General features: G+C 43.4%; 4 protein-coding genes across 4 annotated transcripts; 2 read left to right on the top strand and 2 right to left on the bottom strand.

Moving 5' to 3' along the window:
• Window positions 1-29,847: 29,847 nt before the first annotated feature.
• Window positions 29,848-39,995, bottom strand: LOC127294069 (uncharacterized). Its single transcript, XM_051323817.1, has 7 exons — window positions 39,725-39,995; window positions 38,711-38,779; window positions 31,473-31,586; window positions 31,307-31,381; window positions 30,785-30,916; window positions 30,550-30,691; window positions 29,848-30,388 (listed from the first exon to the last, which is right to left on the bottom strand). The coding sequence occupies exons 1-7, from the start codon at window positions 39,926-39,928 to the stop codon at window positions 30,237-30,239; spliced, it is 888 nt and encodes a 295-aa protein (XP_051179777.1). The 5' UTR covers window positions 39,929-39,995; the 3' UTR covers window positions 29,848-30,236.
• Window positions 39,996-40,806: 811 nt separating this feature from the next.
• Window positions 40,807-41,712, bottom strand: LOC127294070 (uncharacterized). Its single transcript, XM_051323818.2, has one exon. It carries the CDS (start codon window positions 41,661-41,663, stop codon window positions 40,944-40,946), a length of 720 nt encoding a protein of 239 aa, XP_051179778.1. The 5' UTR covers window positions 41,664-41,712; the 3' UTR covers window positions 40,807-40,943.
• Window positions 41,713-43,993: 2,281 nt separating this feature from the next.
• On the top strand, window positions 43,994-50,963 carry LOC127294067 (calmodulin-interacting protein 111). Its single transcript, XM_051323815.2, is given in 11 exon segments — window positions 43,994-44,525; window positions 45,056-45,214; window positions 45,306-46,123; window positions 46,209-46,398; window positions 46,973-47,180; window positions 47,822-48,279; window positions 48,810-49,236; window positions 49,899-49,979; window positions 50,104-50,294; window positions 50,387-50,511; window positions 50,513-50,963. Coding segments are annotated over 11 exon segments (2,997 nt in total). The 5' UTR covers window positions 43,994-44,231; the 3' UTR covers window positions 50,559-50,963.
• A 1,519-nt stretch (window positions 50,964-52,482) lies between these two features.
• Window positions 52,483-53,822, top strand: LOC127294068 (uncharacterized). Its single transcript, XM_051323816.2, has 2 exons — window positions 52,483-53,067; window positions 53,157-53,822. The coding sequence occupies exons 1-2, from the start codon at window positions 52,939-52,941 to the stop codon at window positions 53,541-53,543; spliced, it is 516 nt and encodes a 171-aa protein (XP_051179776.1). The 5' UTR covers window positions 52,483-52,938; the 3' UTR covers window positions 53,544-53,822.
• The last annotated feature ends 18,267 nt before the right edge of the window (window positions 53,823-72,089 follow it).

Raw genomic sequence — 72,089 nt, 5'->3', positions numbered from 1 at the left:
GATGCTTGTAACTCCAAGAGAGAGTATTTATGCTCGATAGTGGGTTCATGTCTCTATTGAATCCGGGGGAGTAACAGAAACCCCTAAGGTTGTGGATGTGCTGTTGCCACTAGGGATAAAACATTGATGCTATGTCCGAGGATGTAGTTATTGATTACATTACGCACCATACTTAATGCAATTGTCTGTTGTTTTCAACTTAATACTGGAAGGGGTTCGGATGATAACCTGAAGGTGGACTTTTTAGGCATAGATGCATGCTGGATAGCGGTCTATGTACTTTGTCGTAATGCCCAATTAAATCTCACTATACTCATCATATCATGTATGTGCATTGTCATGCCTCTCTATTTGTCAATTGCCCAACTGTAATTTGTTCACCCAACATGCTATTTATCTTATGGGAGAGACACCTCTAGTGAACTGTGGACCCCGGTCCATTCTTTTACATCGAATACAATCTACTGCAATACTTGTTCTACTGTTTTCTGCAAACAATCACCATCCACACTATACATCTAATCCTTTGTTACAGCAAGCCGGTGAGATTGACAACCTCACTGTTTCGTTGGGGCAAAGTACTTTGGTTGTGTTGTGCAGGTTCCACGTTGGCGCCGGAATCCCTGGTGTTGCGCCGCACTACATCTCGCCGCCATCAACCTTCAACGTGCTTCTTGGCTCCTACTGGTTCGATAAACCTTGGTTTCTTACTGAGGGAAACCTTGCCGCTGTACGCATCACACCTTCCTCTTGGGGTTCCCAACGGACGCGTGTGATACGCGTACAGCACGGAGACATGAACCCACTATCGAGCATAAATACTCCCTCTTGGAGTTACAAGCATCAACTTGGCCAAAGCATCTACTAGTAACGGATAGCATGCAAGATCATAAACAACACATAGATTGATAATCAACATAATATAGTATTCTCTATCCATCGGATCCCAACAAACACAACATATAGCATTACCGATAGATGATCTTGATCATGTTAGGCAGCTCACAAGATCCGACAATGAAGCACATAAGGAGAAGACAACCATCTAGCTACTGTTATGGACCCATAGTCCAGGGGTGAACTACTCACTCATCACTCCGGAGGCGACCATGGCGGTGTAGAGTCCTCCGGGAGATGAATCCCCTCTTCGGCAGGGTGCCGGAGGCGATCTCCTGAATCCCCCGAGATGGGATTGGCGGTGGCGGCGTCTCTGGAAGGTTTTCCGTATCGTGGCTCTCGGTACTGGGGGTTTCGCGACGAAGGCTATTTGTAGGCGGAAGGGCAGAGTCGGGAGAGTCACGAGGGGCCCACACGCTAGGGTGGCGCGGCCAGGGCTTGGGCCGCGCCGCCCTACTGTGGCGCCACCTCGTGGCCCCACTTCGTCTTCTCTTCGGTCTTCTGGAAGCTTCGTGTGAAAATAGGCCCCTGGGCGTTGATTTCGTCCAATTCCGAGAATATTTCCTTACTAGGATTTCTGAAACCAAAAACAGCAGAAACAAAGAATCGGCTCTTCGGCATCTCGTTAATAGGTTAGTGCCAGAAAATGCATAAATATGACATAAAGTATGCATAAAACATGTAGATGCTATCAATAATGTGGCATGGAACATAAGAAATTATCGATACGTCGGAGACGTATCAGCATCCCCAAGCTTAGTTTCTACTCGTCCCGAGCAGGTAAACGATAACAAAGATAATTTCTGGAGTGACATGCCATCATAACCTTGATCATACTATTGTAAGCATATGTAATGAATGCAGCGATCAAAACAATGTAAATGACATGAGTAAACAAATGAATCATATAGCAAAGACTTTTCATGAATAGTACTTCAAGACAAGCATCAATAAGTCTTGCATAAGAGTTAACTCATAAAGCAATAATTCATAGTAGAGGTATTGAAGCAACACAAAGGAAGATGAAGTTTCAGCGGTTGCTTTCAACTTGTAACATGTGTATCTCATGGATATTGTCAACATAGAGTAATATAACAAGTGCAATATGCAAGTATGTAGGAATCAATGCACAGTTCACACAAGTGTTTGCTTCTTGAGGTGGAGAGAAATAGGTGAACTGACTCAACATAAAAGTAAAAGAAAGGCCCTTCGCAGAGGAAAGCATCGATTGCTATATTTGTGCTAGAGCTTTGATTTTGAAAACAAGAAACAATTTTGTCAACGGTAGTAATAAAGCATATGTGTTATGTAAATTTTATCCTATAAGTTGCAAGCCTCATGCATAGTATACTAATAGTGCCCGCACCTTGTCCTAATTAGCTCGGATTACTTGGATTATCATCGCAATGCACATGTTTTAACCAAGTGTCACAAAGGGGTACCTCTATGCCACCTGTACAAAGGTCTAAGGAGAAAGCTCGCATCGGATTTCTCGCTATTGATTATTCTCAACTTAGACATCCATACCGGGACAGCATAGACAACAGATAATGGACTCCTCTTATTGTTGACTGTCAAAACCCACCGGCGGGCAGCGACGATCAACACGGTAGAGCCGGGAACAACCTAGAGCTGCGGCTGGCTGAGGTCCCTCCGAGCGACGGCCCGCAAAGCCTTCTGGTCACACGTCCGATGCTGATTGCAAGGGCGTGCCACCTGACCTATACCTGGTCAGGAAGGTGATGGAGATGCCTCGCTTAGTTTCCTGCATGGCATACACGTAAACATTAAATACGAGCCTCGATCGGCTCTCAGGTTATCCTGTGAATCGGCTCAAGGAGCCGATCCACCCATGATTCGTACGGGGTGCACGAATATATGGTGGTCCTGCTTGATCAAGATAAAGCTAATTAGATCTACGACGATTTAGGGTTTTCACCGCATAATCGGATCATCCTACTCCAGGTTGGGCCTCGCGGCCACGCACGGTGATCGTAAGCCGATCCTAAACAAGGCCTAAAAACCAACATGAAGTTGATCCCCGGAACATCCTGTTTAGGATTAGCGAACGACACCCTACGTGCCGCTGGATCCTCCCCCCCTTTGTAAGGCCTAACTATTGCAGATATTAAACTAATCCTTGTAGAACAAGGAGCAATCGTAACGGATCAGATCTACTAAATAATGATCAAGCGGGGTGCCGCCCCCACACCTAAGATAGGTGTGAGGGCGGCTAGACATGCAAGGGTTGCACTACGATAGCATGTTACGCGAAGAACTATGCTAACCCTAACACATCTATGATAACTACGTTGCTCGCCATCAACAAGGCTTCAGTACGAGCAACGCATGAACAACGTGGAGCTTGTGCTGCCTAGATCGCAAGATGCGATCTAGGCAGCATGTCGCTTACCGGTAGAAACCCTCGAGACGAAGGAGTTGGCGATGCGTCGAGATTGATTTGTTTGGTTGAACGTGTGTTGTTATTTATTCCATAAACCCTAGATACATATTTATAGTCCAGCGGACTTTCTAATTCAGGCGTGCACCTAACCGTGCACGGGTAAAACTCTAACTTCTAACTTAAGATACGATCTAATAAATTACAGATACAAGGGCAAACTAGCCCAAACTTGGTACACAAGGCCGATTCACGCATTTCTTCCATGTACATATCTTCAAGCCCATCTTGATCGTGGCCCACCTCTGACTTGGTCAAATTCTGGTGATAACACATGCCCCCCTGGTTTTGGAATTATCAATTCCAAAATCACCCCGTTTTTTTTCTTCGTCGGGTCATGTCATGGCAGAACCGCTGTAGTATCCTTTACCATGGTGTCTTGTCTCCTCAACTTCTTGCAAAACTTGATAACTTTAGCACCATTTCCTTGGAAACCGCAATGGCTTTAAATCCCCCATTAGGCTTCTCCTTATTAAACTGTGCCGATTGACTAGCTTCCTTCATCCCCTTCCTCTGTTCTTGCTATCGGCACTAAAAAACCCTCTTTCCCTGTAGCAATGTCTTCTTCTTCCTCCGTCTCCTCCGGCCTTTCTTTCCAATCTTCTTCCCCAAGCAAGCCAATGTCGGAGCTCGAGTGGGACTTCGATCTCATGTCGGACGGCGACATGCCCCTGACCGATGAGGAGGGCGACCTCCACCTCCTCGTTGAAGGGGAACTGGAGAGCGAAAACGAGGATGACCTCTCCTCCTGGAGGAATCCCACTTCCTATGATAAGGAAGAGGAAGACGAAGATACGGAGGAAGAAGAGGAGGAGGATGACTCCTCCTCCTCCACTAGATACCCGCCGGCGAAGCGCCTCCGTTTTTGGGCAGATAGTGAAGATGACGATGACGACGCAGAGGAAGAAGCTCCGGTCGAGGGCTGGAGCAGCGGTGACGAGGAGTTCTCCGGAAGCAGCGCCGGTGACAGCTACGATGCTGACGACGAGGGCAGCGAGGATTAGTGACATAGCATCAGTAGTATGCGAGCAATCGGCTCTTCTTTTGTTCCCCTTTGAGCAATCGGCTCTTCATTGTAAAAAACCCTCCTCTGTTAATGAAGAAGCATTTTCCAGTCAATTGTTTTGCCGATAGTCAAAGTCACACAATCTCCAAAAAGAGCCGATGGCATCGCATCGGTCTCCATTATAAAAACACGAGTAACGTCGACCTAGCTGCCCTTCCAAACGGTAACCTGCGACCTCCATCTGAAAAGGCAAACTCAGATCCCCAAATCGCCGCCTGAGCAGTTCCAACCCACAACCACCTACACAGATCTCGACCACGCCGCCCCCGGCTCCTTCAACGCATCCCATGGCGGAATCATCCAATACCGATACCACGGCTTCCGGACTGAAGGTAATCCTCAACCTCCTCTCGCCGTTCGACTTGACATGGGATTAATGGCAAACACCTGAATTAATGTCTCGCTCCGCTACTAATTTAGGTTTCAGACATTCTTCTGCCACATCCTTCTCTCGCAAATTCGATGTGCCTCGGTCCTCGTTCTTCTGAGAGTCCTGCCCTGTTAATTTCGTGCGAAGCTAACAGAATCCCCTTTGTGAGCCAGAACCTAGATCTAACTTCCTGGGCCGACTGCCTGCGAGCCTGGCCTAATCCTCCTGAGGGTTGGGTGGCATGGTACAATAGAGTATCAAAATCCCACTATGCCACTTGGGAAACCATAGGGATAGCCGATGCCCTGTCATTATCATTATCTCCTCTTGAGAAGAATGAGAACATCCTGAAAACCATTGGCTACTTCTGGTCTGATGCACTGAACTGCTTCATGTTTGGTCATGGCCCTATGACACCGACCCTGCTGGATGTGGCCATGATCACAGGGCTAGACATTGCATCCCCCTGCCCTTCTGCATTCAAACTGCCAAAAGTCCCTTTCACTCTCTCCTCTAAAAAAGAGTGTACCAGCTGGGGCGCCTATCTCAATCGTTATATGAAAACCAAAGGCCCCGTGACAGAGAGGGAGCACACAGCCTTCCTGAATTTCTGGTTGGAGCACTTCATATTCTGCGGCCCATCACTTGCTCCCACCAAGAATTACCTCTCCCTGGCCTATGAACTTGCTAAAGGCACCCAACTCGGCCTAGGCAAACTGTTTCTTGGAGAGATTTACCGATCCCTTCAACTGATGTCTGTCAAACTGTTCTCTCGAAAGACAGTTAAAACTGGCGGCCCCTGGTGGTTCATTCAGTTGTGGGCCCAACTATACTTCCAAAACCAAATCCCAGACTTCCCATCGCTGACCACCTGCACCTTTCCGGATGTAAATGGAAAGGAAATTCGATGTACCAGCTACGGCCAAGCCCTGTATGGTCTCCCGGGCAGCAGGCTGATCCCCAAAGAAGCAGCAGGGTGGTTTAAGATTTTCTTCCAAGGTTTGGACAACCCCCTGTTCCACCCTTATACTGAATCGGCAAATTTTGAAAACCCAGTCTCTTTCCGATTGGATGACTTTGCCGATGACGCCAGCACACAGCATTTGTACTCCCTCATGATCCGTCCTTGCTTCCTCCCTGTTGGCATGAGCACCTCGAACCGGATCATCAAGCCCGGTTATGAGTGTTATCAACCAGTAGTAGCCGCTCGACAGCTCGGTCTCGGACAGGTGCCTCCACACTTCTTCTTACACCACCTGACAGCAAGTAGAGCTGACCTGCCTGACATCCTTACTGCCCAAAGGTGTTATACCTTCTTTGACACTTTGGCCATCCCAATTCCCCACAACCTCCGTTTCTCCTTCACTACCGATGGTTTTGAAACTTGGTGGTCTATGTGGAAGACCCACGTCTTCAGGAGGGCTCTAGGACCGCTGCTGAGAGAGCTTGACGCCGAATATGACATCCCTGCAGACCAGGTACCATCACTTAAGCATTTCTTGTAACCGCACCATGATGATCGTCTGTGACCTGACTCTTTCTCCTGGCAGCAACAAGATGGTCCGGCTCCCACACAAGCCGACGGTTCCCCTTTCGTATTCCTTCCTCCGGCACCAGTGGTTCTCTTCTGCCAGAGTTCGCCACCCCTGAAGAAAGTCATATTGCAGAGCCAGCCGATTTCACCGAAATCGGCTCCCAAGAGTAAAGCATCTTCGGGGCCAGTTGCCCCCCGAGCCTCGATTCAGGCGAGGACGGCAGTGAGGAAGGTGGCTGCCAGGAAAACCCTGAAGCGTAAGGCTCCTGCCCAAGAAAGCCTACGTGTAAGTTGGTTCAGACCCTGTCCATATTTATCTGCCTTCAAGAAATTTTTACAATGCGCTCGTATTCCTTTTCTACAGACTTCCACCGAAGAAACCTCCAGCAGGGCCGAAGATTCCAGTCAGGGGAACTCGAGCTCGGGCAATTCTGAGAGGTCCACCACCCAGAGCCAGACGGCTTCACCAGCGCCGGCTTCTAAGAAAAGGTCGATCACTGAACCTCCTGCTTCTCAGGCCCCGACCAGATCGGGGTCACGCACGAAGCGCCGCTGCGTCAAAAGGGCTCGCAAGAACCCGCGAGCCTCTTCATCAAGCCAGGAGGTCTCAAACGTAATTATCTCCCCGGTCATACTTCATGCTTTTCCGTCGTCATGGGTGGATCGGCTAATCACTTCCTCTTGCAGGCCGAAGAAACTTCTAGCGGAGACGTTGAAGAAATACCGATGCCGTCCGCCACCCTGGACCTAGCCACCTCGGCGATCGCGTCTGCCCAAGTGGCTGACCCATCTCAGTCCACAGAAAAGCCGATCGTTACTGCGTCGGCTATTCCTCCTTCCTTGGGAGAGGTATGTCCCTCCTCCTTGGCTCCATCAATTCCCCCATTGCCTGTTAAACTCACCTTGTTTGCCCTATCAGGGTTGTGATCTCTCGAGCTTGCTTACGTTCGACCCAGAATCCATCGAACCAACTTCTTCCAAGGCAAGTGGAGAGCCGAACCCTAGTACGGTCCGTGGTCCACTCCAGCGTCTCAAAGACTTGCTTTCTGCCTCAACTGAGACTCTGATTGAAAATTCCGAGGAAGCCAAAGGCATCCTCGAGGATATCCAGCCTCATCTCCCTATGGCCCTGCAAGTGAAGCTCTGGCCCACTGTTACCCTGCCGGTCTTTAAGTCAAGGGTGCAATCGGCTCGCCAAAGGATTACTCTTCGCCACTCCCAACTCCCGCTGAGAGCCGATATAGCCGAAAAGTGTCGACGGCTCAATGAGAAAAAGGCTGCTCTGGACGCCAAGACGGACACTTCTGCCACTCGCGCCGAACTCGAGACCCTGCGCAAGGAGCTGGAGAATCTTGAAGAGAGGGTAAGGGTGACCAAACAGCTCATCCAGGACAAGGAAGCCCTTGTTGCCCGTTCTCAAGACGAAGCAAAAGGCCTCACAGCCGATCTGAAGACCGATCTGGCTGAAATCCGTACCCTGAGCAATCAGCTGGTGACGGGTAAGGACGAGGATGACAAGGCTGAGATCGCTGAGGCGGATCGCATCCGTGTCGACGCCGTTCTCGCCCTCGGCGCGTTTCTTCAGTAGGGCCTTCAGAGACAGATGATGTTTCGCTGGACTGGATCTTTTTGTACTTGCTACATTTGTACTTGCTAATTTTTTTTTTTTTACTGGCTGATTTTCCATCGGCTCCTAACATTTCTTACTGGCCATGCGTCTGTCTGCTGATCATATGCCTCCCCCGAGCCGAATCTGTCAGGTGACTGCAGATATCGGCTCTGTATTATGCCAAGGCACTGTACTCGTACGTCGGCTCCGTTGGGATTCGTGTAGCCGACGTGGCCGCTGTTCGTTAGATCACCGTTGAACCCAAGCAGACCGTGTGGTGAGAATAAACTTGGCCGATTCGCTGGATCGAAGCGCTCCATGAAGGTTTTGTAATATCCCTCGTGTAATCCTGAAGTACTAGGCTCCGTCAGGAGGACGAGCATCGTGTTCGTACCAGCCGATGTCTCGTCATCGGCTTTCTTTTGCTCGGTGTCCCACCGGGCGTGCCAGAATGTGTTGACTGTCAAAACCCACCGGCGGGCAGCGACGATCAACACGGTAGAGCCGGGAACAACCTAGAGCTGCGGCTGGCTGAGGTCCCTCCGAGCGACGGCCCGCAAAGCCTTCTGGTCACACGTCCGATGCTGATTGCAAGGGCGTGCCACCTGACCTATACCTGGTCAGGAAGGTGATGGAGATGCCTCGCTTAGTTTCCTGCATGGCATACACGTAAACATTAAATACGAGCCTCGATCGGCTCTCAGGTTATCCTGTGAATTGGCTCAAGGAGCCGATCCACCCATGATTCGTACGGGGTGCACGAATATATGGTGGTCCTGCTTGATCAAGATAAAGCTAATTAGATCTACGACGATTTAGGGTTTTCACCGCATAATCGGATCATCCTACTCCAGGTTGGGCCTCGCGGCCACGCACGGTGATCGTAAGCCGATCCTAAACAAGGCCTAAAAACCAACATGAAGTTGATCCCCGGAACATCCTGTTTAGGATTAGCGAACGACACCCTACGTGCCGCTGGATCCTCCCCCCCTTTGTAAGGCCTAACTATTGCAGATATTAAACTAATCCTTGTAGAACAAGGAGCAATCGTAACGGATCAGATCTACTAAATAATGATCAAGCGGGGTGCCGCCCCCACACCTAAGATAGGTGTGAGGGCGGCTAGACATGCAAGGGTTGCACTACGATAGCATGTTACGCGAAGAACTATGCTAACCCTAACACATCTATGATAACTACCTTGCTCGCCATCAACAAGGCTTCGCATTTGAGCAACGCATGAACAACGTGGAGCTTGTGCTGCCTAGATCGCAAGATGCGATCTAGGCAGCATGTCGCTTACCGGTAGAAACCCTCGAGACGAAGGAGTTGGCGATGCGCCGAGATTGATTTGTTTGGTTGAACGTGTGTTGTTGTTTATTCCATAAACCCTAGATACATATTTATAGTCCAGCGGACTTTCTAATTCAGGCGTGCACCTAACCGTGCACGGGTAAAACTCTAACTTCTAACTTAAGATACGATCTAATAAATTACAGATACAAGGGCAAACTAGCCCAAACTTGGTACACAAGGCCGATTCACGCATTTCTTCCATGTACATATCTTCAAGCCCATCTTGATCGTGGCCCACCTCTGACTTGGTCAAATTCTGGTGATAACACTTATATGCATAAGCATGTAGCAACAATTAATTTTCTCATATGAGATTGAGGATATTTGTCCAAAACTGAAACTTCCACCATGGATCATGGCTTTAGTTAGCGGCCCAATGTTCTTCTCTAACATTATGCAATGCTCTAACCATTCTAGCGGTAAATCTCCCTTACTTCAGACAAGACGAACATGCATAGCAACTCACATGATATTCAACAAAGAGTAGTTGATGGCGTCCCCAGGAACATGGTTAGCGCACAACAAGCAACTTAATAAGAGATAAAGTGCATAAGTACATATTCAATACCACAATAGTTTTTAGGCTATTTGTCCCATGAGCTATATATTGTAAAGGTGAAGAATGGAAATTTTAAAGGTAGCACTCAAGCAATTTACTTTGGAATGGCGGAGAAATACCATGTAGTAGGTAGGTATGGTGGACACAAATGGCATAGTGGTTGGCTCAAGGATTTGGATGCATGAGAAGTATTCCCTCTCGATACAAGTTTTAGGCTAGCAAGGTTTATTTGAAACAAACACAAGGATGAAGCGGTGCAGCAAAACTCACATAAAAGACATATTGTAAACATTATAAGACTCTACACCGTCTTCCTTGTTGTTCAAACTTTTTACTAGAAATTATCTAGACCTTAGAGAGACCAATTATGCAAACCAAATTTTAGCAAGCTCTATGTATTTCTTCATTAATAGGTGCAAAGTATATGATGCAAGAGCTTAAACATGAGCACAACAATTGCCAAGTATCACATTATCCAAGACATTATAGCAATTACTACATGTATCATTTTCCAATTCCAACCATATAACAATTTAACGAAGAAAAAAAAACTTTCGCCATGAATACTATGAGTAAAGCCTAAGGACATATTTGTCCATATGCAACAGCGGAGCGTGTCTCTCTCCCACACAAAGAATGCTAGGATCCATTCTATTCAAACAAAACAAAAACAAACCGACGCTCCAAGCAAAACACATAAGATGTGATGGAATAAAAATATAGTTTCAGGGGAGGAACCTGATAATGTTGTCGATGAAGAAGGGGATGCCTTGGGCATCCCCAAGCTTAGACGCTTGAGTCTTCTTGATATATGCAGGGGTGAACACCGGGGCATCCCCAAGCTTAGAGCTTTCACTCTCCTTGATCATGTTGTATCATCTCCCTCTCTTGATCCTTGAAAACTTCCTCCACACCAAACTCAAAACAACTCATTAGAGGGTTAGTGCACAATCAAAATTTACATGTTCAGAGGTGACATGATCATTCTTAACACTTCTGGACATTGCACAAAGCTACTGAAAGTCAATGGAATCGAAAAATCCATCAAGCATAGCAAAACAGGCAATGCGAAATAAAAGGCAGAATCTGTCAAAACAGAATAGTTCGTAAAGATGAATTTTATTGAGGCAACAGACTTGCTCAACTGAAAATGATCAAATTGAATGAAAGTTGCGTAAATATCTGAGGATCACTCACGTAAATTGGCATAATTTTCTGAGTTACCTACAGAGAATTAGGCCCAGATTCGTGACAGCAAAGAAATCTGTTTCTGCGCAGTAATCCAAATCTAGTATGAACCTTACTATCAACGACTTTACTTGGCACAACAATGCACAAAACTAAGATATGGAGAGGTTGCTACAGTAGTAAAAACTTCGAAGACTCAAATATAAAATAAAGGTACTGTAGTAAAAATATGGGTTGTCTCCCATAAGCGCTTTTCTTTAACGCCTTTCAGCTAGGCGCAGAAAGTGTATATCAAGTATTGTCAAGAGACGAAGTGTCAACATCATAATTTGTTCTAATAAAAGAATCAAAAGATAACTTCATTCTCTTTCTAGGGAAGTGTTCCATACCTTTCTTGAGAGGAAATTGATATTTAATATTACCTTCCTTCATGTCAATAATATTACCAACAGTTCGAAGAAAAGGTCTTCCCAATATAATGGGACAAGATGCATTGCATTCAATATCCAAGACAACAAAATCAACGGGGACAAGGTTATTGTTAACGGTAATGCGAACATTATCAACTCTCCCCAAAGGTTTCTTTGTAGAATGATCAGCAAGATTAACATCCAAATAACAATTTGTCAATGGTGGCAAGTTAAGCATATTATAAATTTTCTTAGGCATAACAGAAATACTTGCACCAAGATCACATAAAGCATTACAATCAAAGTCATTGACCTTCATCTTAATGATGGGCTCCCAACCATCCTCTAGCTTCCTAGGAATAGAAGTTTTGCGTTCTAGTTTCTCTTCTCTAGCTTTTATGAGAGCATTTGTAATATGTTTCGTGAAAGCCAAGTTTATAGCACTAACATTAGGACTCTTAGCAAGTTTTTGTAAGAACTTAACTTCAGAGATATGACAATCATCAAAATCCAAACCATTATAATCTAAAGCAATGGGATCATCATCCCCAATATTGAAAAAAAAATCAGCAGTTTTATCACAGGCAGTTTCAGGCAGTTTTTCGCGTTTTGCATTTGAAGTGGAAACATTGCCAACACCAATTCTTTTACCATTATTAGTAGGAGGTGCAGCAACATGTGTAGCATTAGCATTGCTAGTGGTGGTAATAGTCCAAACTTTAGCTATATTATCTTCTTTTTCATTTTCTTCTTTCTCCCACCTAGCACGCAATTCGGCCATCAATCTTATATTCTCATTAATTCTAACTTGGATGGCATTTGCTGTAGTAACAATTTTATTATTATGATTTTCATGAGGCATAACTTTCGATTTCAGAAGATCAACATCAGCAGCAAGACTATCGACTTTAGAAGCAAGTATATCAATTTTCCCAAGCTTTTCTTCAACAGATTTGTTAAAAGCAGTTTGTGTACTAATAAATTCTTTAAGCATGGCTTCAAGTCCAGGGGGTGAATTCCTATTATTGTTGTAAGAATTCCCATAAGAATTACCATAGTCGTTGCCATTATTATAAGGATATGGCCTATAGTTGTTACTAGAATTGTTTCGGTAAGCATTGTTGTTGAAATTATTATTTTTAATGTGGTTTACATCAACATGTTCTTCTTGAGCAACCAATGAAGCTAACGGAACATTATTAGGATCAATATTTGTCCTACCATTCACAAGCATAGACATAATATCATCAATCTTATCATTCAAGGAAGAGGTTTCTTCATTTAATTTACCTTCTTACCTTGTGGAGCTCTTTCCGTGTGCCATTCAGAGTAATTAATCATCATATTATCAAGAAGCTTTGTTGCTTCACCAAGAGTGATGGACATAAAGGTACCTCCAGCAACTGAATCCAATAGGTTCCGTGAAGAAAAATTCAGTCCTGCATAAAAGGTTTGGATGATCATCCAAGTAGTCAGTCCATGGGTTGGGCAGTTTTTAACCAAAGATTTCATTCTTTCCCATGCTTGTGCAACATGCTCATTATCCAATTGTTTAAAATTCATTATGCTACTCCTCAAAGATATAATTTTAGCAGGGGGATAATATCTACCAATAAAAGCATCCTTGCATTTAGTCCATGAATCAATACTATTCTTAGGCAGAGATAGCAACCAATCTTTAGCTCTTCCTCTTAATGAGAAAGGGAACAATTTTAATTTTATTATGTCACCATCTACATCCTTATACTTTTGCATTTCACATAGTTCAACAAAGTTATTGAGATGGGCAGCAGCATCATCAGAACTAACACCAGAAAATTGCTCTCGCATAACATGATTTAGTAAAGCAGGTTTAATTTCAAAGAATTCTGCTGTAGTAGCAGGTGGAGCAATAGGTGTGCATAAGAAATCATTATTATTTGTGGTTGTGAAGTCACACAACTTACTATTTTCAGGAGTACCCATTTTAGCAATAGTAAATAAAACAAACTAGATAAAGTAAATGCAAGTAACTAATTTTTTTGTGTTTTTAATATGGAGTGCAAACAAGATAGCAAGTAAATTAAAACTAGCAACTAATTTTTTTGTGTTTTGATTTAGTGCAGCAAACAAAGTAGTAAATAAAATAAAGCAAGACAAAAACAAAGTAAAGAGATTGGGATGTGGAGACTCCCCTTGCAGCGTGTCTTGATCTCCCCGGCAATGGCGCCAGAAAAAGAGCTTGATACGCGTACAGCACGCGTCCGTTGGGAACCCCAAGAGGAAGGTGTGATGCGTACAGCAGCAAGTTTTCCCTCAGTAAGAAACCAAGGTTTTCTGAACCAGTAGGAGCCAAGAAGCAAGTTGAAGGTTGATGACGGCGAGATGTAGTGCGGCGCAACACCAGGGATTCCGGCGCCAACGTGGAACCTGCACAACACAACCAAAGTACTTTGCCCCAACGAAACAGTGAGGTTGTCAATCTCACCGGCTTGCTGTAACAAAGGATTAGATGTATAGTGTGGATGATGATTGTTTGCAGAGAACAGTAGAACAATTATTGCAGTAGATTGTATTCAATTAAAAGAATGGACCGGGGTCCACAGTTCACTAGTGGTGTCTCTCCCATAAGATAAATAGCAAGTTGGGTGAACAAATTACAGTTGGGCAATTGACAAATAGAGAGGGCATGACCATGCACATACATGATATGATGAGTATAGTGAGATTTAATTGGGCATTACGACAAAGTGCATAGACCGCTATCCAGCATGCATCTATGCCTAAAAAGTCCACCTTCAGGTTATCATCTGAACCCCTTCCAGTATTAAGTTGCAAACAACAGACAATTGCATTAAGTATGGTGCGTAATGTAATCAATAACTACATCCTCGGACATAGCATCAATGTTTTATCCCTAGTGGCAACAGCACATCCATAACCTTAGAGGTTTCTCTCACTCCCCCAGATTCACGGAGACATGAACCCACTATCGAGCATAAATACTCCCTCTTGGAGTTACAAGCATCAACTTGGCCAAAGCATCTACTAGTAACGGAGAGCATGCAAGATCATAAACAACACATAGATTGATAATCAACATAACATAGTATTCTCTATCCATCGGATCCCAACAAACACAACATATAGCATTACCGATAGATGATCTTGATCATGTTAGGCAGCTCACAAGATCCGACAATGAAGCACATAAGGAGAAGACAACCATCTAGCTACTGCTATGGACCCATAGTCCAGGGGTGAACTACTCACTCATCACTCCGGAGGCGACCATGGCGGTGTAGAGTCCTCCGGGAGATGAATCCCCTCTCCGGCAGGGTGCCGGAGGCGATCTCCTAAATCCCCCGAGATGGGATTGGCGGCGGCGGCGTCTCTGGAAGGTTTTCCGTATCGTGGCTCTCGGTACTGGGGGTTTCGCGACGAAGGCTATTTGTAGGCGGAAGGGCAGAGTCGGGAGAATCACGAGGGGCCCACACGCTAGGGTGGCGCGGCCAGGGCTTGGGCCGCGCCGCCCTACTGTGGCGCCGCCTCGTGACCCCACTTCGTCTTCTCTTCGGTCTTCTGGAAGCTTCGTGTGAAAATAGGCCCCTGGGCGTTGATTTCGTCCAATTCCGAGAATATTTCCTTACTAGGATTTCTGAAACCAAAAACAGCAGAAAACAGCAACTGGCTCTTCGGCATCTCGTTAATAGGTTAGTGCCGGAAAATGCATAAATATGACATAAAGTATGCATAAAACATGTAGATATCATCAATAATGTGGCATGGAACATAAGAAATTATCGATACGTCGTAGACGTATCAGCGTGCTGTACGCGTATCAAGCTCTTTTTCTGGCGCCGTTGCCGGGGACTTGAAGAAAAGTTACACCACAAAGATCTCTAACTCCCACGTCAACTACACGCCAGCAAGTAAATTTCTGGCGCCGTTGCCGGGTAGATCAAGACACGCTGCAAGGGGAGTCTCCACATCCCAATATCTTTACTTTGTTTTTGTCTTGCTTTGTTTTATTTATTACTTTGTTTGCTGCACTAAATCAAAACACACAAAAATTAGTTGCTAGTTTTACTTTATTTGCTATCTTGATTGCTATATTAAAAACACAAAAAAATTAGTTACTTGCATTTACTTTATCTAGTTTGCTTTATTTACTATTGCTAAAATGGGTACTCCTGAAAATACTAAGTTGTGTGACTTCACAACCACAAATAATAATAATTTCTTATGCACACCTATTGCTCCACCTGCTACTACAGCAGAATTCTTTGAAATTAAACCTGCTTTACTGAATCTCGTTATGCGAGAGCAATTTTCTGGTGTTAGTTCTGATGATGCTGCTGCCCATCTCAATAATTTTGTTGAACTTTGTGAAATGCAAAAGTATAAGGATGTAGATGGTGACATTATAAAATTAAAATTGTTTCCTTTCTCATTAAGAGGAAGAGCTAAAGATTGGTTGCTATCTCTGCCTAAGAATAGTATTGATTCATGGACTAAATGCAAGGATGCTTTTATTGGTAGATATTATCCCCCTGCTAAAATTATATCTTTGAGGAGTAGCATAATGAATTTTAAACAATTGGATACTGAGCATGTTGCACAAGCATGGGAAAGAATGAAATCTTTGGTTAAAAATTGCCCAACCCATGGACTGACTACTTGGATGATCATCCAAACCTTTTATGCAGGACTGAATTTTTCTTCGCGGAACCTATTGGATTCAGCTACTGGAGGTACCTTTATGTCCATCACTCTTGGTGAAGCAACAAAGCTTCTTGATAATATGATGATTAATTACTCTGAATGGCACACGGAAAGAGCTCTACAAGGTAAAAAGGTAAATTCTGTCGAAGAAACCTCTTCCTTGAGTGATAAGATTGATGCTATTATGTCTATGCTTGTGAATGATAGGACAAATATTGATCCTAATAATGTTCCGTTAGCTTCATTGGTTGCTCAAGAAGAACATGTTGATGTGAACTTCATTAAAAATAATAATTTCAACAACAATGCTTACCGGAACAATTCTAGTAACAACTATAGGCCATATCCTTATAATAATGGCAACGGCTATGGTAACTCTTATGGAAATTCTTACAAAAATAATAGGAATTCACCCCTGGACTTGAAGCTATGCTTAAAGAATTTATTAGTACGCAAACTACTTTTAACAAAACTGTTGAAGAAAAGCTTGGGAAAATTGATATACTTGCTTCTAAAGTCGATAGTCTTGCTGCTGATGTTGATCTTTTGAAATCGAAAGTTATGCCTCATGAAAATCATAATAATAAAATTGTTATTACAGCAAATGCCATCCAAGTTAGAATTAATGAGAATATAAGATTGATGGCCGAATTGCGTGCTAGGTGGGAAAGAGAAGAAAATGAAAAAGAAGACAATATAGCTAAAGTTTGGACTATTACCACCACTAGTAATGCTTATGCTCCACATGTTGCTGCACCTCCTACTAATAATGGTAAAAGAATTGGTGTTGGCAATGTTTCCACTTCTAATGCAAAGCGCGAAAAACTGCCTGAAACTGCTAAAACTGCTGAAACTGCTTGTGATAAAACTGCTGAAATGTTTTCCAACATTGGGGATAATGATCCCATTGCTTTAGATTATAATGGTTTGGATTTTGATGATTGCCACATCTCTGAAGTTATAAAGTTCTTACAAAAACTTGCTAAGAGTCCTAATGCTAGTGCTATAAATTTGGCTTTCACAAAACATATTACAAATGCTCTCATAAAAGCTAGAGAAGAGAAACTAGAACGCGAAACTTCTATTCCTAGGAAGCTAGAGGATGGTTGGGAGCCCATCATTAAGATGAAGGTCAATGACTTTGATTGTAATGCTTTATGTGATCTTGGTGCAAGTATTTCCGTTATGCCTAGAAACATCTATAATATGCTTGACTTGCCACCATTGAAAAATTGTTATTTGGATGTTAATCTTGCTGATAATTCTACAAAGAAACCTTTGGGGAGAGTTGATAATGTTCGCATTACCGTTAACAATAACCTTGTCCCCGTTGATTTTGTTGTCTTGGATATTGAATGCAATGCATCTTGTCCCATTATATTGAGAAGACCTTTTCTTCGAACTGTTGGTGCTATCATTGATATGAAGGAAGGTAATATTAAATATCAATTTCCTCTCAAGAAAGGCATGGAACACTTCCCTAGAAATAGAATGAAGTTACCTTTTGATTCTATTATTAGAACAAATTATGATGTTGACACTTCGTCTCTTGATAATACTTGATACACACTTTCTGCGCCTAGCTGAAAGGCGTTAAAGAAAAGCGCTTATGGGAGACAACCCATGTTTTTACTACAGTACTTTATTTTATATTTGAGTATTGAAAGTTGTTACTACTTTAGCAACCTCTCCTTATTTTAGTTTTGTGCATTGTTGTGCCAAGTAAAGTCGTTGATAGTAAGGTTCATACTAGATTTGGATTACTGCGCAGAAACAGATTTCTTTGCTGTCACGAATCTGGGCCTAATTCTCTGTAGGTAACTCAGAAACTTATGCCAATTTACGTGAGTGATCCTCAGATATGTGCGCAACTTTCATTCAATTTGAGAATTTTCATTTGAGCAAGTATGGTGCCTCTTAGAAATTCGTCTTTACGAACTGTTCTGTTTTGACAGATTCTGCCTTTTATTTCGCATTGCCTGTTTTGCTATGCTTGATGGATTTTTCTATTCCATTAACTTTCAGTAGCTTTATGCAATGTCCAGAAGTTTAAAGAATGATTGTGTCACCCCTGAACATGTAAGTTTTAATTGTGCACTAACCCTCTAATGAGTTGTTTTGAGTTTGGTGTGGAGGAAGTTTTCAAGGATCAAGAGAGGGAGATGATACAACATGATCAAGGAGAGTGAAAGCTCTAAGCTTGGGGATGCCCCGGTGGTTCACCCCTGCATATTTCAAGAAGACTCAAGCGTCTAAGCTTGGGGATGCCCAAGGCATCCCCTTCTTCATCGACAACATTATCAGGTTCCTCTAGTGAAACTATATTTTTATTCCATCACATCTTATGCACTTTGCTTGGAGCGTCTGTTTGATTTTTGTTTTTGTTTTGTTTGAATAAAATGGATCCTAGCATTCTTTGTGTGGGAGAGAGACATGCTCCGCTGTTGCATATGGACAAATATGCCCTTAGGCTTTACTCATAATATTCATGGCGAAAGTTTCTTCTTCGTTAAATTGTTGTATGGTTGGAAACAGAAAATGCTACATGTAGTAATTGCTAAAATGTCTTGGATAATGTGATACTTGGCAATTGTTGTGCTCATGTTTAAGCTCTTGCATCATATACTTTGCACCTATTAATGAAGAAATACATAGAGCTTGCTAAAATTTGGTTTGCATAATTGGTCTCTCTAAGGTCTAGATAATTTCTAGTATTGAATTTGAACAACGAGGAAGACGGTGTAGAGTCTTATAATGTTTACAATGTGTCTTTTATGTGAGTTTTGCTGCACCGCTTCATCCTTGTGTTTGTTTCAAATAGCCTTGCTAGCCTAAGCCTTGTATCGAGAGGGAATACTTCTCATGCATCCAAAATCCTTGAGCCAACCACTATGCCATTTGTGTCCACCATACCTACCTACTACATGGTATTTCTCTGCCATTCCAAAGTAAATTGCTTGAGTGCTACCTTTAAAATTTCTATCCTCTACCTTTGCAATATATAGCTCATGGGACAAATAGCCTAAAAACTATTGTGGTATTGAATATGTACTTATGCACTTTATCTCTTATTAAGTTGCTTGTTGTGCGATAACCATGTTCCTGGGGACGCATATCATGTGAGTTGCTATGCATGTCCGTCTTGTCTGAAGTAAGGGAGATTTACCACTCATTTAATGGTTAGAGCATGCATAATGTTAGAGAAGAACATTGGGCCGCTAACTAAAGCCATGATCCATGGTGGAAGTTTCAGTTTTGGACAGATATCCTCAATCTCATATGAGAAAATTAATTGTTGTTGAATGCTTATGCATAAAAGAGGAGTCCATTATCTGTTGTCTATGTTGTCCCGGTATGGATGTCTAAGTTGAGAATAATCAATAGCGAGAAATCCAATGCGAGCTTTCTCCTTAGACCTTTGTACAGGCGGCATAGAGGTACCCCTTTGTGACACTTGGTTAAAACATATGCATTGCAATGATAATCCAGGTAATCCGAGCTAATTAGGACAAGGTGCGGGCACTATTAGTATACTATGCATGAGGCTTGCAACTTGTAAGATATAATTTACATACCACATATGCTTTATTACTACCGTTGACAAAATTGTTTCTTGTTTTCAAAACCAAAGCTCTAGCACAAATATAGCAATCAATGCTTCCCTCTGCGAAGGGTCTTTCTTTTACTTTTATTGTTGAGTCAGTTCACCTATCTCTCTCCGCCTCAAGAAGCAAACACTTGTGTGAACCGTGCATTGATTCCTACATACTTGCATATTGCACTTGTTATATTACTTTACATTGACAAATATCCATGAGATATACATGTTATAAGTTGAAAGCAACCGCTGAAACTTAATCTTCCTTTGTGTTGCTTCAATGCCTTTACTTTGAATTATTGCTTTATGAGTTAACTCTTATGCAAGACTTATTGATGCTTGTCTTGAAGTACTATTCATGAAAAGTCTTTGCTATATGATTCATTTGTTTACTCATGTCATTTACATTGTTTGGATCGCTGCATTCATTACATATGCTTACAATAGTATGATCAAGGTTATGATGGCATGTCACTCCAGAAATTATCTTTGTTATCGTTTACCTGCTCGGGACGAGCAGAAACTAAGCTTGGGGATGCTGATACCTCTCCGTCGTATCGATAATTTCTTATGTTCCATGCCACATTATTGATGATATCTACATGTTTTATGCATACTTTATGTCATATTTATGCATTTTCCGGCACTAACCTATTAACGAGATGCCGAAGAGTCAGTTGCTGTTTTCTGCTGTTTTTGGTTTAAGAAATCATAGTAAGGAAATATTCTCGGAATTGGACGAAATCAACGCCCAGGGGCCTATTTTCACACGAAGCTTCCAGAAGACCGAAGGGAAGACGAAGTGGGGCCACGGGGCGCCGCCACACTAGGGCGGCGCGGCCCAGGGGGGGCCCGCGCGGCCCTAGCGTGTGGGGCCCCCGTGACGCCTCCTGACCTGCCCTTCCGCCTACATATAGCCTTCGTCGCGAATACCCCAGTACCGAGAGCCACGATACGGAAAACCTTCCAGAGACGCCGCCGCCGCCAATCCCATCTCGGAGGATTCAGGAGATCGCCTCCGGCACCCTGCCGGAGAGGGGAATCATCTCCCGGAGGACTCTACACCGCCATGGTCGCCTCCGGAGTGATGAGTGAGTAGTTCACCCCTGGACTATGGGTCCATAGCAGTAGCTAGATGGTTGTCTTCTCCTCATTATGCTTCATTGTCGGGTCTTGTGAGCTGCCTAACATGATCAAGATCATCTATCTGTAATGCTATATGTTGTGTTTGTTGGGATCCGATGGATAGAGAATACTATGTTATGTTGATTATCAATCTATCTATGTGTTGTTTATGATCTTGCATGCTCTCCGTTACTAGTAGAGGCTTTGGCCAAGTTGATGCTTGTAACTCCAAGAGGGAGTATTTATGCTCGATAGTGGGTTCATGTCTCCATTGAATGCGGGGAGTGACAAACCCCTAAGGTTGTGGATGTCTTTGTTGCCACAGGGATAAAACATTGATGCTATGTCCGAGGATGTAGTTATTGATTACATTACGCACCATACTTAATGCAATTGTCTGTTGTTTTCAACTTAATACTGGAAGGGGTTCGGATGATAACCTGAAGGTGGACTTTTTAGGCATAGATGCATGCTGGATAGCGGTCTATGTACTTTGTCGTAATGCCCAATTAAATCTCACTATACTCATCATATCATGTATGTGCATTGTCATGCCCTCTCTATTTGTCAATTGCCCAACTGTAATTTGTTCACCCAACATGCTATTTATCTTATGGGAGAGACACCTCTAGTGAACTGTGGACCCCGGTCCATTCTTTTACATCGAACACAATCTACTGCAATACTTGTTCTACTGTTTTCTGCAAACAATCACCATCCACACTATACATCTAATCCTTTGTTACATCAAGCCGGTGAGATTGACAACCTCACTGTTTCGTTGGGGCAAAGTACTTTGGTTGTGTTGTGCAGGTTCCACGTTGGCGCCGGAATCCCTGGTGTTGCGCCGCACTACATCTCGCCGCCATCAACCTTCAACGTGCTTCTTGGCTCCTACTGGTTCGATAAACCTTGGTTTCTTACTGAGGGAAAACTTGCCGCTGTACGCATCACACCTTCCTCTTGGGGTTCCCAACGGACGCGTGTTGTACGCGTATCACTTGTTGTAACAAAGGATTAGATGTATAGTGTGGATGATGATGTTTGCAGAGAACAGTAGAACGAGTATTGCAGTAGATTGTATTCGATGTAAAAGAATGGACCGGGGTCCACAGTTCACTAGTGGTGTCTCTCCGATAAGAATAAGCATGTTGGGTGAACAAATTACAGTTGGGCAATTGACAAATAAAGAGGGCATGACCATGCACATACATGTTATGATGAGTAGTGTGAGATTTAATTGGGCATTACGACAAAGTACATAGACCGCTATCCAGCATGCATCTATGCCTAAAAAGTCCACCTTCAGGTTATCATCCGAACCCCCTCCAGTATTAAGTTGCAAACAACAGACAATTGCATTAAGTATGGTGCGTAATGTAATCAATAAATATATCCTTAGACATAGCATTGATGTTTTATCCCTAGTGGCAACAGCACATCCACAACCTTAGAACTTTCTGTCACTGTCCCAGATTTAATGGAGGCATGAACCCACTATCGAGCATAAATACTCCCTCTTGGAGTTACAAGCAAAAACTTGGCCAGAGCCTCTACTAGCAACGGAGAGCATGCAAGATCATAAACAACACATAGATGATAGATTGATAATCAACATAACATAGCATTCACTATTCATCGGACCCCAACAAACGCAACATGTAGCATTACAAATAGATGATCTTGATCATGTTAGGCAGCTCACAAGATTGAACAATGATAGCACAATGAGGAGAAGACAACCATCTAGCTACTGCTATGGACCCATAGTCCAGGGGTGAACTACTCACACATCACTCCGGAGGCGACCATGGCGGTGTAGAGTCCTCCGGGAGATGATTCCCCTCTCCGGTAGGGTGCCGGAGGCGATCTCCTGAATCCCCCGAGATGGGATTGGCGGCGGCGGCGTCTCTGGAAGGCTTTCCGTATCGTCGCTCTCGGTACTGGAACTATTATCGATGACGGCTTAAGTAGGCGGAAGGGTAGGTCAGGGGGCGCCACGAGGGCCCCACACGCTAGGGCCGCGCGGCCCAAGGCCTGGCCGCGCCGCCCTGTTGTGTGGGCGCCTCTTCGCCCCACTTCGTATCTTCTTCGGACTTCTGGAAGCTTCGTGGAAAAATAATATCCTGGGCGTTGATTTCGTCCAATTCCGAGAATATTTCCTTACTAGGATTTATGAAACCAAAAATAGTAGAAAACAGCAACTGGCTCTTCGGCATCTTGTTAATAGGTTAGTGCCGGAAAATGCATAAATATGACATAAAGTATGTATAAAACATGTAGGTATTGTCATAAAACAAGCATGGAACATAAGAAATTATCGATACGTTGGAGACGTATCACGCGTCAAGCACACGTCCGTTGGGAACCCCAAGAGGAAGGTGTGATGCATACACCAGCAAGTTTTCACTCAGTAAGAAACCAATGTTATCGAACCAGTAGGAGATGAAGGCCACGTGAAGGTTGTTGGTGGAGGAGTGTAGTGCGGCGCAACACCAGGGATTCCGGCGCCAACGTAGAACCTGCACAACACAATCAAAATACTTTGCCCCAACTTAACAGTGAGGTTGTCCATCTCACCGGCTTGCTGTAAACAAAGGATTAAACGTATGGTGTGGAGAATGATGTTTGTTTGCAAAGAACAACAGAGAACAATGATTGCAGTAGATTGTATTCAGATGTAAAAGAATGGACCGGGGTCCACAGTTCACTAGTGGTGTCTCTCCAATAAGAAATAGCATGTTGGGTGAACAAATTACAGTTGGGCAATTGACAAATAGAGAGGGCATAACAATGCACATACATATCATGATGACTAATATGAGATTTACTTAGGGCATTACGACAAATAACATAGACCGCTATCCAGCATGCATCTATGCCTAAAAATTCCACCTTCGGGTTAGCATCCGCACCCCTTCCAGTATTAAGTTGCAAACAACAGACAATTGCATTAAGTATGGTGCGTAATGTAAGCAACACAAATATCCTTAGACAAAGCATTTATGTTTTATCCCTAGTGGCAACAACACATCCACAACCTTAGAACTTTCTGTCACTGTCCCAGATTCAATGGAGGCATGAACCCACTATCGAGCATAAATACTCCCTCTTGGAGTCACAAGTATAAACTTGGCCAGAGCCTCTACTAGCAACGGAGAGCATGCAAGATCATAAACAACACATATATGATAGATCAATAATCAACTTGACATAGTTTCCATATTCATCGGATCCCAACAAACACAACATGTAGCATTACAAATAGATGATCTTGATCATGTTAGGCAGCTCACAAGATCTAAACATGATAGCACAAGAGGAGAAGACAACCATCTAGCTACTGCTATGGACCCATAGTCCAAGGATGAACTACTCACACATCAGCCCGGAGGCAATCATGGTGATGTAGAGTCCTCCGGGTGATGATTCCCCTCTCCGGCAGGGTGCCGAAGGCGATCTCCTGAATCCCCCGAGATGGGATTGGCGGCGGCGTCTCTGGAACTTTTCTCGTATCGTGGCTCTCGGTAATAGGGTTTTCGCGATGGAGGGAATAAATAGGCGAAGAGGCAGAGTCGGGAGGCGCACGAGGGCCCCACACCATAGTCCGGCGCGGGCCCCTTCCTACCCGCGCCACCTGGTGGGGTCGCCACCTCGTGGCCCCACTCCGTATCTCCTTCGGTCTTCTGGGAACCTCCGTGGAAAATAAGACCCTGGGCTTTTGTTTCGTCCAATTCCGAGAATATTTCCTGTGTAGGATTTCTGAAACCAAAAACAGCAGAAAACAGGAACTGACGCTTCGGCATCTCGTTAATAGGTTAGTGCCGGAAAATGCATATAAATGATATAAAGTGTATATAAAACATATGAGTATTGTCATAAAACTAGCATGGAACATAAGAAATTATAGATACGTTTGAGACGTGTCAGAGGACTCCACCTCCTTGGCCGGCCAAGCATGGGGGGAAAGGGAGAGTCCCTGTCCCTTTAGGTTTTGTCCATATGGAAGTTTTTGAATTGGGGTCTTATTCGAACACTTTGGGCAAACCCTTAGGGTTCCACCTATATAATGAGGGAGAGAGGGAGGGGGCCGAACACCACCTTGGCCGCACCAACCAGAGGCACCAAGGCCGGCGCCCTAGGTGCCCCCTCTCACCAAACCCTAGCGAAGCCCTGCCGGAGATCTCCACCACCACCGCCATCACGCCGTCGTGCTGTCGGGATTCCGCTGCCCGCTGGAACGGGGAGAAGGACGTCGTCATCAACACCGAACGTGTGACCGAGTACGGAGGTGCTACCCGACTGTGGCACCGTCAAGATCTTCTATGCGCTTTCGAAAGCGGCAAGTTATCATCTTCAGCAACAACGAGATCTAATCTCGTAGGCTTTGGAAATCTTCGAGGGTTAGTCTCATGATCTTCTCGTTGCTACCATCTTCTAGATTGCATCTTCTAGATTGCATCTTGGCTTGTTATTCGTTCTTGCGGTAGGAATTTTTTTATTTTCTATGCTACGAATCCCAACAATAAATAGTGGAACACCAACATAGTGAACTTTTATTAAGACTTTGCTATTCATTGATAAAGCTATGTTACAAATACTTGCTATGTTAAACTGCTATGCTTGGGGGGCAGATAAATCTTGTGTGGCTTCTACATTGTGTTTGAGTTGTTGTCAAAGTCTTTTGTTGCTTCTACACTGCGTTTGAGTTGTTTGAGGACAGCCAACGATCTAAGCTTGGGGGACCTGATAAATCTCAAATGTATCTACTTTTTCAAGTACTTTGCTTCATGATTTTCTCCGGAATCTCACCATACTTTGGTAAAACTGCTGAATCTGACGTTGTTTTTAGCAAAAGTCTTCTTTCTATCTGTTTTCACAGGAAATAAAATTGAGAAAAATACCACAATTTTTTTCCACAAAATGAAGGGCTTGGATCTTTGGAAACACATGAGAGGGGCCATGAAGCCCAAATGAGCACATGTGGCGCGCCCCCCTCTACTGGGCGTGCCACCCATACCCTTTCGGTCCTGTAGCATTATCTCGGCCAGCCCTTTGGCGTACCCCCATATATACCTGAAAAACCCAGATATCCAGAAGCACAGAGCTTTTCGCGAAACAGAGCGCCGCCACATCCACAATCTTCATTTCGGGGGGGGGGGGGGTCAGATCTATCCTGCGTTCCACGCTAGAGAGGGAGATATCGAGGCCTTCTTCACAATCATCACCATCAACGTCATCACCAACAACTATGTGCTCACTCTCCATCATCATGAGTGAGTAGTTCTCTGTAGTCATGTGAGGTGTATGGGGATTGGATGAGATTAATCATGTAATCATCCATATGTATCGATATTTGAGATATTTGTCTTGAGGATATTCTTGTATGAGTGTTGGTACACCTTTGTTATGTTTAATGCTTGTTGCTAGGGCCCGAGTGATATGATTTCAATACTGAACTTCTATTTGCCCATCATATATATGAGTTTGGTATCTATCTGCAAAGTGTATTGCCTATTATTGTGTTGAACATGCGAACCCTAAAGTAACAGTTAGGCAAAACAATGGGAATATGCGAAGTGTTAATGCTTTGTCATGGGCTATTCAAAAGGATATACCTTAATTTCATGTAGTTCCAAGTTGTCCTCGATGAAATAGGCAGGCAGGACAAAACATGTTATGCAAATTTTCTTGGTTAGTATGCATAACTATATTATGATCACACACCTGCACACAACTGAATTAGAGAAATGCTATGTTATTAGAATTACATTATATGATCAATATCATTCATGCAAAATCCCGCTATCACCTTGTGCATACGCCTTTAGCCACTGAAAGTTACACATCACTATTTCCGGTGAAAACTGGAAATATGTTGCTATTGTTTACTGCTTGTTCTATTGCTCTGAATCAACTGCTATAAAATCACCACTTGCTTTGTGAGTTTATTGATATACATGTGTGGTTGAGAGTGACGTCTCAATTGCTAAAGTTTTATTGGTATTGTCATGTTCCCTTGAGTCGAACTATAAATTTGGGTAATACTTCCCATCGAAGATTTCAGCGATCCCCTATACTTGTGGGCATCAGGAAGGAATACCGACATGGGTACATTCGGCCGAAGGAGGACTGGACTGGCACGGGGGTTGATTTTCTTGAGAACATGAAGCCTCAGGATGAAGAGGAGGAGTCATGGGGGCATCCCCCAAGATTCATTCATGCGGAATACTACAAACGAGGCGTTCGGTCCCCTCTAGAGTTACTCTAAGGGTCATTCAGGTTGACTAAAAATCTGATAAGTTTATTTCTTCCGGTTAACAAGGAAATGATAGATATGACATTTATGAAACAACGACACTTGTTTGATGACATTCCCTGAAAGGCGACCACTTCCATGGTATTCTTAGAACACAACAGTCGTTTTGATGACGTTTTGAGAATTTAGCTGTCGTGGCGCTGTGCCATACTATTTTTTGAGTTAACGGTCAATTGACTAATGTGGCATCTCCGAAATAATGACACTTTTTTGATGATATTCCATGAAATACGACTACTTCCATGTCATTCTCGGAATAGGAATATCGTTTTGATGATGTTTTAAGAATTCAGCTGTCGTGGCGTTATGCAATACCATTTTTATGAGATAACGGTCAATTGACAGATGCGGCATTTCCAAAACAACGACACTTGTTTGATGACATTACCTGAAATACAACCACTTCCATGGTATTCTTGGAACAAGGCAATCGTTTGATGACGTTTTAAGAATTTAGCTGTCGTGCCGTTGTGCCATACCATTTTTTGTCGGTTAACGGTCAATTGACTAATGCGGCATTTCCAAAATAACGATACTTGTTTGATGATATTCCCTGAAAGAAAACCGCTTCCATTTCTTTCTCGAAACAGGAAAATCATTTTGATGACGTTTTAAGAATTTATCTGCCTGTGCCATACCATTTTTTCGAGATAACGGTCAATTGAGAGACGCGGCATTTCCAAAACAACGATACTTGTTTGATGATATTCCACGAAAGATGTTCACTCCCATGGCATTCTCGAAACACGACAATCATTTTGATGTCATTTTAAGAATTTAGCTGTCGTGCGGTTAGACCATGAGAGTTAATACTTTCTTTAAACGGGTCGATGGACAGGATATCCTAGTCATCGACCCTTCCTCAATCCCGGCCCCGCGCACCTATTTAACACCACAACAGGACCACAAGGCTCCTCATTCCTCAGTCCTAGACAGCAAACCACGCGCAAAACCCCTACAACTACCCAGCTTAGCTCTCCCCGGCAGCAGATCCTCTCCTCCCCCTCGCCTCCCATGGCCGCCGGAAAGTTCCCCTCCCCAACCCGCTCCCAGTGCAATCCCCGTATCTTCCCGACACCCCGCTCATCCTTCAGCCACGGAAGCCCTTCGTCCCCGCGCGGCCACGCTGATCAAGGAGGAAGACCGTTGGAAGGATCTGCAGCTGGCATTCCGCGCTGCGCTTCTACGCCTCTGGGCGGAGGAGAAGGTGGTAGACGTGGTGGCACCGGCTGGTCGATCTTGGAGTCGCCGCGTCCAGATGCGAACCATGGAGGCGCTGCTCGAGGTGGCGTCGACGGGGCTCTGGGGGCGTTGCACACATGCCACCTGTGCTCCAGGATCTTCCATGGACCTCTGGAGCTGTACTTGCACATGAAGATCTGCCAGCCTGCTCCAGCCGCCGCCGCCGAACCGCCGGCGCTTCTTCCGCAGCTGCAAGTGGAGAAGAGGCAGATCATAGCCTGGACCAGGACCAGGCAGGCGTGGGTGGCGACGGCTGCGCGCTTGCCGACGGTACTGGAGGTCTTGCGCCTGGTGTTCCCGTGGGTTCGGGAGCAAGACCTGGGCATGCAGTTTTTGGCCAAGTGCGTGTCCACCGCGGAAAATGTCGTGGCCAACATCGCCTACGAGCGGGCCGTCTACCGCGCCCCCGTCTACGTGAAGAGCGTCGTCGAAGCCAGGACCCCCCTGGCCGTGCCCGCATATCCTATGCTCAGTTCAGCTGTCTTGGCAGCGGGCACGACCGCCATCTCAGATCCTCATGCAGCAGCAACCGTGGCGATTGCACCGGCTTCTCGTGCTGCTGCTGCTGCTGCGACCCTCACAGAGGCTCCGTTTGTGCCGGCGGCGGGGGCGCCTATGGCCTTTGCAGCATCGCCGGCCACCCCTGCTCCTTCTGTTCGTGGCAGTGCTCGCGACGCCGGCGCCGGCGCGGGTGTTAACGAAAAGCGGTACGCGTGCAAGGAGAAGGGATGCGGCGAGACGTTCAAGACCGGGCAGGGGCTCGGCGGGCACGTAGCTTCACGTCACCGCAGGTGCGACGCCGCCGACGAAAGGTGGTACGCGTGTACGGACTGCGGCGAGACGTTCAACAGCGGGAAGGGGCTCGGCGGGCACAGGGCTGGACGCCACCGCAGGGATAAGACGACCTCGCTGGCCCGTGCCCCTGCTGCCAGCGGCAGCAGCTTCCCTCCCGGCCTCGCTACGCGGCAGAAGCGGCCAGCGACGGAGGCGGCGTCGCCTGGCAATGCAAAACGCCGCTGCATCCGCCTCTTCGGCGTCGACATGGTCGTCGAAGCCGCCCCGGAGGAGTAGGCGGTGATTTTTCTGCGCAGCGCTACGGCACCTTGCAGCTTAGCATGGCAGTTCGTCAGCTCATGATTTCCTGCTGTTGATTCAAGATCAGCGCGGCGAAATAGTATCTTTGCTTTGATTATTTCCCTTCCAAGATTACTTCGGTTTAGATTTTACATAGTTCATACCGGAGCTTGTAGCCTTGTAGGCTTTCCAGATGGATCAGTTGTATGAGTTACTTCGATTTAGATTTCAAGGTTCGTACCAGAGCTTGTAGCCCATGTAGTAGGCTTTCCAGATGAATCAGTTGTATGAATCACTTCGGTTTAGACTTTGCAGAGCTTGTAGCCCTTGTAGGCTTTCCAGACAAATCAGTTGTATGAATTACATCCTGGAATGAATTTACAAGAGTTTTTTTAGCAACGCGTGAGATCTGAATGATGTATGAGTATGACTTATCTGAAACGAAATTGCAAAAGTCATTTCAATTGCACTGTCTGAATGTACATCAAGCATGTCAAAAGCAATCTGCGTCAGTCCTCTCCTTGTATACAGTGCAGATGCAAAGTGGAGACATTCTGAGGTCAGAGCATGTAAATGGACTTCCTTACGGAGCATGAGCATCAGTTAGATCTTAGAAGTATTAGGTACTCACTTCTTTGATGATGATCATCAGTTCATCACCATCATATCATGCTGATGCTGATGGTATACTAGTGTTCAGTTTCAGTAAGCTGTGTACCGAGAATCATATGTTCTGAATTGCCAGTCTCGCGGCAATCATACCAATGTTATGTTCAACGTACTCGATTCCACTGTTTAGTCTTTCCAGAGTGTCCATTGAATCCATTGCCTTTATCTTGTATTTTTGCAGGGTAAGAAGTTCTTCATCTGACATACCTGTAGTGTATGGCTTTGATGTTAGATTAGACTATATGAAGTTGATGTACATCCTTTCTGCAGCATCTCTTTAGTTGGTCATTCCAGGTGATATTGAGATTTAAAACAGAAGCTAGGGTCAAGAAGTGACCAGAGGTGAAAGTTGAATGATCCATTATCACCTGAAACTGATTGGTACGCCGCAAAGGAGAGACGTTCTGGGAGCCCAGGGATGAACTTTTCGTCGTACTCTTCGAAAATATCTTTCTCAGACCAAAGTAGAGAACTTTTGATGTTTGTTTGCAGCGGTTCATCCTCGGGCACCTAAATGGAGAAGTTTTGATGTTAGAAGATCGGGATGAAACTACTGTTCATCATTTTACAAATCGCCAAAAGGAACAGGAATAGTGACTGAACCCTCAGCTTCATTTGTAGGCTGTGCAAATTGCACATGGACTCCCTTAGTTTGGAAATTCTCAGGTCCAAATCGATGTCATCCGAAGACTTGTCCATCATGGGAGAAACATCACCTCGCAAGTAGGGCTCCATCTGGATCAAGGAACAATGTGACCATCTAAAACAGAAGTAGAATACAAGAGATGTTGTGAACTGTAGCTGCATAAAACAGAGCATCAAATTCGGGATCTGAAAAGACCATATGGGTGGCCACTCTTTTGTTTTGTAACTTCTTTCTAGGCATGCCACAAATAATTCAGAACTAACACAGCATTGGAAACGTGTATAAACTCCACAGGTAAACTTAGAAGATCTGCACATGTAGGTAATAGATTTAAAATGGAACACGTAATTCTGGCAAAGAAGAGAACAAGACCTCTGAAGAGATTATACACAAAATTGATTGAAGTTCTCAAGTATTGAAACAATGATATGTGCATCGACATCAAAAGAACAACTAATCAAGAAAGGGAATGTATGTACCTGAAGAAGGTTCTTGATGTTCACTCGGCATACACCTCTAATTGACACTAATGCTCCAAAATCCATCTTTTGAACCTATACTAGAGATAAATCATCAAGTAGAAAAGGTGAACGACCCGCACGAGAACCCTGACATCGATTATCAAAATGAGGGACAAGAACTTACACTTTCTATCCGCACCAAACAGCCATATCTTACAGCAAAGGAATCCTTAGAAGAGCTTGATAAAACTGGATCAAGGACAAAGTGTACAAGGGAATTTTGCCTCTTATACAATGCCTGTTGAGTGAGGATTGATAGAAATATAGTAAGGCCTGTTGGCTGAAGATTTACAAGTCCATTATCACTATTCAGATACGGCAATATGTGGTTCTTGTGTTTCTCGAACAATGTGCCACAATCCCTTCTCTAATATCGACACTCTTTCACTAAACTATAATGAAGGATATCGAGGCGGTTGGGGAGTAGATCTATCTAATAGGCAGGTAATAGGCCATACACCATATAAGGTTGCTATTGACTTTTTACTGCACAATATACAATAAAATATAAACTATTTAGGTTCTTGCCAAACCATCATCGTGCACGAGGTAAGCTAGTTATTAAACTAAATAACTTGCAGAAAAGCAGCTCCTCCTTATATTTTGGTTAGCTAGCCCTCAGAAAGAATATAATGTATGCGTAATTAATGCCACCTTTAAAAAAAATCTGATAGATGATGCAAGGCTCTTGTTAAACGCGTCATCGTCCATAAGGTAATTAGTTATTTAAATAAATAACTTGCGGAATCATCTGCATCCTTGTATTTTATTAGCTGGACCTTGCAATATAATGCGTGCCTAATTATATGCCACCTAAAAATATAAAATAGATCCTCTAAATGATTCAAGGCCCTCGTTAAACACGTCATCACATAAGGTAACTAGTAATTAAAATAAATAACTTACAAAATCATATTTTCTCCTCTTACTTTGATTACATGGCCTCCATAACAACTATAATGTGCGCCTAATTATTTGTCGTAAAAAATATAGAAATAAATACTCTAAATGACTCAAGGCCCTCGTTAAACGGGTCATCATACATAAGGTAACTACTAACTGAAATAAATAAAAAACTTACAAAACTGCATTTCCTCCTTTTATTTTGATTAGCTGGCCTTCGTAATGACTATAATGTCGCCTAATTATATGTCATCTAAAAATAGAAAAAACTATAAATGATGCAAGCGAACAATAAGATATTTGATAGCTTGCTATGTATTACAACTATACATACTGGTGGTGGTGACACCGCTGGCGCCGGTAGTGGTTCATTCAATCATTCAATGTACCTAAAGTATATCTAAAAGGAACCATTTGACAACCATCTCCAAATAAATATAACACTTGGGCCGATACTTGGCCTAGTGCGGGAGAGCCGAGGACTTAGGGCTAGTTGAGCATGATTGTTGTTTGACCATGGCATTCAACTTATTAGAAAGCATGCAACATGAATTTCCATGAGGCCAAGGGACAGTATATATGCTGCAAGTGCTGTAAATATACATGAAACCCCTCATAAAACATGAAAATACATAGAAATAGATGAAAAGTATAAATTACTCTAACAACCACTATCCCTCAAACTCATGGTGTATCAACATCACTGAATTTGGGGAGGTAGAAGTTCTATTGTTCTTTATCTAGGCCTTCATGGAGAAATCGGCTAACTATAACTCGAAAGGCACATACCGTAGAGCAAACGTACCCCTCCCAATCCTACGCATGGGAGCCATAGAGGAAGCATCGACATCAATATGCTTGGTAAGCTAATGCTACACGGGGTTACTCGTGATACTAATAGTAGCATTTATACTATAAAAATATCAAAGCTTTTTCCCAACCAAGTTGGGGTAGGCTAGATATGAAACCCAACAAAAACATAAGGAGACAAAAACAAGGAGATAGAAAACAAAGTAAACTAAGATTCCGGCACATGAGTCATCAATTTCCATGCAATCCTATCAAGAGCAAAATCTCTAGGACATTCCAAAACCTCAAGTCTCTTTTTACCGCCTTCGCCCATATCAACATTGGACTCCTCTTCCCCTCCTAGTATTTTTCATACTCTTTAGAATTCCACTCATACTGGTGCTTCTGGAGGCCTTTGCTGGATATGACCAAACCACCTTTGTCGGTGTTAGACTAGCTTCTCGTCGACCGGTGCCATCTCTAGCATATCTTGTATTACCTCGTTCCTAAGCTGGTCCTTTCTTGTATGGCCACGCATCCACCGTAGCATGCGCATCTAAGCAACACTCATTCGTTGGATGTGTTTTATTTAATTGGGTTAACATTCTACTCCATATAAATCAATGGTATGATTGCCGTACTATAGAACTTACCTTTTAACTTTTGTGGACCTTTTTGTCACATAAGATGCCTACTTATTGCCACTTCATCCATCTTGCCTTGATTATGTGGCAAACATCATCATTGATATCACCATTGCTTTGTAGCATTGATCCCAAGTATCGGAAGGTGTCCCTCTTAGACACTATTTGTCCTTCTAAATTAACTTCTTCATCTTCTCACCCAACACCACTAAAGTCACATCGCATGTACTCGGCCTTGGTCCTACTAATTCTGAACCCCTTTGATTCCAAAGTCTGCCTCCATAGCTCTAACTTCCTATTTACGCCAACCCTGGTTGCATCCACTAGCACCACATCATCAATAACGAGCATACACTAAGGAATGTCTACTCGTATATCCTTTGTCACCTCATCCATTACTAAGGAAAATGTGTGGGCTCAAGGCTGACCCTTGATATAGTCCTATCATGATTGGAAAGGTATCGGTCTCACAATCACTTGTGCGAACACTTGTCACAACAATATCGTACATATCTATTACAATGGTAATGTACTTTGTTGAAACTTTGTGTTTCTCGAGTGCCCACCACATGACCGTCCTTGGTATCTTGACTTATGCCTTCTCCAAGTCGATGAAGACCATATGTAGGCCCTTCTTCCGCTCCCTATATTTATTTATAAGTTGGCGAAGTAAGAAAATCGCCTCTGTAAACCGAGATTTTAGTGATTTTAGTGACATTCGTCACACTCCTCAAGCGGCGCTCAATGACTCTCTCCCAAAGTATCATAGTATGGCTCATAGGCTTAATTCATCGGTTATTAGTACAAGTTTGAATATTTCCTTTATTCTTGCAGATATGTACTACTATGCTTTTTCTTCACTCTTCAGGCATATTGTTTTACCAAAAATGTGGTTGAATATCTTAGTTAGCCATAATATTGCAACATATTCAAGTCTTCTCCACACCTCAATTGGGATATCATCAGCGCCAAGGGCCTTTCATCCTTTTCAGGGTCTCCTTAACATCAAGCTATCCTCCGCAAGAAACTCCTATTAGCGTCATCAAAGGAGTCATTCAGCTCCGGCATAGTGTTCCCATTCCCATCATTGAATAACCCATCAAGGTACTCCATGTATTATTGATCTCTTCATCTTTTAGTAGAAGTCGATTAACCTCGTCCTTGATGTTTTAACTTGGTTAAGGTCCCTCGTCTTCCTCTCGCAGATTTTCGTCATCTTGTAGATATCATCCTCGCCTTCCTTTTTGCCTACTATGTCATATAGCTCATCGTAACACCCCCCCCCCCCCCCCTCTTGACTCACAACTCGCCTTGCATTCTTCTTGGCCTCTTTGTACTTCACCATGTTGCTTGTGCTTCTAATATCCACCTCTCCTTAATATTGTGTCACAAAAAATATCCATCTCTCTTTAATATTGTGAGACAAAAAATGTGTTTGTTGCAGCGAGGTTCTGCAGAACGTACCGCTGAATAGTTTTAGCAGGGTACTTTATAATGACAAATGGGCAAAGTGGGTGCAGCTTGTCACGTGACTCATGGTGGTTCATTTAACGAATGAACCGAATAGGTTCTATTGGCACTTTAACGGCAATAGGAGTTTCTCTGTGAAATCTTCATATTCTGACCTATGAATGACCATACTAAATTTCTAAGGAAATACATATGGCGTTTGAAAGTACCACTTAAAATTCGTATTTTTATGTAGTTCTTAAATAAAAAGGTTTGTGCTCACAAAAGATAATCTTTCCAAAAGAAATTGCACGGGATCCAAGAAATGTGTGTTATGTGATTCTATGGAACTATTGAACATCCCCTTTGCGAGACTAATTTGGAGTGGTTCATTTCACGTTTAATATATCTCCTCAAACTAATATCAAAAACATGTTTGGGAATTGGCTACATGGGATTGATTAAAAAAAATGAAGGCTCGAATCCACTTAATTAGGAGTTTGTGCTTTGCTTTGGGCAATTTGGAATTGTCAAAATGATGTCGTCCACAAGGCTATCTTTTTGCAGGTTATCCACAAGGCTACATACTGGATCCACATGTGGTTTTATCTCCAAGCTAAGGATCAGCGGGAACCTATGGAGTTTGGATGCACTCGGTTGATGGCGGTCGTTCGGGCCATCTTCAGTCAGGGTGGTTGGCAGCACACTAATAGGATACAATATGCATAGGCAGTGGCGGAGCGTGACCAAAAGTAAAGAGGGGGCAAAATTCAACTCTTGGTCTAAAATTTTGCTAATTTCAAAGCTATTCAGGCAGCCAATGATTTCCATGCTTGAAAATACACTTAATAAATACTCATGCCCGTTCCAATGAATAAGACCTATAAATTTAGTTAAAAGTTAACATCCCCAGAATTTGATCAATGTTATAAAAAAAAATTGACCATTAGTTTGATCAATAAAAATGAAATATATGTCACAAAAATATATCATGGAAAACCTTTTTTTGGATACGAATCTAATGGTATATATTTTTTAGACATATAATTTATATTATGTTCACTAAATTAATGGTTAAAATTTGTCTTAAACCGATCGGAAGGGAGTAGTACATTCACTGTAAAACATATTTTACAATATGTTTGTTTCATTTTGTAGATGTTTATATTTGGTCTAACTTTATAAGTTTTAACTTTTGGCTAAATTTATAAAGGTTATTCATTGAAACGAGTGTAGTATCATAATTACATAGGAATTGATATATCGTGGAAGAGAGCAAAAGAAAGAAAAAATGCGGCTGATGGCGAGCAATGATTTCTTGATTTGCACAGAATTAGCAATACTAATCAATTTATATTTGTATTTTTAACAGCAAGAGGACTAGGCTCAAGATATAAAATCACTTGATCTCTGTAGGTAAAAAAAAAAAACGCATTGCTACTGTATTTGGGCACTACTCAGCAGGCCCATCTCCACAGCCAACAATCAACATAGATTGTACTCACTTGCCGACTCGCGCCAGATTGCAAACTAGAAATACGTCTAGGGTCTAGGTAACATGCACGCAGAGTATGCCTAAGAAAGCGTTTGCAATTTTTCAAGGGGGGGTTGTCGCCCTGTTTCGCCTCCAAGGCGCTCCGCCTATGTGCATAGGCATTTTATGTATTCTCTCTTCCGTTGGCTTATTCATGCAGCCACTCTGTGTGATCCTTGAGATTGTAAGACTTTTGAATTCATAAACTTTTAATAAAGAGGGTTGTGTGCATCGCTCTGATGCAAGGCCGAGAAACCCTCATTTCTAAAAAAAAACTCCCAACAAGATGATGAATAGCAAGTCGGATTCAGAGTTTTGACCATAGGCTCATCGATAAAATAGCACGAGTAAGAAGATCCTAGATGTACTTTCTTGAGAGATGAAGAAGCAATGAGAGCTAGACAAAATATTAATCACAAAGAAGTGGTAGATAAGACCAAGATCAGACATAAGGAACCGTTCACTTGGACGAGCCTTACCAAAGAAAATGCATTCAAAGTCATCTCCTGTAATGATAATGGCATCAACATATAGAAGAAAATTTTGATCTCAGGAAGAAAGGTGGACAAAAAGCGCAAGATTATGATCGTTTGTGGAAAAGCATGGGGCAGCCTAGTTGGGATGGCAAGGATGGCTGGATGTTGGGAATGTGTGGAACAAGAGACCACTGATTCACAGAGCAGCTGACGAGAAACCGGAAAATTTATCGTAGAATAAATCGACCAACAACGGGTGAAAAAATCTATCGTGGATGGCTTCAAGTTGATGTGGAATCAATCGGAGTTGGGCAAGACAATAAGATCGATGAGGGAGAGTCAATTAAAGTAGAGAGAGAAAATCGGGAGAAAGACAAGTTGCGGCATCCAAAAAATCAACCCTAAACATAGGCTTCGATAGGCAACATGCAAGTTCTATTTCCATGAGTTCAGGTGTAGGTGTGGTAAGTACAGGAACCCCTTACAAAACAGGGAAAAAACATAGCAAAACACGCAAGTATAAACTTCTCTAAGACTAGTAACAAGAGATTTCGGAGCCGCGTCCAACCTTTCGTGGTAGCTTAGAGAAAGTGTAATTAAAGGAAAAGGTGTACTTTTGGCCCCTCAAGTTTATCACTTAATTTTCTAAAACAGACTATATTTGATCCCTTGCCCAACTGAAAGCGGTTTTGCAATGATGTGTCATCGGTTTCGTACACGTAGTATCACACCAGCAAAAAATTGGGAACAATTCATGTAAAATGAGAAAAGCGAGAAGAACATCAATATTCTAGAAAAGGTATGGAAGATCATATGAATTTTAGAACACATAACATATATAGATATTCTAGAAAACATGAATTTCGACAAAACTCAAGAGGTTTCTCTTCCTATATTTTTCCATTTTTACATTGGAACAATAAAGATTTTTCAATTCTTATCTTCATAATATTTTTTAAAACAAAATCTGATGTTTTCCAATTTGTCATATGTGTTTCCAATTTTGTGTTACCTAGTCTGCTATGTGTGCAAAAACGGCCACCTGATCACAAAAAATAGTGCGAAAGATGCCAAACTTAAATTATTTTCTTTTTACCCTAAGAAACAAAACTTACTGGTTTAGAGTTGACTGACCAAACATAAACTTTCACTGGCAACAGGTGAGGGACTAAAGGTGGGCCTTTTCTATTTTGAATTAAAGCATCATGTAATTTGGGAGCCAAAAGACATCCTAGAATTCGTATTAGTAACAAGATTGTGATAGTTTTGCATTGGGAACTTGATGGGTTGATTCATTTTTACAAAAGTAAATATTTGCTATTACTTGTGATGGAATACACATGCATAAAGCCAATAGGTAAACTTCACCAGTGGACGGTCATGGTTTAAAATTTTGCCTATAGGAAGGTGGCAGGTGCACCGAAAGAGAACTCTTATATGATAAACTGCAATTGTATGATGAAAAATATTTTTTATGTGGCAAAGATGCTGAACTGTTATCAGTTGAGAAAAAATATCCTGAGGGAAAACCTAACATGAAGCAATGTATTGAGCCAATGGTAATTACCTCTTCTAGCAATGCTAGATACCTTGCTTCATACAAGTGCAGAGTCTTGCATTCAGACGGAATCAACACCTGAAATATTTTCATTATCTTAGTACCATTCCATTACTCTGTATTTTTCAAGGAAAATGTATAAGCCTCACAACGAACAACTGGCCCAAGTAAGCATTCTTTATTAAAATTCATGCGAGTTTTGTAACATTGCAGAACACAAATACTGGGGATAACTTGATGATTACAAACGGTGCAGATTCAGATACGTGACTCCAAAATTAATTGCAGAAGTTGTCTACGAGAAAAATGAGAACTATTTAATTGGTTGATGCAAAGGCAGCATGCAGCTATCGTGCCATGGCGATGTGATAACCTCACCAACCATTCCCTGGGGACAAAATTATGACTCATTGCATTGTTGCAACTTGGAAATGCTGATTTCTACAACAATCCTGTGTATCTAACAGTAGGCCTAGTAAATAGGCTCTTGGAAGGAAACAATTCCCGCTTCAAAAAGCCCACCTAACAAGAGTGCGCCATTTTCGATCTAACAACTGCTAGCACTGAACAAACCTGAAGGTGATGATATGCATTAGCATAAACGAAGAAATGCTGTGACGAGTTGTACCATGTTTCATGAAGAAAGGTTATCCAACAGCCTCTGCCCTACCTTCTGCCAGAATCTCTCTACCTTCGCTGATTCAACTAGTTTGTTCTATTCAACCCAATAAGAGACTGTTGAACCCGCATCCCAGCCGTCCTATCCAATGGAAATATAATTATAAAGTTCTGAATTTTCATTCATCCAATCCACCCAAGTCACCAATGTTTTCTTTTTGGCAAAGAAGCCAATTCGGCATGCACCTTCCAATCGAACTTTGGTAGATTGTGAATTATTTGTGATTTAATTGTGAACTCTGGTCTGGCTAAGCTATATCACTATCATCAGATTCCATGTAACACTATCCAAGACAAAACAGTAGAAAGGGGACTTCGATTTTTTTCGGTGTTCAGAAGCCTTACCTCCGCGGGCTGGAATGGGAGGAGGGGAAACTCGAGCGGCGACGATGGCGGCAGCAGTGGCGACGATGACGAGCAGCGGGCCGCCAGGAACCGACGTCGCCGGCGCGTCGGGCACACGAGGAGTGAAGGGTTGATCCTAGGGCTTGGATCATGCAGGCTTGGCGCTGACGGGGAGATGAGGCGGAGGAGAGTGGAGGCGGCCATGGATGGCCGCCGCGGCAGTGAAGCGTGGTAGGGAGGGGTGGGTTGTTTTAGCGGTTACCAATGGCGGGAGCAGAGAGATAATGCTGATCGACTTTTCTTTCTTTCAGAAAATGTTTTTCCATTTTCTATCCATAATATTCATAATCAGTCCCTCTGATCCATTTTAATTATGGCGGGATTTAACCTATTTCAATTTTAATTTGTGAATGAGCTACCTCAACTATTTCAGGCTACAGGGAGTATTTTTTGCGATTTTGTTTGTAAGTATTGGAACCCATATTGAAGCATTCCTCCTAAACATTGCAAACCTGTTCTTCGTAAAATTGAAAACTTTGAATACAGTAACATATTTTTTGTGGGAAATACAGTAATATAGTTAGGTTGAGAACCGAACTAAATATTAGTATTAGTAGTAAGCTTTTCTGGTTTTCCTAATTTTAAGTTGATCGGAATTTAAATAAATCTCAGTCCACTTTCGAAGTGTTGGATTGTGTTGCAAGTGGAATATTTGCAGTTGCACATGGGTTGTACCTGAAAATTTTCGAGTTACACATAAGTTGCAACTGAGGAAAAGGACTCTAAACGGGCAAATTTGTTGTGTTTCATGCTAAACTATGAATTGCATATGAGAATTTGTATATCCTAAATCGACTGAGATCTAGACACCGCATTTTCAGTTATCGAGTGAAGCCAGTTCTCATTACAAGTTTTTATTAAGTGAGATCCCATCAAAATCTAGCTTATAGTTTATTTTGTAATTTCTAATTTTTTTTAAATCTAAACTATGAACTAGATACCACAAAATGAACTACAAATGAGACTTTGAGAGATCTAACTTGCATCTCTAGTCCTCTACCCAGTTTATGTGGGTGTGGATGTGCCGTCGGCGTGAACTTTATGGAACTGTTCTCTATCTGAATGTGTACACGCAGAATCTGGAAAAACGAATTTACAAAAGCTGTTCAGCGTTAACATTTACTGGTTAGCTCGCTGCTAAGCTAATTTAGCTAGTAGCCTAGTACATGCTCGCGATCTGCGGGCTACAGAAGACGAGCACCTCGTCGAGGTCGGCCTTGGAGTCGTCGCCGAACAGGCTCTCCTTGCCGTCCGCCCTCCTGGCGTACGACAGCCCGAGCCGCGACCGCGCGCGCCGGAGGTCGCCGACGCCCACGCTGGCGTCGGGCCCCGTGAACACCCCCATCACCGCGGTGAGCGGCGGGCCGATGAGCAGCCCGTCGGCGCCGAACTGCGGCCCGCCTCGCGCGTAGTCGAACAGCGCCGCGCCGCTCCCGCCCACCTTGGGCAGCACCACGGGCCCGGCCTCGTCGTCGTCGGCGGCGGGCCAGTAGAAGAGGAAGGCGTCGAGCGAGTCGTAGTAGTCGTCCGTGCTGCGGTACCCCTCCGGGCTGAACCCGCCGAACCTGACGGAGCCGGCTCCGGCCGTGTAGCCGACGACGATGCACGGGCCCTTGAAGTCGCACCGCCGGTGGAAGTCCGTCGCGCCGAAGCCGTCCACGGTGGCCCGGTAGCAGCAGCTGAGCTCCCGGCCTCTGAGGTGAGTCTTGGCCACGAGCGACATGGGAAACGGCCGCTCCACGTCGTGGTACTGGAACTGCGGCGGCGGCGGCGTATCGGCTTCTTTGGCGCCCCTGCCCCAGTTGAAGAAGCTGCGGGGAGTGACGAAGCTTGCTCTGGTCGGAGCCATCATCAACCTGCCGCTCGCCATGAACGCCATGCTACAGTACTGATCGTGGAGGAGGACAGAGATCAGCTACTCGATCTCGAACGAATTTTCGTTGGCACAGGCGCCCCTTATCTGTTGTTTGGTGTATATTTGTCATGTAACGATGACGTGTAACAAGAATACTGGCTGTGACAATCTCAGCTAACGACGTCTTCAAATTCCGGTGAAAATGAATTGAAGTGCAGAAAATGTGTAGAGAAAAGGGGCCGCTACATGAAATCCATCTGCTTGTTGATTTAACAGTTCTATAGATTTTTAGGAAAAAAATCAGCGACCTTGCTTCTTGCGCAGAGAAAACTTTCAATTAATATAACCTAGGATTCTCAAGTAGAGGGTTTTCTAGTCCCAAATTTATAATATTTACTCCCAGATCCATATTTACTTGCCCACAAAATGGATGTATCTACATTTAAAATCTATGTCTAGGTACATCTATATTAGTGTTAAATAATACGAACCAGAGGAGTACAAAATTTAGTCAAATGTTAGTATACTAATAAATTCATGTTGCTTATAGATAAAATACATCAGATGCTCAACTTTAAATTAATGAAGTCGCCAAGTTCACACAAATACCATCGCATGTTGCGGCATACAACTTAACCACATGATTCATGGTGCAAGAGCATCCCTACTCAAACGACGTGATAAGATGGGTTTGCCTCTCCTAAAAGAGACCGATGTAGCAACTTAGTGAGGACACTGAAGTCTTGGGTTTACATGTTCTAGTGATGACAGTCCACGGTCTCACTTGAAACTTGAAAGCAGTGGCATGACACAATGCTAACTTTGTGTGTGTGTGTGTGTGTGTCCAACATTGCTATATTCGGGGCTGGCGTGGTGCTCGTTGGGACCGCCGGTGGAGATGCTTTTAGACTAACTCTAGCAGATCCCATAAAACGAGCCAAACTATATCTTTCTGGCCGATTTACTGTTTCATTCGGTTTGCGTCGCTCATCAGCTCCTATATCGGCCTAGTCCCTAAACATTTCACGGGGCCCATGAAATTGTCGGTGCGACGACGATGCGGCATGTACGGTTTAGAAACCCTACTTACCATCCGCCGCATCCGCCACACCCACCCCGACCCCTAGATGCCCCGCAACGGTAGTTTTGGGAGGAGGGCGGCCAGATTGGGGGTGGAAGCGCCCCCACGAGCAGCTGGTTTTCAACAGAGTGGTGGAGCGCATGGCGTTGAACAAACTGGGGCCTCGTGCTGTCGGGAAGCTCGCCACATACGTCAATTCCAGCAAAGGGTTGTCCTCCTCGTGCCGCTACTGCCGCCACTCTCCATTACCATCCGACGACGAGGCGATCTGGGACGAGTAGGAGGCGCCCGCGAAGCGATTCGACGACGTCGACTACGTAGACAACGAGGAGGAGGAGGCGGCTGCAATCGAGGTTGCCCGCATCATCACCGAGGCCGATGCGGCCGCGGCGTGGAGGCGCGAGGAGGCCGACGCCGTTCCTACGCGCTTTCGAGGCTACTCAGAAGAAGGCCGATGTCCGTTGCATCAAGATCGAGTGCATCATCCTCGATGACGACTAGAGCTCGCCGTCCGTTGCGCCATGCATCTAGAGGCCCAACGAGGTATCCCAAGACCTTTTTTGTGTGTGGTAAAACCATCTTAGTGGCCACATACAATTAGGTTTTATCCTGCTGCTTTGTAAAATCTATGATGTATATAGTTGAAGTGTACCAACAAACTCTCGTAGTTTAATTCTCCAGCAAAATTGATTTCAAGTTAATCGGTTCGTATTTACGGAACCTCATCTTCGGGCGAGCTAGAAACGCAAACAAAACTGTTTTTTCCTTGTGTGACTGCAATTTTAGGGGCGAGATTTAGGAAGCAGATTTAGTGCATATAAGCACCAGTGCTCCTAATTTTCAAAATATTTTAAAATTGTATATCTATATTTAAAAAAATTGTAATATCTATTTCATAAATACATATATATGTTCTGGATACTCGTGCAAAGTTTTGGTAGAAATTGTATTATAGTTTGAGCTATAGGAAAAAAAAAATTGTGGCTACATATAGAGGCAAATATTAGTGAGAAATTTATCTTTTTTGTATAGTTTAAAATACAACATATGTTTCTCCCAAATTTATACCGTATCTTCGGAATGTTTATATGTATGTAAATATTTAATTTCAATTTTTTATTTTTTTAAAATATGATTTTAAAAAAGCAGGAGCACTTATTGTGCCAAATACAGTTTTCGCCAGATTTAAGCAACTTTATGCAATCTGCGCTGTTAAACCCTACAGACCGACCGAGCTGAGTTCCCCTTCTCCTACCTCCCGACCATCCCCGCCGCCTCTTCTTCCCCCACGCTTCCACCGCTGCTCGCCCCCTCGTCTCCTCCCGCCACCGCCACCGCGCGGCCTCCGCTTCCCGCCCCCACATCGTCTCACGCCTCCGCGGCTCGACAACACGCCAGCTTCCGCTACCGCGGCCCGCCGCTTCCACTCCCCACCCCCTCCCCGTCCGTGCTGCAAGAAGACGAAGTTCGTCGTGCTAGCCCCGCAGCGCAAGCTCGCCGGAGCCGCCGCCATGTCTTCCAGGGGAAAGAAGAAGAAGCCGCCGGCGTCCCCGCAGCCGTCCCCTCGCACCCCTCCCTCTCGCGCCCGTGAAGCTCCCGGCGGCTGCACACTGGACCTACCGTCCACCGCCGCGGCGGCGGCGGCGCGGTACCCGGCGCTCGTGCCCCGCGGAGGCGCCGGTTGTTTCGCAGGCACCGTCGCCGATGTGGTCCCCAGGGGCGGCACCCACGCTGCCGAGGGGAGGCTCTGGCTCTCGGAGCCCGCCATGGTCGCTGCCGGCCTGCGGCCTGGGTGCCTCGTCTCTGTATGCTCCTCCCCCTCCTCCTCCTCTTCCTCCTCCTCCTCAAGATTTAGGATTACTTTCTGCGCCAAACTTGATTTTTTAACTAAGCATTACACTTGTCTCCCAGTGCAAGTTACCATGCTCCATTTAGCGCCAGCTCTTTTTTGCTCCATCCGTCCATGAAACTTGTCTCAACTTTGTCCAAATTTTTCACCTAAATTTGGACAAAGTTGAGACAAGTTTCATGGACGGGAGGGAGTATTACATTTTCGCTTGCAGAAAGAATGAAGAAAATATAATTTATCATACTGCAGTGTAAAATAAGATTAATACTGTGGTTTGGATCATGAGTTCTCCTTGCAAAAAGAATGAAGAGAACACAATTTATCATACTGCATTGTAAAAGATATCAAACTTAACATATACACTGCGTTACCCTGATTGTAGAACTGACCTTGGAGCTTACTCTGGATTCCAATAAACCTAACATTAGCTTACCAGTGTTTCTGTATTATTTTGCACAAGTCATCTGAGCTCTGTTTCCTTCTTAGGTGTCACTCATTGCTTCTAGTAACAGCTTAGATGCCTTCCCACTTGATAGCTTATTTGAGGAGTGCAACAGATTCTTTGATCTTGATGTGACCAATGATCTCATGTCTAATGAAGCTGGGGTGAACTTTGTGACTGCAACAGTTTTTCCTTCACGTGAGGTATGCACCTTCTTATCTTTATTCTTTTGGTTTCCAAACATGGCTAATCCCAAACTGTACACGTTTCTGATTCGATGGTCAATCTTATCAGGTTCAGAAGAATGATATCAAGCTCTCCTGGGACCTTGCCTGCATGCTGGGACACCCTTTAGTAGGTCGTCATTTGCTTATTAGTCCCCTATATACATCTCAAGCCCCAAAACAGACAGATGATGGTGAAATTTTGCGGGTGATAAAATGCAGCGATCTGTACCTTGGTCTAGTTCCACTGAAAGGGGTGGCAGAGTCTGATAGCCATCCTATAACAAATGCGGTGGTTCCAGAGTCACCTAAAAAGATTCCTTCAACTCCTCCACGCAGGAATGAATCCCATGATGGTGCATCTAACAGTGTCTCTTCATTGTGCTTGGACCGAGCCACTGCAAAATCAGCACTAGCAGATGATAAAATTAACGAGTTGCTGCAGACTTGTGCGTCACGGTGGCTCAGTGGTAGGCACTTACTGAAAGGAAACTATGTTCCCCTCTCAATGTGTGGGAAACTATCTATGTTCATAGTTTTGCGCGCAGAAATAGATGGTTCTGCCCTGGATGTAGAGCATGAGAAAAGCAACTCACTATCTAATGCGGAGGTCTCTGCTAAATTTGTCGAAACCCCTGCTTTATTCCTTGTCAGCAGAACCACAAAAGTGCATCTTTCTGATTTGTCATCTTCAGAGGAGCTTGGGCCAGATAAGCCAGTGTCCCCATTAGAATATTTCATGAGTGCTGATACAAGAAATGAAGATTCCAATCATGATCGAAGGCTTGGTGGGTTATCTGAAGTGTCAGCAAAACTAAAAGAAATGATTTCATTTTCTCTGTCAGATCGAATTGGTTTGCCAAGGCATGGTTTGCATGGTTTGCCAAGGTACATCACGATTTGTTTGCCAAACCCCTTTAGATCTCATATGCATTTACTTTTGAATTTACAATATACTGTTGGTTGATTTCAGGTACAAAGGTCTTCTTCTGTATGGTCCACCTGGAACAGGGAAAACCTCTCTTGCTTCTTCATGTGCCTATGATCTGGGAGCCAATCTTTTTACAGTCAATGGACCAGAGATCGTTAGTCAGTATCACGGTGAAAGTGAACAGGCACTGTATGATATTTTCACTTCAGCTAAGCAAGCTGCACCTGCTGTGGTTAGATTTTCTTCTAATGCCCAACTACTTTTATTGTCATGTCAATCAAAGTTTAAACTCCTATTATATTTAATATACCTTTTTTTATCATGTGAGTACTGAAATGAGCAATACTTTGTTGACCACTTTCTCAACCTTGTTAAAAATGATTCCTATCTTCAGATGGTTACTCCTTAGTATGTAAATAAAAAGATTTGGTAAAAGCATTCAACATCCCTACATTTAGGAAACCTCATTCTTTACTTTTTTTTTCTATATTTCAAGTAACGTTATCATTCTAAAGTTGATTTAACACAGTTGCTGCAGTTGAAGCAGATAAAAAGCAAACACTCTTTTTAAGTTTTTTTTTGGGGGGGGGGGGGGGGGGGGGGTGCAATTAGGTGCTTTCATTCATTGTTTATAAATTGTTGCATCTAGCTCAGGGCAGATATAAAGTTACTGATCTTTTAGCAATAGCTGCTGACTATCAATGATTCAACTTTTATGGTTTCTCTATACTATGGTGAGGAAGTATGTAGTGTCTTAATTATGGCAGTATTGTGAATTGATAATATGTATCTTCATTGGCATTTAGATATTTATTGATGAATTGGATGCGATTGCTCCAGCCAGGAAGGATGGGGGCGAGGAATTATCTATTAGAATGGTTGCCACTCTGTTAAAACTGATGGATGAGATAGGCCGTAATGATCGTGTTATCTTGATTGCTGCTACAAATCGCCGTGAAAGTATTGATCGAGCATTACTACGCCCAGGAAGATTTGATCAAGAAATTGAAATAGGTAGAAATCTCTGATGCTCTTCATGTTGTACCATAGTTTGCAGCTAGGATAGGATAGTGCTAGTTTATTTCTTTTCTTTTCTGTTTTGTTTGGTTTTGGTCTTCAGCTGGTGGTGGTATATAGATATGTACCACTTAGACTTCTTCATCGTCTTCTAATATAAAATGACATGAAATTAGATCGTGTTTGAGAAAAAATGTGGGTGCGATCTACTCTACACATACATCTTACTCTTTTAAGCTACTGTCTGTAGTCATCCCCTAAAAGAAGTTATTTTGTGCAACTAAAACCAAATGCTAATAGATGTGCCAGATAATGTAGCTTCTTTGGCAGTAACATTATCCATTTACGATGGCCTAAACAACTAATTCGAGGCAACTGATAATCTTTTTTACCAAAATTGGCTAATTGATTATCTTGCTTTTAAAGTTTTTATTGGAGTACTTTGTGCTACTTAAGAGATATTATACCCCGTAAACTGTTATTTGTATCACCGTAGTGCTGTTTTCGTAACTTATGTTGAAATGAGGTTGGCCACAAATGCGATCTGATGATCATCAATGATGAACTAGTTTAGTTTTTTAGTCTAAATTGGAGCTAATAATTATTGATTTTGTTGTCTGCGAAATGGTCACTTGCAGGAGTACCATCTCCAGGACAGAGGCTGGACATACTTCACCACCTCCTAATTGGAGTTCACCACTCTCTCACTAGTGAGGAAGTTGAGTCACTTGCTTTCGCCACTCATGGATTTGTGGGTGCTGATCTAGCTGCACTCTGCAATGAGGCTGCATTGAGTGCTCTTCGGCGTTATATCAGTGTAAAAGAAAGTTCAAGTCAACTACTTGGTGATCATGCCACTAACGCAAAGAAGTCTAATATTCGAGAGATTGATGCTCCTTTGGGGTATGAAATAACCTCATTATCGTCATCTCTCTCAAAGCTAACCATGTCAACCGAGGATTATCCCTGGACCAATAAAGGCAATATCACAGAAAGTAGCAAGCCCGATGACAAGAAAGATGATTTGCTATTGTTGGTGACTAATGATGACTTTGAAAAGGCTAAAATGAAAGTTAGACCAAGTGCAATGCGCGAGGTAGCACTTTTACCCACTATATCTGTTCATTTTTAGTGTTTCTTTCTCAGATTTCTTCACTTATTACTTGCTATGCTCTGTCGTGATCATGGTTTTTAAGGCGGTAAGGTGTCCTAAGGCGTTCTACCCCCGCCTTACCGCCGAAGCGCCTAAAGCGGGCGAATTTCCAAGGCGCTGCCAGGGCGCCTTATCGCCTAAGCGTCCTAAGGCGGACGTCTGAAAAACCATGGTCATGATAGTTCTTGTTTTGAAAGCAAGACTTCTTCTACCTTGCTTTTTTTCCTTTCCATGTGATTGTGTCAATATTTCGTTCATGGACTCCAACTGATGAGCAGTGAAAACTAGACTAAAGCTTGCACATTTGTGTGTGTACTAAGGTCTGGCATCACAATATAATTTAGTGTAAGGTGCTTTTGATTTGATTTAATAAAAACTTCGTGGTGTGTCATTTTCGTATGGGAAATAAACACCAATATATTTTTGATCTGTAGAAGGTTGCATTGTTCATGGTTCCAACATTTCGTGTACAGGTAATGCTAGAACTTCCAAAAGTAAAATGGGAAGATGTTGGTGGTCAAGCCAGGATCAAGAAGCAGCTAATTGAAGCCATCCAATTGCCACAGAAATGCCCAGAAACATTTGAACGCCTAGGGATCCGCCCCCCTAGAGGATTGCTAATGATTGGACCGCCAGGTTGCAGTAAGACATTGATGGCTCGTGCCGTAGCTTCTGAAGCAAAAATGAATTTTCTTGCGGTTAAGGGTCCTGAACTTTTCAGCAAATGGGTTGGTGACTCTGAAAAGGCAGTGAGATCACTATTTGCGAAGGCGAAGGATAATGCGCCTGCAATATTATTTTTTGATGAAATAGATGGGCTTGCAGTAACTCGTGGCCATGGGGATAATGGCATATCTGTTGCTGATAGGGTACTCAGTCAGTTGTTACAGGAAATGGATGGTAAGCTTTAATACTTCCTTAAGGACTCTTTTTTGATCCATGATGTTAGTCCACCAACTGGCCACTTGTTATCTCAGGGTTTATTCTGTCACATCATTGATTTATTAATAGCTTAGTACTGGAAGGTGGGTTACTCTTGTGATTATACACTGTCGTTGATTCAATTGATGACCACACAAACTAAGTACACAAATAAGGTTGGATATGATGTTTCTACTGTTTCTCTGGGTTCTACTGCATGTATGTGGTTCATTCTTGATACAAGTAACATAATAATATTATATACTCCGTCCATCCTGAAAAGGATGTCGTAGATTTATCTAAAGTCGGATGTATCTCTACACTAAATAGTGTCTATATACATCCGAATTTTGACAAATCTGAGACATCTTTTCCGGGACGGAGGGGGTAGTAAAAACCTAGGTTATGTTCATTGCATCGAACATGGCGTTCACAAAAATGAGCACGTAATGTTAATGGCCCTAATGTTAATTGCTAGTCAAATAGAGGGCTGCGGTATCTTATTAGTAGCTGTGCTTTTTGTCATTTGCTTGTCTTTTCATTCTTAGTTGCAAATGCTGATAACCTGCCATCTGGACTCATGTTACATGTCTCTTCTCTGTTAGGTTTTACTCATGCATAATTTACTATGTTTGCAACAGGTTTGGACCAAAAGATTGGTGTTACTGTTATTGCAGCTACAAATCGTCCTGACAAAATTGATATTGCACTTCTGAGGCCAGGTCATTTATTTTAACACTATAGATTATGCACTTGAATTTCATGGCCTAGGTTCATTACATAGGTGACACATAAATTGTTATGTATATTCTGTTGGTTTAACATCATGCATGATCTGTGCACTAGGTCGTTTCGATAGACTGCTTGATGTGCGACCACCTGATGAAGCTGACCGTGAAGATATTTTCCGGATTCATACGCGCAGCATTCCGTGCAGTCCTGATGTCGATTTAAATGAACTTGCTAGACTAACAGAAGGCTACACTGGTGCTGACATAAAGCTTGTCTGCAGGGAAGCCGCTGTTGCTGCGCTTGATGTATGTTACCTGCTCTTTCCCCATTCTGGCACATTAGGATTATTCATATTTTCGCTAAAAACTTGCTGATAACTTTCTTCTATTTTCATCAGGAGAGCTTTGACATTCCAGATGTAGGAATCACACACTTCAAGTCGGCAATCGACCGAGTAAAGCCATCAGATATGAAATTCTACCGAGAACTTGCGGCACGATTTAGCCGATTCATTGATGACACAGAAAGCAACACTGCCGATAGAAGATACTGAACCAGCCATTTCATAGCCGATAAGATTCTTATGTCCGTAAATAGAGTTCACTGTAAGCACATTCCTTGTCTTGTTCGCACAACCTCAATGACTCGCCATTCAGTTCTAAAATGTTCTTTTGTACTTTATATGGTCCCATTAGTCTCAGAAGTAGTCAGCACAATATTGCAATCTGGAAGAACTGGTCAATCTGGTATAGTTCGGAAATTTAGATTATGAAAAGGCGCATGAGAGAAATAGTTGGGAGTTTTGGTAATGATATGCTTGCTTCTAGAGGTTTTGGCACCATTCGGAAGAAGCTGATTAGGAGTATTTTGGTTGAAACTTGTAAGTTCTTAACATAATTGCAATGGTAACTGGTAACTGTTTGTTGGCTGGCAAAAGTTTAAAGCAGGGTGATTCTCTCACCTATTCTTTTTAATCTGGGGGCTGATGTCTTCTTGAAAATGCTATTGAAAGCTGCTGATTCAAATTTGATTAAAGGTCTATTATCGCATGTTATGCCTAGTGGTGTCGTTAGCTTACAGTATGCTGATGGCACCATCTTTTTCTTTGAGGAAACAGATGAATATGGTAAAAAAAGTGAAGTGGATCTTGAGTTGTTTTGAAGGAATTTCTGGTATGAAAAAAAACTATTGTAAGAATGATTCATTATCAATAAATTTTGGGGATTCTTTATCTAGGAAATATGCTTTAATCTTTGTTGTAAACAAGTACTTTGCCTTTCAAATATTTGGGGGTGCCTTTGCACTGTAAAAAATCAAGAAAGGAAGATTTCCAACCTATAATAGACAAGATTATGAAAATAATTTGTGTGGAAAAGGAGATTTCTCCCCTGTGCAGCTAGGCTTGTTTAGATTAAAGCTTGTCTCTCAAGTATTCCTGTGTATTTACTATCTATCATAAAATTCTCTAAGTGAGCGATTAAAGTTATCAATTCCCAGTTGATTATTTTTTTCTGGGATAACTTGGGAGATAAGCTACCACCTGGTTAACTGGGATATGGTATGCCCGAAAAAAAGAGTTTGGTGGTTTGGGTGTGCATGACCTAAAAGAGTTGAATCTCTGTCTTCTTGCTTCCTGGATCAAACATTATAATCTAGCTGAGAACAAATTTTAGAAAATGATAGTGGATTACAAGGTATGATACTTCTCACCCTAATTTGCTTTGGACGTCTGACAGAAATGCCTCTCCTTTTTGGAAAGGGGTGGCTTGGGCTGCTAATGCAGCCAGGTTTGGGTGCAGATGGAAAGTAGGAAATGTCGTTTTAGTCAAGTTTTGGGAGGATATATGGTTTGGACATTGTAGCTTGGCAACTCTGTTCTGGGGTGTTCATGTCATTGTCAATGAGAAAAATTTCTCTTTGGATGAGGTTTGAGATGGCACAAATATCAAATTCACCTTTGAGCGGGCAGTCAATGAGGAGCTTATGCTCCATGGTTTGAATTGTTAGCTATTGTGCAAAATGCCATTCTGTCTGCTGATTTGGATAGCCCTATCTGGATGTTTAACCCATATGGTGTTTATACAGTCAAGTCTTTTTATGCAGTTGTTAATTTTAGAGGGATTGTACTAGCCACACCTGCAATTTGTAGTATTGCTGTTCCACTCGAATACACGTTTTTTTTTTGTTCTTGTTCGGGGAAAATAAACTATTCACCCTTGATAATTAGTTGACATGTTGATGACATGACTGTATTCTGCTCTGAACCTGAAGCATCTCACCACCAGTTCTTTCCTGTACTGTTGCCCCTCTTCTTTGGAAAGAAATATATGCTATAGTATCTTTGGACCTTTGGGAGTGATTACGAATCTATTGGTAGATGGTAGCTCAGCCCCTAGAAAAATGGTATTGTTAACATGATATCATCTGCTGTTATCTGGTGTCTTTGTGCTTGCCGTAACGAGCTCTGTTTCCATGGTGACAATGATTAATGGATGTATCATGAGCTGATATACTGTATCAGGTGCACGGAGCATAAGCGAAATGAGTTCATCAGCATAGCTGACTCCATCCGGGCGTGTGGACAGCAGCTGAACCGCACAAACAACTCCCGCGTGTGCACATTTAGATCAACGTGTGTGTAAATTTTCTGCGAAGTGCGCATCAAATTTCAGCAACCCCGTCAGAATTCAGACACAATGGCCGATCAATCTGCACAAGAGGCCCAGGAGGCCAGGGCCAAGACGACCAATAGTGCATCGAGTTCCCCTAAAAAAAAAACAAAAACAATAATGCATCGATGAATTACAGGCGAAATTTTGGCGCCAAGAGTCTGGAACGCCTATTCCAGAGCCCGCGAAAACGAGACCGCGCAATAAAAAGCTCGAAGAATCTTTCACACACGCCGCAACATTCCCCACTCCCAGAGCGCCTGTTCCCCCGCCTCCGGCCATGGACGCAGGCACCACCTCAGCGTATCGCAACCGGAAGCGCCACCTCAACGGAAGGCCGTGTAACCCCAAGGTGAAGCGGCGCCTCTTCCCGCCGGAGGTCCCCAGCCCCGACCGCCGCGCCGCCGAGGTAAGTGTGTACCATATTCGACTTCCCGAATATTACAGATTGAAACCTCATGTCCTCTGATGCGTCATCGTGGTGGTCTCTCTGCGCAGATGGATCGGCCGCTTCTCAAGCGACAGCGCCGCGTGGTGGCGCGAGCCGGCGGCCTGGTCGATGCCGCCGCAGACACCATGTGCCTCCTTGTGGAGATGGGGTGGTACAGCTTCCCGGAGCTCAATCCCCTCTTCCTGTCTCTCAGGCGCGTCGTGTCCGACGCGATGCACGCCTGCGAAGCCGCGGTGGCTCCGATGGATGTCGACCCTGTCCTGTACTACGACTCGCCGGGCGGCGGCGACGACGACGACGGCTGGACGGGCTGCTCGTCGCCGCCGTCCTTCGTCGAGAGCGGAGCCGCGTTCGTGCCTGTCGACACCGTCAGAAGCAAGCGACGGGCGAAGGCCAACAGCAAGTATTATGGGCCAGAATGGAGCAAGAAGTAGTTTGGGCCTGCGTGCCTTGATTGGGCCCAGACGGCTCTGTTTTTTTTTTGTACGCCCACGCTTGTCGCTGCTAGCCTTCGTCGAGAAGATAGATGGGGAGGCGCTTTCATGGCTAAGCCGGATTCGCGCTTCACGGGTGGCTGAAGCGGATTCTGTGTAGGTGGTCTGACATTAACTGGTAGTAGTAGCAGTATGTGTAGAACTAGCGCAGCAGTGCTCTCTAGTCTCTTTTGGTCGTTGCAGCTGATTTTTGTACTACTCCCTCCGATTCATATTACTTAAGACTAATATAGATGTATCTAAATATATTTTAATTATACATACATCTATTTTACCATCAATTAATATGGATTGAAGGGAGCAGTTAAATTGACGTTTCGTGAACCACTAGTTCTGAATCCCAAACAACATATTTGGCAGCCCTTAGGAAGGGGAATGAGATTAACGCTTGTTACCTCTCAATTACCTGCTTAGCACCATAAAAATGATGTGATCTTTGGAAAACCAGTTGTAAAGGTCCAACATTGGTCTCCTTTGCTACGGTCTTTTGCGGTTGTGAACTAATGATCACTAGAAAGGGGATGAAAATGCTTGCATTAATAATACGATAAATTTGGAGCCGTAGAACATAAGAGATGTTTATTTAACGTAGAGAAGTAGGTACACGACGTGACTTGTATTATGATTGGCACCTACTCCATCCGTTCCAATAAATAAGATGCTTGCACTTTGCCAAACTTATCTTTGACCAATAATTAGTCCAGATGTATGAGAATTATTTAGTCATAAAATAATATTATTGGTAACAATTTTGTACAACATAACCGAGTTGTTGTTGTTCACATCTTCATTCAAAGTCTCACCTACACCTAGAGAAGCGGTGTCACTTATTTATGGATATAGAGGGAGTAGAATCTACAAATGAAATGCATCATAACATGTCAAAAAATGAATACCAAAGGCACATGTGTGAACCTAGCAAAGATCGCACTCAGTACCGGTGATCCTAGTTAATACTAAGATAGTTGATCTTTGATGAATCACTTCATTACTATCATGAATGATGGCCCTGCACTATTAGTGCCTTGGAGCCGTCTATATATACACACATTCCTGAGAGGCAACCTCTCCATATAGACTAAACACGACGAGTGTGCAAAAGCTTTTGTACTGAAATACTTGTATGTGATTGAAGAGAATGAATATGGTATAAGGGACTAAGTGAGCGATGAAGAACAAGCTAGCATGCTGTATTTTCCAAATAACAAACCATGATGATAGAAGTAGGAGACATTGGGAAAACTGAACACTCGCATTCTGATAAGAGTAGCTCGTCACCGTAATTCTGTTCCCGACTCATCAGAAAAATAGCCACATGGCACGTGTTCACGGCGGCGTCTAGACATCTACAATAGAGAAGACACGTCTTCTCATAGCCCCCCACAATATCTAGAGAAAGCAGTAGCTATAGCATGAGTTGCTCGTCGCCGCCATCCTTTGTCGAGAGCGGAGGCAGCAGAGCCGCGTTCGTGGTTGTTGCTCGCGGTGACGGCACGATCAGAAAAAGGTCAACATGGAGTATTATGGGCAAGAGTAGATCAAGAAGTAGTTCGGGCCTGCGTGCCTTGATTGAGCCCGGACGGCTCTGTTATTTTTTGTACGCTCATGCTTGTCGCCGCTAGACTTTGTCGATGGGGAGGCGTTTTCATGGCTACGCCGGATTCACACTTCACGGATGGCTGAAACGGATTCCGTCTAGGACTCTAGGTTGTATGACATTAACTGGTAGTGGTAGAAGTAAGTGTAGAACTAGTCCCTTTTGGTCATGCATATTCAATTTCAGAATCTGTTGGAGTACAAGAGTCTGTTGCCACGAATCTGTTGGAGTACAAGGGCCTTCTAGTAATTGTACACCCCGCTCTAGGGGTCAATGTAACTTTATTGTTGACGCTATGACGATGGTTACAATGAAGAATTTGTTATGAAATTCCTATTTATGTGGATGTCCATAACCTCTGTGTCATCAAACCTATAACCCGTATGACATTAGTAGTGTTAACTTGCTTTCATAAATCCTTGAACTCTTAATCCTCATGTGACTATATATAGAGAACATTGTACGCATTGTGAAAGATGAATAAATATCAAGCTTTTCCTTTCTCACTACGCAGCTCTATGCATGTTCCAACATTTGTATTGTAGTTACTTCATAACACGTTATCATCACGATCATCTCATTGTCGTGAACATCATATCCTTTTTAATGGTAGGATATTATTCTGACCACTCTTTATTTGTTTGCAATATTATTAGTGTGATTTATATTTTGTATTCTTTATATTGTAGTTCTTGATGTCAAATCTTGCCAACTCGATTTTGTTGCTTTGGACATCACCGGCAAAAACTACTTGCCATGGGTAGTAGATGCTGAAATTCACTTGAATGCCAATGGGCTTGGTGAAATGATCAAAGAAGGAAATAAAGAATCTAGCCAAAAACAAGCTAAGGCTATGATCTTTATTCGACGCCACCTCCATGAAGGTTTAAAGGCTTAATACCTTACAGATAAAGATCCACTTGTTCTTTGGAACAATTTGAAAGAAATGTATGATCACCATAAAACAGTGACCCTCCCTAAAGCTCGTCATGATTGGTTGCACCTAAGGCTGCAAGATTATAAAAGTGTTTCTGAATACAATTCAGCCATGTTTAGAATAACTTCACAATTGTTATTATGTGGAGAAAAATTCACCGATGAGGAAATGTTAGAGAAAACATACTCTACATTCCATGCCTCAAATGTGTTGCTTCAGCAACAATACCGCGAGAAAGGGTTCAAGAAATATTCTGAACTTATTTCTTATTTACTAGTGGCGGAACAAAATAATGAGCTTTTGATGAAAAACCATGAGTCACGTCCAAGTGGTTCTAGTCCATTCCCTGAAGCGAATGTGATGAGATATGATAATCACAATAGAGGACGTGGATGTAGATGCGAACGTGGTCATGGATATGAATATGGACGAGGCCGTGGTAGAGGAAATTATGGTGTTCATTTCAAGAACACGGTGAATGGATCGTAGCGAACAAGAGGGGGGGGGGGGGGGGGTGAATGGACGCTACGTCAAGTTTTAGCCTTTTTCAATTTTAGCGGTGCAGAAGGTAAAGGTGATTGCTTTAGCGGTGTCGGTGTTCCTACAAAGATCCTAGACAAGTGCAACAAGCAAAGGAACAAGCAAGATAGTAAGAGTAAAGAGCGGGACAACCGGATGGCGCGGAGACGAGGCGAGGTTTGTTTCCCGCAGTTCCTCTCACAAAAGAGAGTACGTCTGCGTTGAGGAGGTGCTAGCCTCACACAAGAGGCTAGGCGGCCACACCACGAAGGAATGCCTCACCTTCTTCCTCGAGAGAGCTCCACAAAGGGGCTTCCCCTTCTCCACTATGGCACCGGTCGAGGCGGTGATTCCTTCACAAGGTTGGGGCGAGCTCCACACCACAAGGAGGCTCCCAACAACCTATGGAGCTAGCACAACACCAAGCTAGCCTCCATAGGTGCACTTTCTCCAAGATCCCACCATAGGAACCCTAACACCAAGATCCACTAAGGACTAGCAAGTATTGGTGAAATCTCTCTTGGTAGAACTATAGATCGGGGCCTCCTCCACCACTCCTCAAAATTTGGGCAAGATTGGTTGGATGGTTGGGGAGATCCTCAAGGTTTAAGCTCAGCAACAATGGAGGAGAGAGAGAGAGAGGAGAGATAAAATCGTGTTGGGGAAGAAGAGCCCTTTAAATAGGCCCCCCGGAATCCAACCGTTACCTGCAGTTTTTGCCTAAGTGGTACTACCACTTTGGGAAGCGGTACTACCGCTCTGGATTCGAAATCCCACAGAACTTATCCACGTGGACACATAGCGGTACTACCGCTCGCGGTACCGCTCGAGGTACCGCAATGGGCTCAAAACCTTACTGGATCCCAAGCAGTACCGAAGCGGTATCAGAGCGGTACGGCCGTAACTCCGTTATTGTACTTAAGCGGTACCTCGGGCGGTACTACCGCTCTCAAGCGGTACTATCGCTCAAGGTACCGCAAAGGTACCGTAACCTGTTCTGTGGGACAAATCAGCGCAGAACTCCAGAGCGGTACCATGGGGCGGTACTAGTAGGGGTAGCGGTACTACCGCTACTAGTACCGGTAGTACCGGCCTGACAAAAATTGCTTTCTCCTATTTTCCTCTCCAACCATGTTACCTCGCTATACACACACAAACCCAGAAAACCTATAAGCTACGCTTCAGTCCTCCGATCTTGACATGTCCAGCGAGGTCACCGTGCACTTGCAAATCTAACAAGGATACTCAATGCACACGGTGAGATTGTTCAAGTGTTGCCATCAAACACACAAAACCCGGGGTTTAGACTTTGCTCTTTCACATGGGTAGGCATCAGAACATGGTGGAATGAATAAAACTGAGCATCCATGCCACCGCTATGGAGGAAGAAGCCATTGGACACCAAAATACCTAGTTGATCTCTATCAACAATCACTTCACAAGAAACATAAACACATTGAGACCAACTTAGGAAATGGCAATGGTGATGATACATTTGGTGTTGGCACGGGGGCTTTTGAAGAACATGGAAGCCACGACACAATTCATTTGGATGTCTCTGATTTCCTCACATATGAATAATTTACCTCGTTGTTACTTATTGCGTCGTATCTGAATAAATGTACGTATCTTAATTGTAATAAGAATAAAGCATGGTATTTGCTCTCTTTATTGTAAAATAAATTCTTATTGTTTAGTACCCCCGCAGGCATATATTCTTTCACTATTTTGCAAATCCATTTTAATACATTAATGTTTACTACTTCCTCCGTCCTAAAATGTAAGGCGACTAAGCATTAGTCAAAATCAATGTTTTTTAAGTTTGACCAAGTTTATACACAAAAATATAAATATTTACAGTACTGAATCAACATGAATAGATTCACCACAAAATATATTTTCTTAATATGTCCATTCGATATTGTAGACGTAAATATATTTTTCTAAATATTTGGTCAAAGTTAGTAAAATTTGACTTTTGACCAGTCCTTAGACATCTTACATTTTGGAACGGAGGGAGTAGTAATTTTTATGAAGTCTATGGAAAATCATATGGATCATAAGCTTACAAATGAAGACGATATATGTCTTGTAGACAGTGCAACAACGCATACCATATATGTCTTGTAGACAGTGTATTTCTTATACCTAGTGGTACATGATGCAGTTGTTAATACAATATCTAGAAGTGCAAAATTAATTGAGGGCTCAGGAAGAGCCGGAATCATGTTACCTTGTGGAACAAAGATAAATATAAATGAAGCACTATACTCGCCAAAGTCTCAACGAAATTTGTTGAGTTTCCAAAATGGATATCACATTGAGACAATGCGTGAGGACAATTTAGAGTATCTAAACATCACAAAAATTGTCCTCAGGAACAAAACATATGTTGGAAAAGTTGCCAGCATTATCTTCTGGCTTATACTACATGCTTCTCAATAGAAATGAATCATATACGATATCTGTCCATAAGTTCTCAAGCCATGACCACATGGCATGACCGGTTAGGCCATCTAGGGTCAATAATGATGCGAAAGTTAATTAATAATTCATGTGAGCCTATGTTGAAGAACTAGAAAGTTCTTCGATCTAATGAATTCATATGCATTGCATGCTTTAGAGCATCTCCAACAGGCGCGCTATATAGGCCGCGCTGCAAAAAAACTGCCAGTATGCCGCGCGCGCGAGGGAATCAGGCGCTCCAGCAGGCGCGGTAAACGGTGCGGCGCTGTAAAAAAATTTAGGCGCGCGGCGTTTTGCACAAACCGGAGCGGCATATCTGACGCGTCGGCTACAGCGCGCGGCAACGCTCCGCGCCTGCACGAAAAGCCAACGGCTGGAAATTTCCCCCGCCCGCGCCTGCGCCCTCATTTCCCCACCTACCGCCGGCACGAAATCCAGCCGCCGCCGGTCGAATTCGTCGCCGCCCCCGCTGTTGCGCGCCGCTGCGGCGTAGATCCGCCTCGCCCGCACCCCCTCCTGGCAGCAGCGGCAGCTCCGCCGCACTGTGGCGCTCGCGCCGCCGCCAGCGACGGGCTGTAGTCGGCGCTCCTCCTCCGCGTCCCCCTTCTCGCCGGCGTCGCGTTCTCCTCCGCGCCGCCGTCGACATGTCGTCGTCATCGTCTTTGAGCTCGCTAGCAATATGGCGCGCCCATGGTGCTCGCCCATTTGCTCGCAAGGTATGCACCTCCGCCGGCCGGCCTCTATTTTTACTCGCCAATTAGCTACAATAGTTAAGTAATTTCATACATATGTTTGTAGAGTTCATCATACGATTCATCGGATGACGAGTATGATCAAGAGGAAGAGGAGAACATATCGCTACTATTAGCATACCGCGCCGTTAAGAGGCCAAAATTTGGTGGATCGGTGTTCGGTAGACAGAAGTTGTGGAGAGAAAGGATTGAAGGGCATGAGAAGTTGATGCGGTCGTATTTCAATGAGAAACCGATATTCCCCGAAAGCTATTTTCGGCGGCGTTTCCGGATGAGTCTCAACTTGTTCAAGCACATTGCAACGGAGGTCACCAAATATGATCGCTTCTTTGAGCAAAGGAGGAATGCTGCCGGAGAACTTGGTCATAGCACATATCAAAAGGTGACCGCCGCCTTGCGTATGTTGGCATATGGTATACCGGCGGATCTTATTGATGATCATCTGGCCATGGGAGAGAGCACTTCTATCTTGTGTGTGAAGCGCTTTGTCGTTGCAATGGTTAATGTATTTGGCTCCACATATTTGAGAGCCCCCAATGCTCAAGACACGGCAAGGCTTTTGGAGATCAACGCCAACCGGGGGTTTCCCGGTATGCTTGGTTCCATTGATTGTATGCATTGAAGTTGGAAGAATTGTCCAGAGCATGGCATGGACAATTCAAAGGCTACAAGAAGGATGCCACCATAGTACTTGAAGCGGTGGCCGGCCAAGAGACTTGGATATGGCATGCTTTCTTTGGAATGTCCGGATCTTGCAATGACATCAATGTTCTTCAACGGTCACCACTAATGACAAGACTTGCAATGCGGGAAGGTCCATTGATGGAGTTTGAAGCAAATGGCCACAAGTACAACTATGGCTACTTCCTCGCCGACGGCATATATCCAAGGTGGCAAACATTTGTGAAGCCGATTATTCAACCAAGAGGTAAGAAGCAAACCCAATTCCATAATGCACAAGCGGCGGCTAGGAAAGATGTAGAGAGAGCATTTGGGATTTTGGAAGCCCAATTTGCCATTGTTAGAGGACTGGCTAGATTTTGGGACCAAGAATGCCTTTGGTATATCATGACCGCGTGTGTCATCATGCATAACATGATTATAGAGGATGATCGCGGAAAAGATGTGGATCATACCCACTACGACTTGATGGGGGTTCCCGTGCAAGTGAGGAGGTCCGCACATAGGATTGCCCGGTTCATTGCCTCATACTATGCCATTCGGTACAACGACACACATGATGAGCTTCAAAAAGATCTCATGGAAGAATGGTGGAATTGGAATGGACAACAATAGTTGCATACCTGTTGTTTTTGTTCGAAAACTATGTGTTGTATTGTCTCAAAACTATGTTGTATTGTTGTATGTTGGACGTGTTGTATTTGGTGTGAATTATTGTTGTTAACAATGTATTGTATTTGGATGGTACATTTTATTTGTGAAAATTTATACAATTATTTGATCTTGTTGGATGCATAGGTGTGTGTGTTTGTTGTTTGCGCAGCGCCCGCGCGCTGTGTCCGGCGGAGGTGTTATTTTACCGCGCCAATGCGCGCTGCAAAATGGCGCACCCGGCGGGGGGAAAAATCACTCCGGCGCGCGGCAACGGTTTACAGCGCGGCGGCAGCGTCATATACCGCGCCAACTTATAGCGCATGTTGGAGATGCTCTTAAAAGGGAAATTTATTGTGCGCCCATCACCAACTAAAATTGGGTATAAATCTCTTGCTTTTCTCGAGCGCATACACGGAGATATATGTGGACCCATTCATCCAGCAAGTGGATCATTTAGATATTTCATGGTTTTAATTGATACGTCAACCATATGATCACATGTTACATTGTTATCAACAAGCAACCTAGCGTTTGGTCGGATATTGGTCCAGATAATCAAGTTACGGCTTGGATAATACTGGTGAATTTACATCAAAAAATTTCAATGATTATTGCATGTCAGTTGGAATAAGTGTTGAGCATCCTGTAGCACATGTTCATACACAAAATAGCCTTGCAGAGTCACTTATCAAACGGCTCCAATTAATAGCAATGCCATTACTTATGAAGTCAAATCTCCAAACATCTTGCATGGGGCCATGTATTTTGCATGCAGCAGCATTAGTTCGCATCAGACCAACAAGTTATCATACATCTTACCCATTACAATTGGTTCACGGAAAAGAACCAAATATCTCCTATGTAAGAACTTTTGGGTCCGATTGCTCCACCAAAACGCACTAAGATGAGACCTCAAAGAAGATTGGGAACATACGTTGGATATGAATCACCATCTATCATAAAATATCTTGAACCATCAATAGGAGACCTATTTACAGCAAGGTTTGCTGATTGTCATTTTGATGAGACAAATTTCCCTAAAACAGGGAGAGTGAATATGTATTGTACTCTTTTTCCCTTAACCATGGTTTTTTTCCACTGGGTTTTTCCTTTGTAAAGTTTTTATTGATGCATCGTCAATGGACATCCAAGGGGGAGCGTTATGAAATTCCTATTTATGTGGATGTCCATAACTTCTAGGGATTTCTATTTTCGTGCCCCTGGCTCCTTAGTTGTGCTCAGTTTTCCCCAGCCCCTTAGTTTTTCCTCAGTTTTCCCCAAGACCTTGTCTGAAACCCGCAGAAGGAGCTCGGACGGAAGGAATCCCGTTTAGTTGACGTTGGTTGGTGCTGACAAGTGGGGCCGCTGTTGGTGCCCCGCAGTGGACACGTCTTCACTTATCCAGATCATCGTGGGACCCACAACTTGTCCACGTTAAGTGCGCCGGACCCACAGCTTACCCAGGTGACCGTTGCAAAATGGGAGCCCGAGCCAGCCCCGCGCCCGTGCCCGTGCCCGTGTCATTGCTTCCCCTTTCTTTCCCCGCGTCCCATTGTTCTTCTTCTCCGCCAGTGGCAGCCCTTCTCCGGCAGGCGGGTGATGTCTAGTTTCGCTTCGACCTCTCGTTCTTCATGGCCGCAGTATGGACCCATGCCTTTGACAAGATGCCCTGACTGCCCATGCCAGGAGCCTCTGAAGCGGTTGATCTGTAAGACGGACGAAACGGCAACCGTGGACGTGAGTTCCTTGCATGCGAGAGCTTGCCATATAGAGAGGGGGATAAGGTTAGATCTCGCTCCAATTTCTCTGTTTTCTCTCGATTTTCTTGCTATTCCCTCGAATTTGGGATTTAGGGTTCCCGTTGTTGTTTTCAGATCCTGAAGAAATGCAGGCATTTCGAGTGGATCGATGTGTACGTTCAGAGGCTTCAATTGCAGGAATCAATTGGCGCTATTGGGAAGCGCAATTTGGGAGGGGGGGACTTGCTGTAGAGAATGCGGCGGAGAGAGGAGCCATTCCGATTATGCCTAATGCTCCCAATGTAGGACTGGTGGAAGTGAAGGGAGAACTGAAGAAAATGAACAAGCAGTTAAGGCAGCTAATCGAGTTGAAGAAGCAAGCTAATCTGATAGCTGGTTGTTTTTTCTGTTGTATAATTGCGATCGGATTCTTATCATTGCTCACCAGACGCTAGAAGTTGTTACAAGGGATACCTTGTTACAAATTCATTATTCAGTTACATGTACTTGTAGTTGTTTTCATGGTTAGTGTGTGCATTCACCGAAATTACCAACTATACTGGAATTCTTTATGTATGCCTCATGTTTATACAAGGGATTCTTATCATTGCTCACCGAACTATATTAGTGTGTGCCGTTTCAAATTACCGAAACTATATGCCAAAACTATATCCCCTAAAAGAAAAAGGAAAGCGAAAGATAGTTGATAATTGTTAGAGGGGTGACAATAATGCATTCACCGAAATCTGCAAATATGTATGCCTCATGTTTATACCGAAATTATACCACTTTTGGGCCGTTTCAAATTACCGAAACTATATGCCAAAACTATATCCCCTAAAAGAAAAAGGAAAGCGAAAGATAGTTGATAATTGTTAGAGGGGTGAAAATAATACATTCACCGAAATCCGCAAATATGTATGCCTCATGTTTATACCGAAATTATACCACTTTTGGGCTGTTTCAAATTACCGAAACTATATGCCAAAACTATATCCCCTAAAAGAAAAAGGAAAGCGAATGATAGTTGATAATTGTTAGGGGGGTGACAATAATGCATTCACCGAAATCCGCAAATATGTATGCCTCGTGTTTATACCAAAATTATACCACTTTTGGGCCGTTTCAAATTACTAAAACTATATGCCAAAACTATATCCCCTAAAAGAAAAAGGAAAGCGAAAGATAGTTGATAATTATTAAAGGGGTGACAATAATGCATCCACCGACAGAGAGAGAGGGGTGGCCACGAAGAGAGAGAGAGAGGGGTGGCCACGAAGAGACGGGGAGGGGTATACTGCCCGTTAGATCAGTTGATCAACGGTTCGTGGAGTCGATCCGTGTGACAACGGCTCAACCAATCAGGATAAGTTTGGGCTTCTGAGAGCATTTGTGACAGAACTTGAGGGTAAAACTGAGTAGTACTAACAATCCAAGGGCACATAAATAGTAAATAGACTAAGGGATTCAAACAAAAAGAATTACAAAATGAAAAATGCATGTTTTGTACAATATAATTCATATTGGGCTACATCAAATTATTTGCAATTCAAATATACATGAGTGTGACAATTATGGCATCATTTAGACAAACTATGTTTTTGGGGAAGATGTTTTGCAAAGGGGTTTGAGTGGAAAACCATGCATCTTCATAGCTACACTAGTGATTCTGAGAAGTGGCAATTTGTAGTAAAACTTGATTTATATATGTTTGTTAAGGTTTTCTTGGTGGAAGGTTGCGTAGGAAGACTCCATGAGTAGGTGCCACTATGTTTTTATTTTTTTGAATTTTTTTGCGCATGAAATTCCTCAATTAGATATGTTAATCTCATTTGTTGACTCTCTGTTGACTAGCTACTTGAGGGTAAAACTGAGTATATTGCACTTGCCAGTCTAAGTACTCGAGGGGAAAACTGAGTACAGATAAAATTTCTGTATAAAGCCCGAGGTTATAACTGAGTACACCAAACGTCCCAGGGTTAGACTCGTGTCGCGGTGCACGCTGCAGCCGTGCATAGCGGACGCGTGTTGCGGTACACGCCACCTTCGTCTTTATAGATCCCTTTTCCTCTCCCTCGACGCACGTTCTCACTGCAACCGCCTCTCCTGTCCCATCATCTTCTCCACAACCGAAGAAAAAACCCCGAAGAAAACCGCCGGCGATGGAGAAGAATGAGATGCCCATTGTCGGCGCATCAGCCGCCGGCGCATCAGCCGCTGCCCCCGTCCAGGCCCATGTCGCTGCTTCCAACGTAGCAGTCGGCGCATCAGCCGCCGGCGCATCGGCCGCCGCCACCGTCCAGGCCCCCGTCCAGGCCCCCGTCGCTTGGGACCCGTACGAACCAGTGTCGTACGTCGCGCCGGAGAACCCCTACGACACCAGCATCGTCGACGACGAGCCGGAGGTAACCCTTTGCTCCCTTGTTCTTATCCCATTTCAATCCTTTTGTGTTAGATCTAGCGTTATTAGGGTTCGTCTGTTCCTAGTTCAATCCATTTGTGTTAGATCTAGCGTTATTAGGGTGCGTCTGTTCCTAGTTCAATCCTTTTGTGTTAGATCTTGCGTTATTAGTGCTTGTGATTTGCTTTTATTTAAGATTTGTGCCGATGATGATGAATATTTGGGCACAAATTGATTCAGGGTTTGGTCAGTAAACAATTGGTGTGTTCAAATTTGTTGTGCATGATCTTTGGTTTACTGACTCAAATCCTGGATATAAGTGTGTCCAATGTAACTGAGGCTACCTCTTTTTTTCGAGCCCATATTATCATGCATGATCTTTGTTCACTCTCTGTTCTATCATCGTTGCAACTGACTCCATGTTTTTTGCACGATCTTTGGTGCTACGTGACAGGTGCAGAGCAGCGACGTCGACAGCGACGACGAGTCCTTCCACACCAAGACTCGTCACGTCCTCAGAGGTCGCAGTCCGGCCATTACGATGGCCCCTTTGCTCGAGGCATTTACAAGTGCCCCTTCGCAACAGAAGCTCCGCGCCACCGACTTCAATCGCCTGGTGAACCATGCTGAATCCATTGGCAGATGCGGCGCTAGAGTTGGAACGACGGTGAACGTGCATGCGTTCATGGACAAACACAAAACACTTGGGATTCACCCGCGCAACCTCCAAAGCGAGTCACGCGCAACCCGGAGGCGTTGAACATGCCTACTCGCACTCTCTCGTATGTGATTTGCTCTATTCAGAAGCAGCTTAAATTCATGTAAAATGTAGCTTATGTTATAGGGTTCTATCGGTACTACTGTTGGATCTGTCGTGAATATATCTATGCTATGTTGGCTGCTCTATGCAAGCTTATCCTATATTTTCTCTGGATTTGTGCCCTAGATTTCCTACCTGATTGGGTAAAAACGAAGGCATAAAGAAATGAATGGCGTTAAAAAACAGAAGGAGAAGCTGCTCTAGATTTGCTACCAATTTGGGCTATCAAATAGGAATGAGATCGAGCGTGAGAGAGGAAAAAAATACATTGAAAACTGCTAATCTGGGCGAAAGAGACAGAAACCACTCGTGCCCACGTCCCGGACCCACACGGCTCCACACGCTACGGCCCCACACGCTACGGCCACACAAACATGGTCTCGTCCTGTCCCACGCGGTTCCTTCCTACTAGCACCACACGACGCGACCCCACAAACAACACGACCCCACTCGTCAGCACGGAACGGTCAACTTAACGGATTCCTGCCGTCGGAGCTGCTTCTGCGGGTTTCAAACAAGGACTTGGGGAAAACTGAGGAAAAACTAAGGAGCTGGGGAAAACTGAGCACAACTAAGGAACCGAGGGCACGAAAATAGAAGCGTCTGTGTGTTTTTATTTTTGTTTTTGTTTGAATAAATTCGGATCCTAGCAATCCTTGTTTGGGAGAGAGACACGCTCCGCTTTTTCATATGAACACTTGTGTTCTTCGCTTTTACTTTTAATGTTGAATGGTAAAAGTTGGAAGCTATTGCATTTATTGCTATTTGGTTGGAAACAGAAAATGCCTCATATTGTCTTGAATAATTTGATACTTGGCAATTGTTTTGAGCTCTCAAGTAGATCATGTTTAATCTCATGCATCATGTAGTTTAAACCTATTAGTGGAGAACTACAGTAGAGCTTGTTGAAATTGGTTTGCATGATTGGTCTCTCTAAGGTCTAGATATTTTCTGGTAAAAGTGTTTGAGCAACAAGGAAGACAGTGTAGAGTTTTATAATGCTTGCAATATGTTCTTATGTGAGTTTTTCTGTACCGGTTCATACTTGTGTTTGCTTCAAATAACCTTGCTAGCCAAAGCCTTGTACTGAGAGGGAATGCTTCTCGTGCATCCAAAACCTTGAGCCAAAACCTATGCCATGTGTGTCCACCATACCTACCTACTATGTGGTATTTCCTGCCATTCCAAGTAAATACTTCATGTGCTACCTTTAAACAATTTAAAATGCTTCTCAATTTGTGTCAATGTTTTATAGCTCATGAGGAAGTATGTGGTGTTTTATCTTTCAATCTTGTTGGGCAGCTTTCACCAATGGACTAGTGGCTTCATCCGCTTATCCAATAATTTTGCAAAAAGAGCTGGCAACGGGGTTCCCAGCCCCAATTAATCACAAATAGACACTCCTCCATGGTATGTGAAATGTTGGAAGGCACCCGAGGATTCGGTTAGCCATGGCTTGAGAAAGCAAAGGTGGGGAAGAGTGTCATCTCTTAATAAAACTAAAATAAATAGACACTCCTTCATGGTATGTGATTGTTGGAAGGCACCCGAGGATTCGGTTAGCCATGGCTTGTGAAAGCAAAGGTTGGAAGGAGTGTCACCCAAAAATAAAAATAAACTACATCATGGGAGCCGCTCTTTGAAGGTCTGTCTGGCAAGGGGGTTAGAGTGCCCACTACCATTCGTTGACAACAACAAACACCTCTCAAAACCTTACTTTTATGCTCTCTATATGATTTCAAAACTTGAAAAGCTCTAGCACATGATTTAATCCCTGCTTCCCTCTGCGAAGGGCCTTTCTTTTACTTTATGTTGAATGAGTTTACCTACTTCCTCCCATCTTAGAAGCAAACACTTGTGTTAACTGTACACTGATTCTTACATACTTGCTTATTTGCATTCATCATATTACCTTGTGTTGACATTATCCATGAGATATACATGTTGAAAGTTGAAAGCAACTGCTGAAACTTGTATCTTCCTTTGTGTTGCTTCGATGCTTTTACTTTAAATTTATTGCTTTATGAGTTAACTATTGCGCAAGACTTTAGTTGCTTGTCTTGAAAGTACTATTCATGAAAAGTTTTGCTATATGTTATCTATTTGATTAGCAACTATAGATCATTGCCTTGAGTCACTTCATTCATCTCATATGCTTTACAATAGTATGATCAAAATTATGTAAGTAGCATGTCACTATAGAAATTATTCTTTTTATCGTTTACCTACTCGAGGGCGAGTAGGAACTAAGCTTGGGGATGCTGATACGTCTCCAACGTATCTATAATTTCTGATGTTCCATGCTTGTTTTATGACAATACCTACATGTTTTGCTCACACTTTATAATGTTTTTATGCGTTTTCCGGATCTAACCTATTAACAAGATGCCGAAGTGCCAGTTCCTGTTTTCTGTTTGTTTTTGGTTCCAGAAAGGCTGTTCAGGCAATATTATCGGAATTCGACGAAACAAAGACCCAGTATCTTATTTTTCTCGGAAGACCCCAGAACACCGAATGAGAGTCGGAGGCGGGCCAGAGGGCCACCACACCATAAGGCGGCGGGGCCCCAGGCCTGGCCGCGCCAGCCTATGGTGAGGAGGCCCCAGGCACCTCCCTGCGCCGCCTCTTCGCCTATAAGACCCCTTTCGACCTAAAAACGCGATACCAATTGACGAAACTCTAGAAAGACTCCAGGGGCGCCGCCGCCATCGCGAAACTCTAATTCGGGGGACAAAATCTCTGTTCCGGCACCCTGCCGGGACGGGGAAGTGCCCCCGGAAGCCATCTCTCATCGACGCCACCGCCTCCATCATGCTCCGTGAGTAGTTCCCCCATGGACTACGGGTTCTAGCTGTAGCTAGTTGGTACTCTCTCTCCCATGTACTTCAATACAATGATCTCATGAGCCGCCTTACATGATTGAGATCCATCTGATGTAATCGGTGTTGTGTTTGTTGGGATCCGATGGATGATACATTATGATTAGTCTATCTATAAAGTTTGTGAAGTTATTGTTGCTGCAATCTTGTTATGCTTAATGCTTGTCACTAGGGCCCGAGTGGCATGATCTTAGATTTAAGCTCTATAATTATTGCTTAGATTGTATCTACAAGTTGTTTGCACATATTGCTGTCCGGAACCCGAGGCCCCAAAGTGACAGAAATTGGGACAACCGGAGGGGAAGGCTGTGATATGAGGATCACATGTTTTCACCAAGTGTTAATGCTTTGCTCCGGTGCTCTATTAAAAGGAGTACCTTAATAGCCAGTAGATTCCCTTGAGGCCCGGCTGCCACCGGCTGGTAGGACAAAAGATGTTATGCAAGTTTCTCATTGCGAGCACGTATGACTATATATGGAAAGCATGCCTACATGATTAATAATCTTGATGTTCTGTCTTAATGCTTTCAATCCTATCAATTGCCCAACTGTAATTTGTTCACCCAACACTTGTCACTTGTTATTGGAGAGTTACCACTAGTGTAGATTGCTGGGAACCCTGGTCCATCTTTCATCATCATATACTCGTTCTATATGTCATTGGAAGTAGTATCAACTATTTTCTGGTGTCATTGCCTCTGTGTTACTGCTACCGCTGCTGTGTTACTATTACTATTGCTCTCATATTACTGCTGCTTTCACATCACCCTGTTACTAGTGCTTTTCCAGGTGCAGCTGAATTGACAACTCAGTTGTTAAGGCTTATAAATATTCTTTACCTCCCCTTGTGTCGAATCAATAAATTTGGGTTTTACTTCCCTCGAAAACTGTTGCGATCCCCTATACTTGCGTTAATTAGCACCTCCTCAGTTATTTCATACATTTCTATTGCCCCTTCTTTCCGCATGAAGTTCCGATCACAATACATCTTATTTGTCAACTCTTCTTGAAATTCTTTGAACTTTGAATTTGTATAGGCTAACCGAGATTGCTCCTCGATGTCAAAATGTGTGACACAAGGTATGATTGAACTGAAAGAATTGAAATCAGCAATCTTCTCCTTCTCAACTTTGTCACGAAGAGCATTCTCATATTGGCCAACAAAATGTTTCAATGTTGTTTTTTCATTAACATAACCATCAAAGAAGGCATGCATACTCTCGCTACGCTGCGTAGTAGACATACCTGCCCAAAAGGCATCTTTCATAAATGCTGGAACCCAACGGTGGCGATGGTCATAAAGACCTTTAAGCCAATCATTATCACCAAGAGTATACCTCTCTACCATACGCATCCAAGAAACTTCAAACTCTGTAATTGTCAATGAATCATAAACAACATTACCGATAGCAACCTTGATGTAATCATATTCATCATATCCACCTAGCTTCTCAGGTAATTTTTTCATTATATACCACAAGCACCATCTATATCGAGAGTCTGAAAAAACTATCCCCACAACATTCTGGATTGCTTTTGATTGATCAGTTATAATAGTTTTTGGTTGACGATCAGACATACATTTGAGCCATGCTTCAAATAACCAAACAAATGTTGCAGTATCTTCATTTGATAATAAAGCACATCCTAGCAACACCGACTGACCATGATGATTGACACCAACGAATAAAGCAAATGGCATATCATATTTGTTCATCAAATATGTTGTGTCAAAAGTTATAACATCATTAAAAGATTCATACACTGCCCTGCTTCTTGCATCTGCCCAAAAAACATTCCTTAGCCGAGATTCATCATCAACATCCATAACACTGAAAAAGTTTGGATTGTCGGATTGCATTTTCACAAAATAGTCGCGAACCGCTTCAGCATCACCAATTCCAAGTTTCAACCTTCTTTCTTTCTCTAGAAAATTGCGACAATCTTTCTCACAAAAAGTTAGGTTCTCATGACCATCTGCTGACACAATAAGGGAATTAAAATTCTTGTTTACTCGTATTCCAGCCCGATCATTCAACAGAAGCCTCCGCTTAACATTAATTCTCTTGTTGCATCTGAACAATCGAGATTTCAGTGGACTTAATGTATGATTGTGATCCAAAATGACCTTTGAAACTTGAAACTTCCCATCATGACGACGTGTAATATTAATTTTGGCTTTGCATCCTAACCCAGCTGATGGATTTGGTCTCAACAATTTTTTTGAGTTAGACTGAGTCTTAGCGAGAGCAACAAAGTGCAAGGTACTTTAGCTCTCCATCATCATTAGTATGCGAGCTTCTTTTCGTGACACCGAATCCTTTAGATTTAGCATATTCTCTGTAGTATTCTCGCACATCATTCTCACTATCAAAGGTCATACCCAACTCGGGATCTTCATGTAAGGAATCTGGTTGAGCCTCATTGGGATCATGTGCAGGTTCTGCGTTGGCTTTCGTCTCTTGCTCAAAGCCATCATTGTTTCTTGAAACAGATATGTCACTTGAATCTTGAACATTACTAGTCTGATTATCCATTCCTACAAAATCATCACATTAGAAATTTGAGGTGAATGGAAATATTCATAAATTCATACTGTAGTAAGTCGTATCAATTTTGGCATGAAGTTTACTGAACCACGATGGTAAAATTGTGTTCAACCTTTAGAAAGATGTTATGTGCAGTCAGAATTCAGAAACAATTAATTTGCCATCACTAGAACACATGAATATGATTTTTCTACATGAACTTCAATGAACCGTAATGCTAAACTTATGTTCAACCTGTAGAGATATGTCATATGCGATCAGATTTCAGAATCGTTGAATAAGCCATCACCAGAACGCATGAATATACTAGGTTCACATGGTAATCATGATTGCAAGAAAATACTAGCTTTCCAATGGATATGTTTACCTGCTAATTCTAATAAATCTTATGCTGTTGTGCAAAGATTGTTCAGAAAATTAACGATCTGGCCTAGGAAGAAGTGTCCCAGTCGATCGGTCATGAACGAGAAAGAGCAGATGCCTGCGTCCCGG

The sequence above is a fragment of the Lolium perenne genome, chromosome 4 (genome assembly GCF_019359855.2).
Source record: "Lolium perenne isolate Kyuss_39 chromosome 4, Kyuss_2.0, whole genome shotgun sequence".
NCBI lineage: Eukaryota > Viridiplantae > Streptophyta > Magnoliopsida > Poales > Poaceae > Lolium > Lolium perenne.
This window is presented reverse-complemented; position numbering and strand designations above follow the sequence as displayed.

Bases quoted from the DNA above. Each gene is read 5' to 3' on its own strand.
- LOC127294068 (XM_051323816.2), top strand. From the start codon at position 52,939: ATGGACGCAGGCACCACCTCAGCGTATCGCAACCGGAAGCGCCACCTC. The intron at 53,068-53,156 runs GTAAGTGTGTAC...CTCTCTGCGCAG, and splicing joins CCGACCGCCGCGCCGCCGAG to ATGGATCGGCCGCTTCTCAA.
- LOC127294070 (XM_051323818.2), bottom strand. From the start codon at position 41,663: ATGGCGTTCATGGCGAGCGGCAGGTTGATGATGGCTCCGACCAGAGCA.
- LOC127294069 (XM_051323817.1), bottom strand. From the start codon at position 39,928: ATGGCCGCCTCCACTCTCCTCCGCCTCATCTCCCCGTCAGCGCCAAGC. The intron at 38,780-39,724 runs GTAAGGCTTCTG...AAAATATTTCAG, and splicing joins TCCCATTCCAGCCCGCGGAG to GTGTTGATTCCGTCTGAATG. The intron at 30,692-30,784 runs GTTCAGTCACTA...TTCTCCATTTAG, and splicing joins GCCTACAAATGAAGCTGAGG to GTGCCCGAGGATGAACCGCT.